Below are 72,089 nucleotides of genomic sequence, written 5' to 3'. Positions count from 1 at the left end.
TTTTGTTTAAACAAATTCCTTTAGTAATTCATTGTGAGCAGGTATTATGGCAATAAATTCTCTTACTGTCTTTTATCTGAGTGTGTCTTAATTTCAGCTAGAGAGTGATTTTACTGAATATGGAATTTTGAGTTGAGAGTTCTTTTCTTTTTTAATTTTTCTCTCCCTTTTTTTTTCTTCCTGAGACAGGGTCTTGCTCTGTCACCCAGGCTGGACTCACTGTCATCTCGAACTCCCAGGCTCAAGCTATCCTCCCACCTCAGCCTCCTGAGTAGCTGGGACTATAGGCATGTACTACCACACCCATCTATCTTTCTAAAAAAATTTTTCTGTAGAGATAGGGTTTCACTATGTCACCCAGACTGGTCTTAAACTCCTGGGCTCAAGTGATCTACCTGCCTTGGCCTTCTGAAGTGCTGGGATTAGAGGTGTGAGTCACCACACCCGGCTAAAACTTTTTTTCTTGCAGTTTGTTCTGTTTTCTTCTGGCTTCTGTGAGCTTTTCTTGGATCTTCAAATGCTGAGTAATTGTGGATTGCATTCTGGATATATTGCATATGATGTGAGACTGTGCATCTTGTTTGAATTATATAGAGAATGTTGATAATTTTTGTATTGGCAAGCTATTTGAATTTGTCAGTTTACCAGTTCTGACACACTTTCTGTAGGCTGTGATTCCTTTGTCAATTCAGTTTCAAAGTCTTTCCAGTATCATTCCAATATTGACTGTGAGATTAAATACGAACAGTAATATCCCATTTTGACATTTCCTTTTGTGTGCACTGCCCCAGTGGCCAGTCTGGAATCTGGGCAGTGGTCTATCTGTTAGCTTAATTCTCAAGGTTTTTGGTGTGCTTAAGCTTAGATCCATTCATGCACAGGTGGAGAGTGAGCCCAGGCGTTCACAAGCAACTTTATGGTTATTTTCCTAAATTTTCCCTCTCTGTGATTTCCATACTGTGATCTCTGTGATCCAGTGCCTTCTGGGTAAAATCCACTGCCAGTTTGATATTTCAAATTCTGGTCACCTTTCTCATCTGTCTTATATTATTTACTTTTCAGAGTTCTCAACTTCACATATTCTGTCCAAGTTTCATAGCTGTATTCAGTAGAAGAGAGGAGGTAGACTGTACTTACTCCACTTACCAGGTAGTTATTGTTTTGTTTATTACATGTACATCTTCGATTCACCATTAATTGGTATATGTAAAAATCAATTGTATATCTCTTTTATTTTATTTTTTTTTTTTTTTTGAGACGGAGTCTTGCTCCTCGCCCAGGCTGGAGTGCAGTGGCGCAATCTCCGCCCACTGCAAGCCCTGCCTTCCAGGTTCATGCCATTCTCCTGCCTCAGTCTCCTGAGTAGCTGGGACTACGGGCGCCTGCCACCACGGCCAGCTAATTTTTTGTATTTTTAGTAGAGATGGGGTTTCACTGTGTTAGCCAGGATGGTCTCGATCTCCTGACCTCGTGATCCACCTGCCTCGGCCTCCCAAAGTGCTGGGATTATAGGCATGAGCCACCACGCCCGGCCAATTGTATATCTCAATAAACAATAAGAAAATAAAACAAGAACATATCATATATAGTAGCATGTTGGCTCACAGGGTATTCGTTGATTAATTTGTTTGTTTACTTATTTATTGTCTCTTCCTCCATTAATTTTAGGCACCATGAAGGCTATGCCTATGCCTGTTTTTCTCATTCATCCTCATAGACCCAGTACTTAACCCAGTGCCTGATAAATGGGAAGAGTTCAGTAAATGTTAGTTCAATTTGTGTCTGTGAATGAAAATGTGTTTTATCATAAGAAAATACATACTGAATGTTGCTATTAAATAATATTAAAAAATGCTACCATTTGATTAAAAGTAAAAGCATAATGAACAAAAAAGATACTGGAAGGATAGACACTAAAATATAAAGAATGCTTGCCTTTGGTGGAGAAGTTGATTGCATACATATATTCTTATTTATTTGAGCTTTCTTTGTCTTCCCACTTATCTGCATTGTGTCAGTCTTTAAATTTAAAAATTGAATAAAAGAATTTGGCAGTAATCAATGATTGGCATAAACAGGATAGAATTGTAAATTAGAAGTTACTTCTCCTAGGTTCAAATTATGAATCTACCTAGTAGAATTTTTGAATATTTTAAAAACAAATGTATAATGAGAAGCATTTAAAGAATGCTAAAGATCTTAGATCATAAGTGAGTGAAATAAAAATTCTAGCAAAAGGAGTATTGTGTCAAAATAAGAAACATGATTCTAATAAATAAATGATTTCTAAGTTACATGTTAGCATAAAAAGTTGGTTGTATGAGGTCTAGTCATAGCCATGTGTAAAAAGTCACCTGAAAATATAGAATCATTTTCGTGAGGGTTCTAGTCTGCTGCTACCTTGTCCATGATCTCTTTGACCCTCATTCTTGGATAAGTTTTCACGTTTCTTTTTGCTCGATTCTTGTTTTCTACAAGTTCCCTGTTGGTGGTCCACCTTGGCTACATAGCACAATCCTTTCAAATTAAATGTGAACACTAACGCCCCATTTCTGATGTCCCCTTCTGTGAACATGTTAATACAATGCTAATTATCTCTTCTATACCCCCGTCCTCCTAGAAACTGAGGCAGCAAAGCTATGTGTTTTTTTTTTCTATTCTTCATAGGACCTACCTGATCAGAGGAAGTATTTATTTTTGTTAGTTTCTTCATTATGATAAATTTATAGCATCAAGTCACTACAAGCAAAGTCAAGCACAGCCTGTGATTTGGAAATAATTTTGGCTTTAGAATTAGGAAATCCTTAATTGTCTCAAACTTAATCTGTGTGTTCTAACCTAAGCTTTTATTAGGATTAAAAGCAATACATTGATTGTATCTGCTTCACAATTTTTCCTTTTTTTCCCGCTGGTTCAAAGTTCGAAAAGAGAAAATTAGGCCCTTTCGACCTTTAACAGTATCATAGCCTGGATGTTCTTCACTGACCCTAAACGTTATATCTCTACCCTCTTCCTTCACACACATCATTTCGCCCTATCCAACTCTATACTCTTTCTATTTTTTAAATTACACTTCAAGTTCTAGGGTACATGTGGACAACATGCAGGTTTGTTACATATGTATACATGTGCCATGTTGGTGTGCTGCACCCATTAGCTTGTCATTTACATTAGGTATATCTCCTAATGCTATCCCTCCCCCCTCCCCCACCCCACCACAAGCCCCGGTGTATGATGTTCCCCTTCCTGTGTCCAAGTGTTCTCATGGTTCAATTCCCACCTATCAGTGAGAACATGCAGTGTTTGGTTTTTTGTCCTTGTGATAGTTTGCTGAGAATGACGGTTTCCAGCTTCATCTATGCCCCTACAAAGTACATGAACTCATCCTTTTTTATGTCTGCATAGTATTCCATGGTGTATATTTGCCACATTTTCTTAATCCAGTCTATCATTGATGGACATTTGGGTTGGTTCCAAGTCTTTGCTATTGTGAATAGTGCTGCAATAAACATACATGTGTATGTGTCTTTATAGCAGCATGATTTATAATCCTTTGGGTATATACCCAGTTATGGGATGGCTGGGTCAAATGGTATTTCTAGTTCTAGATCCTTGAGGAATCGCCACACTGTCTTCCACCATGGTTGAACTAGTTTACAATCCCACCAACAGTGTAGAAGTGTTCCTATTTCTCCACATCCTCGCCAGCACCTGCTGTTTCTGACTTTTTAATGATCGCCATTCTAACTGGTGTGAGATGGTATCTCATCGTGGTTTTGATTTGCTTTTATCTGATGGCCAGTGATGATGAGCACTTTTTCATGTGTCTGTCGGCTGCATAAATGTCTTCTTTTGAGAAGCGTCTGTTCATATCCTTCGCCCACTTTTTCATGGGGTTGTTTATTTTTTTCTTGTAAATTTGTTTGAGTATTTTGCAGACTCTGGATATTAGCCCTTTGTCAAATAAGTAGATTGCAAAAATTTTCTCCCATTCTGTAGGTTGCCTGTTCACTCTGATGGTAGTTTATTTTGCTGTGCAGACGTTCTTTACTTTAATTAGATCCCATTTGTCAATTTTGGCTTTTGTTGCCATTGCTTTTGTTGTTTCAGACATGAAGTCCTTGCCCATGCCTATGTCCTAAATGGTATTGCCTAGGTTTTCTTCTAGGGTTTTTATGGTTTTAGGTCTAACATTTAAGTATTTAATCCATCTTGAATTAATTTTTGTGTAAGGTGTAAGGAAGAGGTCCAGCTTCAGCTTTCTACATATGGCTAGCCAGTTTTCCCAGCACCATTTATTGAATAGGAAATCCTTTCCCCATTTCTTGTTTTTCTCAGGTTTGTCAAAGATAAGATGGTTGTAGATGTGTGGTATTATTTCTGAGGGCTCTGTTCTGTTCCATTGGTCTACATCCCTGATTTGGTACCAGTACCATGCTGTTTTGGTTACTGTAGCCTTGTAGTACAGTGTGAAGTCAGGAAGCGTGATGCCTCCAGCTTTGTTCTTTTGGCTTAGGATTGTCTTGGCAATGTGGGCTCTTTTTTGGTTCCATATGAACTTTAAAGTCATTTTTTCCAATTCTGGGAAGAAAGTTATTGGTAGTTTGATGGGGATGGCATTGAATCTATAAATTAACTTGGGCAGTATGGCCATTTTCATGATATTGATTCTTCCTATCCATGAGCATGGAATGTTCTTCCATTTGTTTGTGTCCTCTTTTATTTCGTTGAGCAGCGGTTTGTAGTTCTCCTTGAAGAGGTCCTTTACATCCCTTGAGAGTTGGATTCCTAGGTATTTTATTCTCTTTGAAGCAATTGTGAATGGGAGTTCACTCATGATTTGGCTCTCTGTGTGTTATTGGTATATAAGAATGCTTGTAATTTTTGCACATTGGTTTTGTATCCCGAGAATTTGCTGAAGTTGCTTGTCAGCTTAAGGAGATTTTGGGCTGAGACTATGGGGTTTTCTAAATATATAATCATGTCATCTGCAAACAGGGACAATTTGACTTCTTCTTTTCCTAATTGAATACCCTTTATTTCTTTTTCCTGCCTGATTGCCCTGGCCAGAACTTCCAACACTATGTTGAATAGGAGTGGTTAGAGAGGGCATCCCTGGCTTGTGCCAGTTTTCAAAGGGAATGCTTCCAGTTTTTGCCCATTCAGTATGATATTGACTGTGGATTTGTTGTAAATAGTTCTTATTATTTTGAGATATGTACCATCAATATCTAATTTATTGAGAATTTTTAGCATGAAGTGCTGTTGAATTTTGTCAAAGACCTTTTCTGCATCTATTGAGATAATCATGTGGTTTTTGTCTTTGGTTCTGTTTATATTCTGGATTATATTTATTGATTTGTGTATGTTGAACCAGCCTTACATCCCAGGGATGAGGCACACTTGGTCATGGTGGATAAACTTTTTCATGTGCTGCTGGATTCAGTGTGCCAGTATATTATTGAGGATTTTTCATCGATGTTCTTCAGGGATATTGGTCTAAAATTCTCTTTTTTTTGTTGTGTCTCTGCCTGGCTTTGATATCAGGATGATGTTGGCCTCATAAAATGAGTTAGGGAGGATTCTCTCTTTTTCTATTGATTAGAATAGTTTCAGAAGGAATGATACCAGCTCCTCCTTGTACCTCTGGTAGAATTCAGCTGTGAATCCCTCAAGGTCCTGGACTTTTTTTGGTTGGTAGGCTATTAATTACTGCCTCAATTTCAGACCCTGTTGTTGGTCTATTCCGGGATTCAACTTCTTCCTGGTTTACTCTGGGAGACTGTATGTGTCCAGGAATTTTTCCATTTCTTCTAGATTTTCTAGTTTATTTGTGTGGAGGTGTTTATAGTATTCTCTGGTGGTAGTTTGTATTTCTGTGAGATCAGTGGTGATATCCCCTTTATCATTTTTTATTGTGTCTATTTGATTCTTCTCTCTTTTCTTCTTTATTAGTCTTGCTAGCCGTCTATCAATTTTGTTGATCTTTTCAAAAAACCGGCTCCTAGATTCATTAATTTTTTGAAGGGATTTTGTGTCTCCATCTCCTTCAGTTCTGCTCTGATCTTAGTTATTTCTTGCGTTCTGCTAACTTTTAAATGTGTTTGCTCTTGCTTCTCTAGTTCTTTTAATTGTGATGTTAGGGTGTCAATTTTAGATCTTTCCTGATTTCTCTTGTGAGCATTTAGTGCTATAAATTTCCCTGTACACACTGCTTTAAATGTGTCCCAGAGATTCTGGTACATTATGTCTTTGTTCTCATTGGTTTCAAAGAACATCTTTATTTCTGCCTTCATTTCGTTATGTACGCGGTAGTCATTCAGGAGTAGGTTGTTCAGTTTCCATGTAGTTGAACGGTTTTGATTGAGTTTCTGAATCCTGACTTCTAGTTTGATTGCACCGTGGTCTGAGAGACAGTCTGTTAGAATTTCTGTTCTTTTACATTTGCTGTGGAGTGCTTTACTTCCAACTATGTGGTCAATTTTGGAATAAGTGTGATGTGCTGCTGAGAAGAATGTATATTCTGTTGAATTGGGGTGGAGAGTTCTGTAGATGTCTATTAGGTCCACTTGGTGCAGAGCTGAGTTCAATTCCTGGATATCCTTGTTAACTTTCTGTCTCATTGATCTGTCTAATGTTGACAGTGGGGTGTTAAAGTCTCCCATTATTATTGTGTGGGAGTCTAAGTCTCTTTGTAGGTCTCTAAAGATTTGCTTTATGAATCTGTATGCTCCTGTATTGGGTGCATATGTATTTAGGATAGTTAGCTCTTCTTGTTGAATTGATCCCTTTACCATTATGTAATGGCCTTCTTTGCCTCTTTTGCTCTTTGTTGGTTTAAAGTCTGTTTTATCAGAGACTAGGATTGCAACCCCTGCCTTTTTTTTGTTTTCCATTTGCTTGGTAGATACTCCTCCATCCCTTTATTTTGAGCCTATGTATGTCTCTGCATGTGAGATGGGTCTCCTGAATACAGCAGACTGATGGGTCTTGACTCTTTATCCACTTTGCCAGTCTCTGTCTTTTACTTGGAGCATTTAGTCCATTTACATTTAATGTTAATATTGTTTTGTGTGAATTTGATCCTGTCATTATGATGTTAGCTGGTTATTTTGCTTGTTAGTTGATGCAGTTTCTTCCTAGCATTGATCTTTACAATTTGACATGTTTTTACAGTGGCTGATACTGGTTGTTCCTTTCCATATTTAGTGCTTCCTTCAGGAGCTCTTGTAGGGCAAGCCCAGTGGTGACAAAATCTTTCAGCATTTTCTTGTCTGTAAAGGATTTTATTTCTCTTTCACTTATGAAGCTTACTTTGGCTGGATATGAAATTCTAGGTTGAAAATGCTTTTCTTTAAGAATGTTGAATATTAGCCCCCACTCTCTTCTGGCTTGTAGAGTTTCTGCCGAGAGATCTGCTGTTAGTCTGATGGGCATCCCTTTGTGGGTAATCCGACCTTTCTCTCTGGCTGCCCTTAACATTTTTTCCATCATTTCAACTTTGGTGAATCTGACAATTTCATGTCTTGGAGTTGCTCTTCTCAAGGAGTATGTTTGTGGTGTTCTTAGTATTTCCTGAATTTGAATGTTGGCCTGCATTGCTAGGTTGGGGAAGTTCTCCTGGATAATATTCTGCAGAGTATTTTCAACTTGGTTCTATTCTCCCATCACTTTCAGGTACACCAGACATAGATTTGGTCTTTTCACATAGTGCCATATTTCTTGGAGGTTTTATTCAGTTCTTTTTACTCTTTTTTCTCTAAACTTCTCTTCTAGCTTCATTTCATCCATTTGATCTTCAATCACTGATACCCTTTCTTCCAGGTGATCGAATCAGCTACTGAAGCTTGTGCATTTGTCACATAGTTCTTGTGCCATGGTTTTCATCTCCATCAGGTCATTTAAGGACTTCTCTACACTGGTTTTTCTAGTTAGCTATTCATCTAATCTTTTTTCAAGGTTTTCAGCTTCTTTGCAATGGGCTCGAATTTCCTCCTTTGACTCGGAGAAGTTTGATCATCTGAAGCCTTCTTCTGTCAACCCATCAAAGTCATTTTCCGTCCTGCTTTGTAAGGTGCTCTGATTTTTAGAATTTTCAGCTTTTCTGCTGTGTTTTTTCCCAGCTTTGTGGTTTTATCTACCTTTGGTCTTTGATGATGGTGATGTACAGATGGGGTTTTGGTGTGGATGTCCTTTCTGTTTGTTAGTTTTCTTCCTAACAGTCAAGACCCTCAGCTGCAAGTCTGTTGGAGTTTGCTGGAGGTCCACTTCAGACCCTGTTTGCCTGGGTATCAGCAGTGAAGGCTGCAGAACAACGAAGGTTGTTGCCTGATCGTTCCTCTAGAAGCTTCATCTCAGAGGAGTACCCAGCCTTGTGAGGTGTCAGTCTGCCCCTACGAGGGGTTGCCTCCCAGTTAGGCTACTCAGGGGTCAGGGACCCACTTGAGGAGGCAGTCTGTCCATTCTCAGATCTCAGACTCCATGCTGGGAGAACCACTGCTCTCTTCAAAGCTGTCAGACAGGGCCATTAAGTCTGCAGAGGTTTCTGCTGCATTTTTTTCAGCTATGCCCTGCCCCCAGAGGTGGAGTCTATGGAGGCAGGCAGGCCTCCTTGAGCTGCAGTGGGCTCCACTCAGTTGGAGCTTCTGGGGCCACTTTGTTTACCTACTCAAGCCTCAGGAATGATGGGCGCCCCTCCCCCAGCCTCACTACCACCTTGCAGTTCGATCTCAGACAGCTGTGCTAGCAATGAGCGAGGCTCCGCAGGCGTGGGACCCTTTGAGCCTGGCACAGAATATAATCTCCTGGTGTGCCATTTGCTAAGACCATTGGAAAACCACAGTATTAGGATGGGAGTGACCCGATTTTCCAGGTGCTGTCTGTCACAGCTTCCCTTGGTTAGAAAAGGGAATTCCCCAACCCCTTGTGCTTGCTGGTTGAGGCGATGCCTCCCCCTGCTTCGACTCACACTTGGTGGGCTGCACCCACTGTCCCGCACCCACTGTATGACAAGCCCCTGTGAGATGAACCTGGTACCTCAGTTGGAAATGCAGAAATCACCTGTCTTCTGCATGGCTCGCGCTGGAAGCTGTAGACTGGAGCTGTTCCTATTTGGCCATCTTGGAACCACGGGAACTCCATACTCTTAAATGAACATATAACCTTCATTCTGATGAAATACTCCATAATTTATTTTTCTGGCCTATTAAAAGCAGCATCAAGTTGCTATTCAAGAATGTAATAAAGAATGTACCTCAGATAAACAAAAGCCTCTGCAGGTTGAATAACTCGTGTGCAAACTGAGAGAAAGGGCTTTATTAAGTGAATGTAGGCTTTTATATCAATGAGTTTAAATGCTGAGTCACTTGACACAATTACATAGTCATTCTGGAAATGGATAATTAAGCCATGCATATTTGGGTGTGTTTTTATTAAAACAGATTCTTCTTTATGAACAATAAGTTGATGTTTGTGCATTTTTCATACCTTCTTAAGTTATTAATAATTGCAGCATTAAGTAGTATAACAGAAATGATTGTCCTTGATCGCAGCTCTTTGTCGAAGATATAGACATGAAATTAAGAATCTGATATGTACTATACTTTTTCTCAAAGAGGAAAATAAAAAATATGTTTATTTGACATTATATCAATAGTGTATTATGAAGTATTCAAATATTAAAAACATTATTTCCTGAAGCAGTTTATAAGAAATCTTGACACCATCCCAATTGCAGACAATTTAGCAGGATTTGAATGTGATCTTTAAATGCATTACTTTCAGTTTCCTAAGTTGAAATATACAGCAGTAGCAGTATGTTTTGTATAAATTAGTAAGCCTATGTGATTGCTGGGACTCAAAATGTTTAGACAGTTACAGGTACACGGTAGTCTAGAGAGGTTTCCTGGAATCAGTGAGATCCTAGCATTTACATGTGAAACCCTAAGACTTTATGAAATCCATACCATTCTATGAAATTATAAGCAAAAAATCAAGTGAGTGTGTCTTCATGTGTATTAGTCTGCAGAAAGAATATACAGTTTTCATCAGATTTTTCAAAGATACTTATAATGTGAAATTTGGCACTTTGGGGCTCAAGTAAGTTGTATTTAATTGCCAGAAATAATCTGGCATTTCATTCATTAATTCATTCAGAAATAATTATTGAGTGGATACTATGTATCAGACACTGTTTCAGATACTGGAGAACTAGCAGTAGACAAAACAGTACCCGTCTTCATGAAGTTTACAGGCAAGTAGGGTGAGATAAATACGAAAGAAGTTAGTAAATGTATTACATATCTGAATATGTCAGATAGTTTTAAATGCCACAAACTGATTAATAATTTAAAAAACTCTATAATCTTCTGCCTACAAGAGACACACATAAGGACACCTAAGACCCAAAAGAAAGAGGTGGAAAAAGATCTGTGAAGCAAATGGAAAACCAGTGAGCAGGGGTAGATACTCTTATAGAAGACAAAACAAAATTTAAGCCAACAACAGTATAAAGAAAAAAGAGAAGAGCATTGTATGTTGATAAAGTGTTCAATACAATAAGAAGATTTAGCTCTCTTAAATATATACACACCCAACACTTAACACTTAATGTTTTAAGCATCCAGATTCATAAAACAAATACTATTAGGCCTAAGAAAATAAACTGACAGCAATACAATAATAGTTAAGGACTTCAATACCCTTCTGACAACACTAGATAGGTCAGAGTGTCAACAAAAAAAACTCTGGATATAAACTGGACTCAATGTCAAATCGAACTAATAGAGATTTAGTGAACATTCTATGCAAGAACAACAGAATATACATGTTTTTCATCTGCATGTGGAACATTCTCCAAAACTGACCATCTGCTTAGCCATAAAGTAAATTTCAATAAGTTCAGAAAAATGAAAATCATGTCAAATATCTTCTTAGAACGCAGTGGAATAAAATTAGATATTAATGCTAAGGGGAAATCTTATTTACACAAGTATATGAAAACTAAACAACTTTCTCTTGAATGACTTTTGGGTAAACAATGACATCAAGGCAGAAATAAAAAAAATTTCCAAAATGAGTGAAAATAGAGACACAACATAGCAAAATCTCTGGGATATAGCAAAAAGAGTCCTAAAAAAAATTATAGCATTAAATGCCTACATCAAAAAGAAAGACCTCGATTAACAACCTAATGTCACAACTGAAAGAAAAACAAGAACAAATCAAACTGAAAGCTAGCAGGAGAAAAGAAATAACAAAGATCAGACTAGAACCAAATGAGACTGAGACTGACAAAATGATAAAGAGGATGAACAAAACAAAAAGCTGTTTCTTTAAAAGGATAAACAAAATTGATAGAACACTAGCTCGTTTAACCATGAGGAAAAGAGAAGATTCAAGTAAGTACAATCAGGAATGATAAAGGCAACATTAAAATAGATACCACAGAAATACAAAAGATTATCATAGATTACTAGGACCATCTCTATACATACAAACTAGAAAACCCAGAGGAAGTGGATAGATTCCTGCAACCATGCAACCTCCCAAGATTGAACCAGGAAGAAAAAGAAATCCTTAACAGACCAATAATGTGTAATGAAAGTAATTCAGTAATAAAAAAATCTTCCAACAGGTAAAATCCCAGGATCAGCTGGGTTCACAGGCAAATTTTACCAGACATACAAAGAAAGGCTGATACTAATCTTATTGAAACTATTCCAAAAAATAAAGTAGGAGGTATTCCTCTCTAACTCATTTCATGAAACTACTATTACCCTGATAACAAAATCAGACAAGAACATAACAGAAAAAGAAAAAGAAAATTCCTGATGAGCACAAATGCAAAAGTCCTCAACAGAATAATAGCAAACTGAATCCAACAGTACATTAAATAGATAATTCATCATAATCAAGTGGGTTTTCTTCCAGGAATGCAAAGGTGGTTCAACATTCACAAATCAATAAATGTGATTCACCACATATACAGAATTAAAAACAAAAACCATAGATCATCTCAACTGATACAGAAAAAAAGCATTCATCTGAATCCAACATACCATCATGATAAAACCCTCCACAAACTAGGCATTGAAGGAATGTGCCTCAATGTAATAAGAGACATATATGACAAACCCAAGCCGACATCATACTGAACCAGGAAAAGCTGAAAGCATTCCCCCTAAGAAGTGGAGCAAGATAGGACTATCCTGTTTAACCATTTCTATTCAACATAGAACTGGAAGTCCTAGCCAAAACAATTAGGTAAAGGAAAGAAATAAAAGTCATTGTATTTGGAAAAGAGGAAGTCATATTATTTCTGTTAATTGATAGCATAATCTTATTATACCTTGAAAATCCAAAAGACTCTTCTAAGACTTGTAGACTTGATAAACAACTTCAGTAAAGTTTCACAATACAAAAATCAATGTACAAAAATTAGTTACAATTTTATGCACTAGTAACATTCAAGCTGAGAACTGAATCAAGAAGTCAGTTCCTACAATAGATACAAAAATAAGTAAATAAAATACATACATATATGTTTAACTGAGGAGGTGAAAGATCTCTATAAGAGGAGCTATAAAACACTCATGAAAGAAATAATAGATGATACAAATGAATGTAAAAACATCCCAAGTTCATGGATTTAAAAAATTAATATAGTTGAAATGATCATACTGCCCAAAGCAGTCTACAGTTTTGATGCAATTTCTATTAATTGCATTCTGGCTATTATTAAATATCATGAAGCAACAGATACTGTTGTGGATGCAGAAAAAGGGTTTGCTTATACACTTTTGGTGGGAATATAAGTTAGTAAAACATTTGTGCAACACGGTGTGGAGATTTCTCAAAAAACTAAAAATAGAACTACCCTTCAACCCAGCAATCCCACTACTGGGTATATACCCAAAGGAAAAGAAATCGGTGTGTAAAAAAAAACCTGTATTTGTATGTTTATCATAGCACTAATAGCAATAGCAAAATTATAGAATCAACCTAAGTGTACATCAGTGGTTGAATGAATAAAGAAAATGTTGTATATATACACCATGGAATAATATGCAGCTATGAAAAAGAATGAAATCATGTCCTTTGCAGCAACATGGATGGAGCTGGAGGCCATTATCCTACGTGAACTAACTCTAAAACAGAAAATCAAATATTGCTCATTCTAACTCCTAAGTGGGAGCTAAACCCTAGGTGCACATGAACATAATGATGGAAACAATAGATGCTGGGGACTCCAAAAGCAGACAGGGTGGGAGAGACATGAGAGTTGAAAAATTGCCTGTTGGGTACAATGGTCACTATTTGGGTGATAAGTAGAATAGAACTCCAAACCCCCATTATGCAAAACATCCATGTGACAAATCTGCATGTATACTCCCTAAATCTAAAATAAAATAAAAATTTATACAATATAAAAAATGAACTAACTAACTAAATAAATGCCACAGTTTAAAGGGTGATAAGATGGACAGGTGTGCATGTGTAGAGGAAAATTGTGAGGGAGACTGCTACTTTATAAAGGGAGATCAAAAAAACTCCCTAGTCATGTGACCTTTGAGCAAAGACCTGTAAGAAGTGAATTTTGTGGATAGATATGTGATTGATTGTATATTGACCAAGATGGCCTTGACTTCCCTTCATCTTGACTTAAATTTAGACGGGTTTTTTTCTGAGTATAGACTCTTGGCCTCCCTTTTCTTTGAGCATTTCCTTTAGAAATTTTGCAATTTTAAATACTTTCTCTATTTCTCTGAAATGTAAATTTTCTGCAACTCAGGTATGTCTCTCCAAAAGAACTGTACACCTTTTCTTTTAAATGTAATAAGCTAGAAACCCAGGGCCCTTATCTCCCAGTCTCTGTGAAAGGGAAGAGGAGCAATAAATGACAATTAGCAAACACAGATGGTCTACTGGCATTGACCAACCTCCTGGCTAACTTTCTCCAGTACTTTTGGACTATCTCACCCCTGAGCTTAATATCTCTCCTACTTTTTGTTTCAGTCTATCTCTCCTTTTGCAATGGACTTGATCCTCATTGTAGTAGTGTTGAGTAAAGTTTTTCTTTTTTTTCTTTTTTTCTTTTTTCTTTTTTGGAGATGGGGCCTGGTTCTGCACCCAGGCTGGAAGGCAGTGGCATGAACATGACTACTATCACCTCAACCTCCTTCCAATCACAGCCTCCCAAGTAGCTGGGGCCACAGGTGAATGCCACCATGCCTAGCTAGTTTTTTTTTTTCCTCTTTCTGAAGGGACAAGGTCTCTCACTCTGTTGCCCAGGCTGCTCTTGAGCTCCTGGGCTCAAGTGATCCTCCCACCTCAGCCTCCCAAAATTCTGGGATTACAGGTGGGAGACATTGCACTGAGCTGAATAGTTTTCCTTGCCTGATGAATCACTCCAGAACATATTTTTCCTTTACAGTTTAGAGTATGAGAGAAAGAGAAAAGCGAAAATGGTCCCAAGAAATTTGACCTGAGCAATTTAAAAGAAACAGTTGTCACTGATTCAGAAAAGTAAAATAGTTTTGGAAGGAAGAAGAAAATAAATGAAGTCACCTTTGCAGCTGTTACATTTGAGTTATATATTAGATATCTAAGAGGAGAGGTAAAGTGACTAGTTGAAAATAAGAATGTGGAGTTCAAGATAGGGTACTTAACGGAAATACGAATTTTTGCAAGTGTCAGTGTAGGCATAGTATTTACATCTGTAGGGTGAAATGAAAGTCAGTAGGTTTTGCCAAATAGAGGAAAGAGGTCTGATGATTAAGCCCTGGAAAAGTTCATTATTATAAGATGATAGGAGACCAGAAAAGTAAAATAACCAGGTACAGTAAATAAGGTGAAAGGAGAAGAGTGTCCTGGAAGCCAAATGAACAGGGTACTAGAAGAAGAACTGATCAACTGTGTGGAAGGCACAGATAGGTTGAATTAGGATAAAAATTATGAATATAGGACTGGATTTATCAAAATGGACATTGCAGGGACTTTGACCAGAGCTTTTTGTCGGAATGGCGAGAACAAAAGCCTAATCTTTGTGGGTTCCAGAGTGAAAAAAGGAAAGGAAATGGAGATAATGAGTACACACAACTATTTTGAAGCTTTTCCATAAATAGAAGCAGAGATACGGTATAGTGGTTGAAGAGGAATATGAAATTGAAAAGTATTTCCCTCTCTCCCTTCCTCACTCTCTCTCTCCCTCCCTCCCTCCCTCTCCTCCCTCCCTTCTTCGTTCTTTCTTTCTTTCCTTCCTTCCATCCTTCTTTCCTCTCTTTCTTTCACTTTCTCTGTTTCTTTTCTTTCTTTCTCTTGATATGAAATATTATAGTATGCTTGTGTGCTGATGGGGGGTTTAGTAAAATGAGGGATTTAATGTGATTAGAGAATAATTTATGTCTACTAAAGGAGGAGTTCATCCTAAAGAAAGTCATGGGCTGTACGTGGTGTCTCACGCCTGTAATCCCTGCACTTTGGGAGGCTGAGGCAGGTGGATCACCTAAGGTCAGCAGTTTGAGGCCAGCCTGGCCAACATGATGAAACTTCACTCTACTGGGTGTGGTGGCACGTACCTGTAATCCCACTTACTAGGGAAGCTGAGGCAGAAGAATCACTTGAACCTGGGAAGCGGAGGTTGCAGCGAGCCAGGATCATGCCACTGAACTCCAACCAGAACAACAAGAGCAAAACTTTATCTCAAAAAAATAAATAGGTAAATAAATAAACAAACAAATAAACAAATAAATAAATAAAAGTCATGGACAGTTTATTCTTGCTGAGAAGCAACACGGCAGAGTATATTAGCTGTATTTGGGTTGGTTGGTAAATGTAATGCTGGAAATATGCAGAAATTAAGTTTCTCAGAAATGTAAGACACATAATCCTCAATTGAGTTTGAGGGAGTCAGAGGAACTATTAAAGGTTTGAGAAGATTGAAGTATGCATGAGGTAATTATCACATTTAGCTGTTGAGATGCAAGATTGACTAGATTAATCAAGATTGGGATTCTGCCAAGTGGGCACAATAAAGCGAGTAGGCAGGGCAGTTGAGGGTTAATATTATATACAATAAAGTGATTTTAGTAGTGGGCCATTAATACCAACTAATTAAGGAAGGAAGTAAAAACAAAAGGAGTGATGAGAAATAATTAACTAACAATTAAATAACCCTAGATCCAGTGGGAATGAAGGACTGTATGAGCTAGAATGCACAAAGGTAAGGGTTGGAATGATAGGGGTGGTGATCAGAGAGTGGCATGCTTGGAACTGAGAGAACGGAAGGGTACATTTCTTGGTATTGAGAAGATGTAAGTTGTGTCTATGGGGACATATTGCTTAGGTACGGTAGGCAACAGACTGTCAGAGGAGAGAAGGTCAAGGAACTAAAAAGCCTTTGTATTTTGAATTCCTTCATATCCTTATTCAGAAGTCATCTTCTTAGTGATATTCTTTCTGACCACTCTTAAAATTTCAAAGCCCCATCACCCCACCCCCAAACATATACATTACATAGCTATGTTTCTTGGTTTATCTTTTTCTTCTTCTCAGCCCTTATCATTATCTGAAATACTATATTTTTTTACTTTTTGATTTTATTTATTTTCTGTCTCCTCCACTTGAATACCATTTCCTTAAAAGCAGTGATTTTGTTTTTTGCTTTACTTCTCTATTTCCCACCTTGAGATTAGGGCCTGACAAATTTGAGGCCCTAATCATTTATTTGACTTATAAATGAGTGGACAAGTTATTGAAAATATTGTTTTTACGAATCTTAAAATAATCATTGTAAAGCTGCAGTATGTAAGAGAAATGACAGTGAATAGGGGACTAAAATTTTTTAAAGAACAAAAGCAAGTGGACCAAGGTGATGCAAATCTATTAGGAAGGATAAGAGTGATATATTCTGATGGTATAAGCTTAAAATCCAGGGATTTCAGGGAGTAGGAGAAGACAGCAATCTGAAAGTAGCTATAAGAAGCAAGGAAGACCTCTGCCATACCTCCATGGTCATGGTGACAAAAAAGCGAAGGAGACAATGCTATGATGAAAAGAATGTCTTAGGGAAAGAGGCAAGTTTCAGATAGAGTTAGAAGGAAAAAGGAACAATAAAAGAAAAAATACACAAGCAAATACAATCATCCCTCAGTATCTATTTTGTGAGAGTATTACTATTTTTCCTTCATAGAGCAATTTAGAAAGCAGAAAATGATTTGACTTTTGCAAAAAATGTAGAAGAGAAAAACAGGACTCAATGAGGTTTAATTAATTGCCCAACATTCCCTGACTAGAAAATGGTAGCCTCAAGACTTGACGCTCTTTTCATTACATCTAAACCAGGAAGCAGATACAGTAGGTGCTGTGCTAATTTAGGTATAAATATAGTTTATTGGAAGCCTTGGATTAGGAAGTAGTAAAATTAAATAAAGCATGGTATGACGGTTAATATTGAGTGTCAACTTGATTTAATTGAAGGATGCAAAGTAGTGTTCCTGGGTGTGTCTGTGAGGGTGTTGCCAAAGGAGATAAACATCTGAGTCAGTGAGCTGGGAGAGGCAGACCCGCCCTCAGTGTGGTTGGTCACCATGTAATCAGTTGCCAGTGTGGCTAGAAAAAAGTAGGTAGAAAAAGGTAGAAGGAGCTGGCTTGCTGAGTCTTCTGGTCTTCATCTTTCACCCACGCTGGAAGCTTCCCGCCCTTGAACATCAGACTCCAAGTTCTTCAGCTTTTGGACACTTGGACTTACACTAGTGGCTTGCCAGGGGCCCTCGGGCCTTTGGTCATAGACTGAAGGCTGCACAGTTGGCGTCCCTGTTCTTGAGGTCTGGGACTCGGACTGGCTTCCTTGCTCCTCAGTTTGTAGACGGCCTATCGTGGGACTTCACCTTGTGATTGTGTGAGTCAATTCTTAATAAACTCCCCTTCATATATACATATATCCTATTAGTTCTGTCCCTTTAGAGAACCCTGACTAGTACATATGGGGTTGCATAGTTGGCTAATATTAAGATGAGTCAAAGGGGAAGATGTTTTTTCAGGGATAAAATTGTTCTGTGTTTGAAAGTAAAAATTCCAAGTTTTAGACTTCATTTTTTGGAATGGATTGATAACTGTCTGGTGTCCCCATAACACATGGCTAAAGGTAGAGGAGAGTAGGTGCAGCTGAGCCTCCTATTTATGTTTCATCTCTCCTTTCCTAGGGCAGAGGAAAGGGATAGTAATATCACATCTTCACCCCTTACGTTCTTCCTTAGAATTTGGACATTTCCCTCTTGCCTAGAAATGCCAAGGATTTACACTCATAGTCCCTTAAAATTAAGATTTTTACCTTTGCCTATTTATTTACAACATGCTTAGACATTTGCTATAGCATCTCATTAACTAATATATGAGAGGGATATATGTAGAATAGTTAAATTTTTTTATTTTGAGTTTCCAATTTTGTAAAAGGGAATAGTTATACTTATTCTAAATATGTATATAAATGTTATATATAATTTTATAGATAATAGGCTTAATTAAACAAGGTTATTTATGCTTTAATGCTAGAGTTTTTTTCTTTTCTGCCCTGCATTGGCTTGCAAAATTATGCAATGTTACCTTCCATGCTTTAAATTTTGCAAACACTGTTCATCTCACAGAATTAGTTAAAGTCTTTCCAGATGTGGATTTGATTAATAGAAGCTTACTAACTGTGGCTAATTACTGATAATGATAGTATCACAAGGCAACTTCCTCTCCAAAGTCACCTTGGTCTTTCCTGGTTGCTAGAATAGAAAGAAACCCGACAGCCATCCCTCCCCCAATCAAAATGGAAACAGAATAATATTTAAACTTTAATTTGGTTGGCAATTAATACAGCTGATATAACACTAGGCTTTTAGAATAAAACAAATGATCGTTTATAGATATGTGAGAACTTCAGCCCTCCAGACTGGTTTCAGTGTAGATAGATAAATCACGCTGAACTAATGTCTGGATGTTCAGAGTGATGGGCAGTGACCTAATCTTCTTTATCTCCTTTGAACTAGATTTCCATTTTAGTTGTTTCTATCGCCTAGAAACAGAGGAACAGAACCAGTGTGGTAATGATCTAACCTGAAATGAATGTATCTTTCCCTGTCCTACTCATTTTCTAAAGAGGTACAGTCCTCTAGTATTGTTGACTGTTCCTCCTGCCTTTGCTCTTCCAAAGCCATATACCGCTTCTCAGTAAAATGCCATTAAAAGTGAATTTCTCTAAAGATATGAAAATAGATAGTAATTAATCAGACAACAACTTGGAGATGCCTTATTTATCTTCTATTAGAATAGATAACAAAACAATATAGACAAAGACAATATGCTTTCTCTTACGTCCACTTGGTCAGAATACAATTTGACCAATGGACTCTTACACATATGCACGAATTTCTGCTATATTAAAGAATCAGTCTGTTGTTCAAAAAATCTGTACAAGAAGTTGAGTTAATGTCCCACACTGCCTCTTTAATAGCAGAAATTAATGCTTATGTGTAAGAGTCCATTGGTCAAACTGTATTCTGACCAAGTGGACGTATGAGAAAGCATTAAAAATTATGGTCATCCAATTCTTATGTGTTTGAGTCATTTAAATCAGTCTAAGAAATGTTTTGTATTATGAAAATGTAAGAAATAGGGTTCAAGCTTCTTTTGATACACTGGAATGGAAAAGAGAATGACTATCTGCAGAAGAGCTAGAGAAACGAGGCAGTGGAAGATCTTGGAAGAGTGAGTGCTTTGCAATAGACAGAGCTGATCTTTAAAAACAAAATATAAATCCTGTATTTGTGCCCATTTTGTGATGATTTCTTTTGCAAGGATATTATGATTATTAAGAAGCAAAATGATGATGCCAACATCTCAAAATAAATCATTTATTTTGGACAGATTCTATATTATGTCTTGCTATTCATATAGCTTATAACATTCATTCAGTTTATTTTAGTAAAGTGATCTTGTATTGTAGATTTGCATATGGGGTGCTATACAGGGGGTTCTGGAAGGGCAGGGAGCAGAAGGAATATTTTGGGCTTATCAGAGTGCTAAGCTGTAAGAATAGCACCAATTAATTGAACAAAAAGAAAATGTGGGTGACAAGCCACGTATTTTATACTTTGTTCTTGTAAAATTGACCACAGTAATACTGATATTAGTAAATGTCAACATTAGTTTGCAGGTGTATAAAATTGTTAATTGAGTTTCACAAAATTCAAAGCATTATATTATGAAATATTTATGTTGTAAAGTGTAACATATATATTATAAGCCTCATGATCCTAAAAATATAATACAAGAGGCAATTTTTAAAATATATGTGATAATGACATTACTCCCCTTTAGGCTTTATTGCCAGAAATTGGATTGCCAACATATGTCCAGTTATTTGGGGGTTAGGGAGAACTCCCAGTGTGCTTATTCATGGAAACTCTTTATATTGGGTTCTCTTGCCTTTTATTGCTGTGTTTTGCTGCTGCCTTTGCTATCACCAACTATTAATAGATTTCTATTGCTGGGTACAACAGTTCTTCACTGATAGCTATTGCTGGAATTTCCAATATGGTCTTAGGGAAAGGGCACAGCTCTTTCACTAGCTATTCTTTCTAAAACATGGTATAGGTGTTTTTAAACTTTCCATAGCACAAAAGAGATCATGCTGTAACTGTAAACAAGACTCAGGGATGATGGATATGAAGTGTGATGTAGAGAAACTTTCATCACCTATTAAAAGTGGCCATACTTGAAGCAAATATTTTCCGTAGGGGAAACACCCACACAGACTTTGATGTCCCTAGAAGAACTATCACTGGAGTCTTGAAATACACTTTTTGAAGTGTGGATTATTTATTTTTAACTAATTACCTTGGGTAACACATCACCCATCCATTCCAGATTGCACTGTGTTTATCCTTGACTGGTTTCTTTCCAGACAGAGTCTACATGACCCTTCTGTAGTCTTTTCCAACTAAGCATTGCAACTAGAAAAGACCTGCGTCTCAGAACACATTCTACCGTGCAAAGACATCCAATTATGTATGAGTCAGAACAGTCTAAATTCAGATTTCAAAGAGAGACATTTCTCTATAACAAAGGGTATACACTGTTAGTTCGTGAGCCATACCCACTCAGCAGACATATTCTATTTAACTCACATAGGTTTAAAATTATGAATTACTTGCCAACATTTAAATGATGGGATATTTTGTGTAAATATCTAGAACATTAGCTTCTTTTGAAAAACTAAAATATATGGCAATCTTAAAGTCAGATTTCTGCATGATCATAATCTGTTGAGATGGAGTAAATGTTATCCCTTCAACATAGCATAAAATCTTGGGTTACCTCAAGCCCCACCTGGCTTACTTCACTCATTTACTTTATCAGTCTTCTCTCTGAAGACATTTGAGATTCAATCCCTGCTCCCAAATCTGCAAGGGTGTAAGTAGACTAAGATATAGTTAATTTAGATTACTAAATAAAAAATACACTTCTTGATCTGGAATGGTGCTTTTTTGTTACTTTTAAGACATACATATAGGTAGGTAGGTATTTTCCAAAAATTATGGGCAAGCATTTGACTTAAATTCACATCTAACAATTTGCATTAATCTTCTCCAAAAGTACAATTTACTTTAAAATTAAATTTCAGTCTTCATCCTTGAAGTTCATAGAGCTTTGTAAACTTTAAATGGCATTTTTGCCACTGTCAACAAATCTCAGTCACCATTCTTCATTCAGGTAATGCATTAGGAGATTAAAGGTCTATCTTCTTACAATGAGACTGGAAAGACCAAGCCAGTGTGTGCCCCGTCATCATAGCACAGGACTAGTGGAAATTGCAGCAAACCATAGAACAACCTGCCATGTGGTACAAATGGGCTGACTTTTTAAACAAAGAAAACTTTGAAGAAATAATGCAAAAAACATCAATTACTTCAGTTTCAGCTTACATAAGATGTTTATGTGTACTGAAATGATGGACCTGCATCAGATTTCTAGACACACATGTCTGTATCTCCTGTCTCTTCTGGCTCTTCTAGGACAGTAAGAATTTATTGAAATAAATATATAAGAACATTCAAAATATTCGTTCTCAGTGAGCTTTCATCATTTAAAACACATTCATTCATTCACTCAGTTTTTCATTCATTCAGACATTCAATGGATATCTATTAAGCCCATAGTCAGAGCTGGTTGTTAAGTCTATAAAGGTAATTTGTCTGCAGGACTCAATAGTCCATTTGGAGGATCTCTCACGTACAAACCTTAATCATTCAATGTAATAAATATTAAAAGCTATTCAAAGACAGAAAGAGAGTGATACAGTAGGGGAGAACCTAAACCTGAAAGATTGATTACTTAGGAAATAGCATTTAAAGTGACATTTAAAGGATGAGTATGGGTTTTCCAGTCAGAAAACAGGTATGGGGTTTGAGGGTGGTGGGGAGGGGATTCCTAATCAGAAAACAAAAAGTAAAAGAAAGCATGGCGACCTAAAAGAGTACGGCTTCTTCCAAGAATTAGACTCAGTTTTGCAGTATAATGTACCAGGAAAGTATGTTAAATGAGCTTAACTAATTAGACAAGAGTTGCTAAAATGTTCAATCAAACTTCACAAAATCAGGCCAACTGGGGGATGGCTGTGTAAATATTTTTTAATCTCGTATAGTTTTCTTTCTTTCACTAATTTGAATTGCCTGCAAATAAAAAGTTTTCAAATAAAGGTCCTGTTAGGCCTATTTTAATTTCCAGATAGCATTCAATACTTTATGAAAAATTAATTTGCTAACAAGTTAAAAGGGTAGGTTTTTCCAACTCTGCCCTCTTACTTAGATAACTCCTTTTCATATGTAGGGCAAGGGTTGCAGGGCAAAATCATGAGTCCAACCCAGGTCAAATGATTACACATCTCGAATTAATTGCAGCTGAGCTAATGAGGCTGTATTGGCTTTGTAGTGGACTAGACAGGGATTGAAAAGAAAGTTGACAATAGAGAAAAATTGGAGTCCATGTAGAAAATTCTTAAGCGAACTTAGATCAGTGCCTCTTAAACTTTACTGCATATATGAATCACCTGGGAATTTGTTAATAATATATATTCTGTGTTCTCAGTATGCCTGGGTTTAATTTTATTATTATGAACTGTTCGTAAACTCCTAGGTGAGGCTGATGCTTTTGGTCCATGGACCACACTGCCAGTAGGAAAAGTAGAATATTTCCTGATCCTTAAAATTAAGAGAAATAAGAAATCTTAGAAAAATCCCAATATGTCAATGACATATGTCTTTATAGGAATCAGTCTTTATCTACTTAAAATGAGAGAGAAGCAAATTTAAGTCTTCAAGAGTAAATCACAACATTAAAAAAAAATCTGCTTCTGGATACTTATGTTTACCAATAAGCCAAGTAATTTGCTCATATAGGATGACCAACCACCTCAGTTTCCCAGGAGGATTGTCTTCATATTAACACGGAAAGTCTCATGACCCAGAAATCCCTCGGTCCTAGACAAATGGAGTAGTTGGCCACCCTTTATAAGGCACGTGTTGCATGAAGAGAGTTTTCATGGTCTGTTCAAACTGTCATCTTAATATCTATGAAAACATTATTTTAAAAAATTAAAGTGCTTTATTTGGAATCAATTTGTTTTGTAATTTGGAAGAAGAAAGAAGGGATATTCATCTCTTTTATGACAGTGTGACCTAAAACTTACTTGCTGAGACAAGCAATTAACCATGTGACTTTTCTTGCTCTTCCAGTTCTTAAAAACTTGAACTAAAGAGAACATATTGATTTAACATAGAAAGTGAACTTTATTTTTGACTTTATGTCTATTTGTCTTTGTTTTACCTTGTCTACCTCTCAATTTTTCTACATTGTTTTCTGATATATTATTTTAATTATTCAAAATATTAATGGAACAGAATATCTTCTTTTAAGTTATGAATGCAATCAATTTTGAGTCTTTAATTGTAATTTTTTTTCCATAAAATCTTTTAATTTAGCCTAATATAATGGCACATCAACCAGTAATAGGTACATTAAATTGAATCATGATGCTCATATACACATTTTATGACACAATCAAATATCTTAATGCATTAATTCATATCAATCAGTTAATAAAATCAAATAGGAAGCATTTCTCTATTGCCACTAACTGAACTTATCCCATTTACTGGATGAGAAGTCTAAAAAAATCTCAACAACTTGATTCTCAGGACTTTTTTCCTTAGATGTCTGGGACTTAGCTATTACTCTAGGTTTTACTAAGTTTATTGGTTGGTGGATAAACTAAGAAGCTGCCCCAAATTCTACTTTATGCTTCAGGTTTTCATGAAGTCAAACCATTCTTGTCAAATTAGTAACACATGGAATCATGCAAATGTTGTGCCAAATCTGATGGAAAAAGTGGTAATGGTTCCCCAGAGATACCTTAGATCTTGTCTATCAGTGGCACACCATTAGGAAGTTATTACTTCTGGTGCATCAAATAGTAACCCAGAGTCTTAGAAAAGTTAAAAAGTGAATGGACAAAAGCAAATTATTAGATCAATTAATTAGATTTTTTTTTTCTTTTTTCTTTCTTTTTTTTTTTTACTATTTTTAGCCTGGAACTGTAGTGGATATTATTTGAATTTGAGATAACTTAATATACAACATATAGTATCTTATTTTAAAGAGTCAAATACTATTTAGTAAAGCATGATTCATATACCTGAAACAATTAAAAACTCATCTACAAAGAACTATCTATAAACTTAACAGGATTTTATGTTCAATATGTTGCTCTTTTTTCTATTTTTCTTCTTCATCTTCTTTTCTTTTCTTTAGACCTAGTATGTGTTTCATGCTACGCAGAGCATATTGCATTCTGCTTTACTCAGAGAACTGGTTCAAAGTAGCTTAAGCAGAGAACGTGATTCATTGAAAGGACACTGGAGTGTATAACAATACTGAAAGAAGAGTTGACTAAATAAACTGCAGGCAGAGTAAGGGTTCCACTGGGCCTCAAGAATTAGACGATAAAGCGGACAGGCCATGTCTGTAATCCCAGCATTTTGGGAGGCCAAGGTGGGAAGATTGCTTGAGGTCAGAAGTTCTAGAAGAGCTTGGGCAACATAGCAAGACCTCCATCTCTACAAAAACAAAAAAATAGCTGGGCATAGTAGTGTGCACCTGTAGTCCCACCTACTCAGGAAGCTGAGGTGGGAGGATTGCTTGAGTCCAGGAGCTCGGGGTTACAGTGAGCTATAATCATGCTATGCACTCTAGCCTGGATGACAGAATGAGACCCTGTCCCTAAAAGAATAAAAATAAAATGAAAGGGACATGAATTTCATCAGGACTTTCTCTCTTCTTCTCTCCATGCCAGCTCTCTTCTGTCCTACTGCAGACCATAATCCTCCATATGATAGGGAACATCGCTGCTGACAGCTCTTCATTTTACATTTCATGAGTACCACACCAGATACTACTTTCTTTCCCTATTTGAATGCAAAACATTGCAAAAAAGAATTCAAAGTAGCCTAACAGGGCAGGTAGCTTCCATACCCACATTGATAATATAGGATCAAGTTGCCTGAGTAATAATAAATATAACAATACCCAGCAAAAATTATGGTGTGGAAGGAGGATGGTTCTCATAGAAAGGGAATACTATTCCTGGAAAAACGAAAAGGAGCTGAGCAATTGGATCATAGAATTCACCATGTACACAATTCTCATGTAATCCTTTCAAACCTTTAAAAGCAAGTATTTGTATTTTATTAAAGATTATTATTTTCATTTTTTCTTTTTTCTTTTTTGAGACTTAGTTTCACTCTTGTTACCCAGAATGGAGTGCAATGGCGTGCACTCTGGGTTCGTGCACTCTGCCTTCTGGGTTCAAGTGATTCTCCTGCCTCAGCCTCCCATGTAGCTGGAATTACAGGCATGCATCACTATGCCTGGCTAATTTTGTATTTTTAGCAGAGACGAGGTTTCCCCATGCTGGTCAGGCTGGTCTCGAACTCCCGACCTCAAGTGATCCACCTGCCTCGGCCTCCCAAAGTGCTGGGATTCCAGGCGTGAGCCGTCGCACCTGGCTATTTTCTTTATATATTTGAAAATTTCTTTCTTTCCCACATTATACTCTGCCAATTTTCTGTATGTAAGGTACCATATGACTGGTAATTTCACCAGTTTAGCTTTATCTTTGACTCTGTTAGAGCTATGAATCCTTCCACAAATGGCTAAATACTGAGGACATCTTGAATAGCGTTTGTACACCCCTACCTCACTTGAACTCCAAAACCTGCCTGTGTCTTTCATTTGGTCCTCCTACTTTGAAATTTGACCTTGACCTCTGCCCCAAATCATTGTCTCAGTTTGGGTCCCTCACATGTAGATATGCAGGCTGTCAACTGTCCAACTGGTAGAATGCCATTTTCCAAATGAATGGAGGCCCCTGGGGTTATAAAATGTGGAGGATCCTTCTCAGACTTGTGCATCATTCTAACCATTTCTGCTTCACTAGGCCTTTCCAGCCTATTCCATTTTTCCATCTCCTCTCTTCCATTGTCCAGACTAACTACTTCCGAAGGTGAGATACTTTTCTTTTCTTGTCCTCCTCAGAAAAATGGGTATTTTATACAATAAGATGAATTAATTGGATATGAAGACCTACAGGATTTCTTGCCTAATATGCAATGAACTCTGAAAGCCAAGTTGGTATCCTCTAATATCAACTTCCCAATTATTTAACTGCACCATCTAATTGTGGCCACCTGGTTAACCTGACATCTTTTTCTTGCCTTTGCACAACCATGGCTCAGCTGTGTAGACCATGTGTTTGTTATCACTCAGGGCTTGCCATAAATTCTATCCTCAAGCTCTAGCTAAGGAACTGGTGAATTATCATGTATGTGGAAGGGACTAGCACATATGCATTAATGATGACAATGACATTTAGAAATGGGTCATTTCCCCTTTCTCAATAAAGATAGTCTTTGCGGATTTAAATCATTAATTCTGGTTTTTTCCCCTCAGCATTATGTTACCATAAAAATATTGAAGTGTAACAAATGATTTGCTTATCTATTACTACTAATGAAATGGTTGGAAACAGCTTAGAAACTGTTTTCTGCTTTTATTTAGCTGGAAAAAAAAAAAACCAGTTTCTATAGCTTCTTCTTTATGTAAATGAAGATGCCTACTCTTTTTGCAGACGTTATTATGGAAGGATATCATTGATCATGTCCTCAGGGTAATAAATAATTACTCTACTAACGTATTGCTCTGAAAGAAACTGACATGAAGTAGTTTCAAATTAACCACTGATAATTGCATGCATTGTTTCATACTTATTACTGCAATCTGATTAACATGCTACTGAATAGAACTGGCAGGAAAGGTTCTTTCTGCTCTATTTTAACTTGTTTTAGTTAAAAACTTGGCTAAATGTGAAATTTACAGAGTTAGAAAGTTAAATCCAGTGCTGAGGAAAACAGGATCACTGTGGTATAATGAGTTTGACCACTGCCAGAATTTTTATTTTATGAATTTATGTTTGATACATTGACATATTTTTAGAATTCCAATAGGAAAAAATGTCCTTTATTATATGCACAATCTATTATAGATTAAAATGCTATAAATCTCTGATATGAAGTTTTTCAGTAAACTCTTCAACATAAGAAAAACAGTGCAACTTTTCAATGTAAAATGAAATTTGTAAGAATAAAAACATCTCAATTTTGGCCTTGTTACTAAGTTTGCCATAAAAAATCTGAATTACTATAAAATGGAACTTTAAAAATGGTGTGTATTTGCTATTATAATTGTTATTCCTACTTATCTTCCCAAGATAAATGTGATGATATAGAAGGACAAGTGAAATTGTTATGCTTATAAAAGTAGAGTTAATCAGTTACACTAGTGAGCATTTTTATCATAGCTATCCTGTGCCTCTGTCCTAAGTTCAAGGGTGAATTATATACTGAAAATGGTATTTTGATAAAAGTTGCAAATCTACATTTTATGTACCTTAATTATGCAATTATGCATCAGTCTCCATGCAGCAAATGCATATGTTGTTCTATGCAGTTTACAGTTACTAACTCATTTAATTTTAAATGACACGATGGTACTATTAATATTCCTATTTTAATAGATGAGAAAACTGAGGCACAGAGAGGGTAAGTATTTTTCTCAAAGTTTCAGAGCTAATATTTGATACATGGCAGAGCTAGAATTCAAGCCCATGGTGTCTGACTGTAAAAACCATACACTTAGAACTGGGCGCGGTGGCTCATGCCTGTAATCCCAGCACTTTGGGAGGCTGAGGCAGGTGGATCACCTGAGGTTTGGAGTTTGAGACCCGCCTGATCAACATGGAGAAACCCTGTCTCTACTAAAAATACAAAGTTAGCTGGGCGTGTTGGCGCATGCCTGTAATCCCAGCTACTCCAGAGGCTGAGGCAGGAGAATCGCTTGAACTTGGGAGGCGGAGGTTGCGGTGAGCCAAGATGACTCCATTGCACTCCAGCCCGGGCAACAAGAGCGAAACTTCCTCTCAAAAAACAAAAACAAAAAACAAACAACAACAACAAAAACTGCTCGTTACTGATATACTATGCTGTCTCAGCATATGGCCCTGGAAGATGCATTGTATCAGCAGATAAGGTAAAATGTATGCTTTTGGAGGGTGGCTTTGAAACTGATTCTTATGTTGTTATAACTTTGAAATGTTGTCCTGAGCTTTGATTTATAACTGATACTGTTCCCCAGCTGCACACAGCTGATCTGTCTATGGTCTTCTGGTCCTTCCTTGGATCCCTATGTCTATCCTCCTTTCTATGACCCAGGGTTTACTCAGCACCCTGAACCCTAGAAGTTCACTTATAATCACTGGTTGGCTGTAGCCTCCTCACACTGGCCTGGGCTGTACACTCGTCTTTCCAGCTCTGAGTTTAATGACCCCATATTGATGACTTGGAATCAGCCAGGGCAAAAGTCTTTACAGCATGGAAACCAGCAAATGCCTTCTCCCCCATCCCTTGCCCCATCACTATGGCAATCTGGTTACTCACACAACACTGCCTATGATCTACTACCATTCATATCCCAGGATGGACATACCCTGAATATGGAGGTTTTCATATATTTTTACTGTATGCTCCCATATGGCATTACAATATTAACATTTATGGGTCTAAGCCCTTCCTGGACACCAAAGAAGAAGAACAACAACAACAACAAAAATGGCAGGATCTCAGCAATACTGCAGCAGTGGCAAAATATGACATGTGCTTTCCCTTACAATTCTGCATTTATTGCAAACATTACTAATCACTCATGACATGACAGAGCCTGGCCCCAGACCCAGAATCCTCATCAACATAGCACTCTAAAGTCTCAGCAGCCACTGCCAACCACTCAGATTTTGTTCATGAGATGAAATTATTTACTGTCCCTCTTAGAACCAGAAATTCTCATTTCTCCCTAGGATATTCCCACCCTGTATTATTTATAACACTTCCATAAGTTATAGAAAGATTTCTAAAAATGATGACCATGAAAGAAAACTTGTTAAGTTGCCCCCAAAATTTAAATATTTAGAGCATAAGACCTATCCGCTATTCTGGCTGGTAAAATCAATTATGCAATACTTTACAAAGTACTTCGCATTTGTAATTTTCCTAAGGACTCCATGCTCATGTGTTGATATTCATCCGTAATAAAATATATATGTTTGATATCAATATTCCCTTGTTAGTCAATGGAAATATATGAGTTCATTGTTCATTGAAACCAGCTCAATGGTAATATTCTTTGACTGGTGATTAAAAGGAAGGAACTTTGTCTTGCTACAGATGTCAAAATTGTACCATTAAAACATTTTCTGAATATAGAACAGAGTAAGAAAAAGTTTAAAATGTTACTTATTATTTTTCATCCTCCTCTTTTCTACCTCAAGCTCAAATTTTTAGAAACAATTCCCTTAATTTGTTCTAGTTTCAAAAAGAGAATTGCAGGGATATATGGAGATACATTTATAGAGTTTGAGTAGCTTAGAGGTATGTATAAAGGGGAGCATTAATCTATCAATACAGTGAAAAGCATCTATAAGTGGTGAGATTGTATGGCCTATATCTGATATAAATAAGCTCACTTAACACCTACATATATAGCAAAGACTACTCATAATCTCAAGAGATTACTATCCAGACATGTGAAAATGGTATATTCACTTGTAAAATTCCCAAATAACATGAAGAATGCATAAATGCAAATTGAGAAGTTTACAACAATAGCTGTCAGAGGAAAACCTGAGCTAACTAGTGAAAGTTGTTAGAGGCAAGGTTCTGAAGCATGAATGAGAATTGGATGAATGAGAAATGAGAAGAGAGGGAATGTGAGAAGGCCTGCATGAGCAAAGACTCCAAAGAAGGATGGTGCAAATCTTATTTAATGGAAAAGCACATCAGAATAGGGGCATTTGTAGCGAGGGTAGTGGTCATAAAGAGGAGGTGACTTTGAATGTCAAAACAAAATAATTGGGTTTTATCTAGAATTGTGTATCCTCTCAGTCTATGAGGCCATTATATTTTTATCTCATGTTTTATAGGCAGAAGTATACTAATCTTTATATGAACCCTTGCAGAGCAAGGGTAAGCTTCTTATCTAATGTTACAGGAGCTGTGAAACAAGCATAGGATTAAGACTTAGAAAGCATGAATTTGAATTCTGGGACTGCCGCTTACTAATGGATGATTTTTGCATGTTGCTTAACCTCTCTGAATCTTAGTTTCTTCATGAAGATCATAATACATAGCTGTTGAGATTGGAGAGTGGAGATAGGATTAATCATACTTCTTTCTTCCACTCCAGTTCTGAAACCAATTGAGAGATCAACACAAGCTTTGGAGAGGAGATCAAAATATCTGCTTCACTGGCAGGAGTTTTGGATTGCTGGACAAGGTTCAGATCTGTAACATAATCAGGCTTCGTCATCCTGAACCAAAGTGGTTGTTGTATCTGGTAGTTGTCACCTGAGAGCTGACTGACCTGTTTCAAGCATATGTGAGAGGCCTTCTGGAAATGCCCGGAAACATTTAGGTAATGGGATGAGGTATTTCAAAGTTGAACTTCAGCAAGAGCAAGTGGGATAAAGGGCAAAAAGCAGCACACTCCTTTCAAAATGGCCCCATTTTAAACTGCAGGTTAGAGTAGACAATGGAAATATGTGACACATAAAGAAACTGGTGAGATTATTAAGCAGAGAGCCCTGTGGGGAGAATTAAAAAATGGGCAAGAAAAATTTCTCAGACATGGTGATTCTAGAATTGAAAAATCATAGACTCTTTATCTTGTCTCTCCTTTACAAGCTTCCAGATGAATTATTGGATGTGGCTACTGAGCAAATATATGAATAATAAGCGAGGATCAGCTGGGTAGAAGAGGTTTCCACCAGAGGTCCATGAAAACCAGTGTTTTTAAGCATCTATTGGGCAACTACCATAAACAATCAGCAAGATGTTTAAACAGTTGATTCTGCTGGCGGCCCAGCCAGTTTTTAACTGTATCATGAAAACTGGCCTGGGGGTACAGTCTGAGATTATTCCAGCCCTGCTTTTACACTGCCAGAAATTCCCTTTCTGTTACAAATTTCTACCCCAGTGAGGTTTGCATATTTTTTGGCATTTTCACTGCGCATCAGTGAATCAGCTAGCCTACAGGCCAAGGAGAGAGGAAAAATAATCCCAAATAAAAGTCAACCCACTTAGGATGTCTTCATCTATTTTTCAGTGGGGAAAAATACAGCTGGACTGAGTGACTTCAATCAAAAGCAAACATTACTAGTTGCTTCATTTTTCTAATTTTTGTTTTTGACTCTCAAGTTTTGGAGGGTGTAATAAAGACACAGCCTCAGCAATGTCACTTAGAAGATTGAGTTCGTTATTTTGCAAAGCTTGGGTAGTGACACTTCTGCAAAATGCACAAGCACATGAGCAAACAGAGAGATGTGTGAATTCAGGAAAGCAGCCAAATGCACATCAGAGCTGAGGAATGTCACAGTGAAATGAAGCAAACTTGTAAACACCTATCAGTATTTTTAGGTAGAGAATTTCTAACATATTGCCAATGGGTGCTGCCTGTGTGTTGCTTCCACTAAGCTTTAAACTCAACTGATATTAAAGGTGATTTGAAAACAATGAAAAATGACAGCTTTATTAATCTAGATGGTGTGTGTCAGAGAGAGAGTGTATGTGTGTGTGTGCACATGCACGCAATGTGTGACTCCTGCATATACAGACTGTGCATTTTTACTCTGGGCCTTGCACAGACGAGGGAGCCCTCTACTGATTGGAAATTGTACTAGATGTAAACTATAGAGGGATGCTTTCAGTGCATTGCTCATGTATCCTCCAAAATCCAGATATTATGCTTATTTATTTTTCAAATTATGACAGCACATGCTTTATTTTTGAAAAGGAACTAGAGATGTCAGTCATCATAAGCATACAAGTATATGTAATTCCTTGTATTTAAGGTAAAATTCTTTGATTAAAAATATCTACACCCAGTCTTCAACCTTTTAATATAAAGATGATTTTGCTGTAACACAATTAAACCACAAATGTCTACATGACTATGATGACAATGAGTGACAGATGATAGCCGCATTTATCTACTATCATGGTTTATCACACATTATTTTCCCTTATGCGTGTATTTTTTATTTTATATTTTTTTTCTCAGAGCATAAAGACAGTTTTAAGGGTGACAATTTGAACTAATTCATGTGGACAGGTTTGTATGTGCTATACTTTCATATGCATATTTAAATCATATTATTAAGTCCTGTGTACAGGCAAGATTAATATTTAGTTGCTTTTATGTGTAGATACCTGATTTTTAACCTCATGTCTTTATAAAATCATTATAATTCAACTTTTCAATAATTTAAATCAATGATAAAAGTAAAATATGGCTGGGTGCATTGGCTCACACATATAATGCTAGCACTTTGGGAGGCTGAGGCAGGAAGATCTCTTGAGTCCAGGAGTCCAAGACCAGCCTGGGCAACATGACAAAACCCCAGCTCTACAAAAAATACATGCCGGTATGGTGGTGCATGCCCATAGTCTCAGCTACTTGGGGGGTTGAGGAGGGAGGATGGCTTTAGTCCAGGAGGTGGAGATTGCAGTTCACCGAGATCACACCATTGTACTGCATCCTGGGCGGCAGAGTGAGACTCTGTCTCAATCAATCAATCAATCAATAAATAAATATAAATATTGTTTAGTTATTTTCAACATCACTGGCCTAATCCTATTATGGGATAGTATTTCTTACGCCAAACATGTTTTTTAATAGATTGTTTATTATTAGAGTGCCAATCATTCTGATTTTTAACAAAGAATTAACATTTTTCTTGGAAGTTAGCTTAAATGTTTATTAGTTTTATATATGAATTTTACAAGGGAGACTTTATTAAATCAATTCTTTTAGAACTAAACTCAGTTTGAGTCTCATTCTCTACATAACCTTAACCCTAACCCTAGTTGAAGGCACTGTGCGTTGTTGAACAGCTACACCTGGAATTAACATGGCAGCATAGCTGACTGGGACATGAGAGTGACGCAGCTTTAACATCTGCCATCTTTTGACCACCAGCATTAATTTTGTTTCTACATCCAATGTCCTCATCCCTCACCAATCTGTCACTCTTTCTGTGGTTCCCACATTACAAATAAAAGCCATTGCTTTTATTTCATTGAGGATAAAACACAAAATGTCAACCTAGGATGATCGATTTACTCTGCCATTTACAGCCACCACTTATGAAATGCCTACTGTGTGCCAATCCCTTTTCAAAACAATGACCCAAACCTTAGAAATCTGCATGGGAAATGTCACTATTTCCAGTTTGTTGGTTGGGATTCTTTTTGTTTGCAAATGACAAATCCTATTCAAACAAAGTTCAGCAGAAGAAGGGGACTTTATTACAAAGACACTGGAGTATCTCATATAATCCCAAAGGTCAGGTATTGCTTTCTCAAATGACATGTCCTAATGGCTTCGCCAAAGTTTCATTTATTTCTTACTATGGTTCACTGAACGTTAGGCATGTTTAAAAACATCAGTCATTATTTCTGGGTATTAAACTACAATGATTTTTGGATATGGCTAATTTCTAATATCCCTAATTTTAATTTTGTTTAAGAGAGAACATCATTTTTTTGCTGATTTTTCTCTAATGTTGTTCACACATAGCTGAGTAAAAATAAATACCAAATCAGTTTATATACCAGTCAAAGCATTTCATAAACTTGCTACATACCTTGTAATGCTTGCAAACTGAAGGAGTAGGCAATAATCAACTATAATAAGTGCTATAGAGTTTCACATTTAGTTTTTATTTCTGTCACTTGTCTATGATTCCACAACAAAGCTCTGGCAACGGTCTGTGGTATCCCTTCCCCTTGTGGCTGAATGGCTGGTCAGTGCAGTGACTGGGGAAGTGACCACAGAAGGAGGGCTGGCAGGATTGCCGCTGCGGCGGCTACTGTGCCTGTCCTCATAGTTTAAGCATGTCTCTACGTTGCTGATGGAACAAGTGGTGACTCTCTGAATGTAAATGCTCCCAATCTAGTTTAATTTGCCACCATCACTGGAATCTCCCTTTCATTCTAGCTTGTCTACTGAACTCTGTTTTGAGATTCTGCTCTGGTCTGCAGCTCTGCATAAGAATGCCCTGTATATTAAACCTGAATAACAATAAATCAGTGTATTGATGGACAACTTACATTATTAGCATGCAGCACTGGGATTAGAATATTAGGTGGTGAGATCAGGGATAAGGTGAGATAAGATCATTTAGGATATCTGGTTTCTCGACATTACTGAGGTCATTAGGGACAGGGATGGGAAAGGTTGAGTTGGATATGCATTTCACTTACAGTAAAGACCTGCTTTAGTTAGACTGTTCTCCTATCACTAGATAAAAATGAGATCCTAACGTTCAATTTGTTGGGGAGTATGTGCCATTCACATAGCCTATGTATATAGCATTCCTTAGAACATAACCCCAAATACAGTGCAATGCCCTAGAACTGCCGTTACTTGAATTTGCCTAATAATAGAGATGGATCATGCAGGGTCTGTGCTCTGTTCAATGATCAGAAATGGATACATAAAATTTGGGCACAGATATAAAATTTGTACAGGCAGAGGAAATTTAATCAAGCCTGAAAAAGAAATGATTGCATGTTACTTTTTGGAAGGAATCATTTAGTATGCTACATTTCCAATGAGTTAATTTAACTGTCTGGGGAAAAAAATTCCATGAAATATTATGCCCACGTACACTCACCAAAGGAACAGTATTATTTTAATTTGGAAGCTGTTACTCCTCTTCATATATAATCGCTAGGTGGGCAAACTGATTTTTTCATATCATACAGTTGGCAACCGAATAAAAACAGCAGTTACCCTGTATGTATATTTTCAGCACATTTTGTCTTGTGATAGGATTGAGTTCTAATGCTTTCTCTTTGTTATTCATAATGGTGTAATTTTTGCAATATACTTCAAAGTGAGGGGCTTTCCAAACCTTGTAGCTGAAGGCCTTGAAAGCACACTGTCGCAGGAGGTCATTGGACTGAAAACATGGTTCTGGTTAGCGAGCACAGCCAGCACAGGGGTGCAATGCATTCTGCCCAGAGAAGGCCTGGACTGAGCCATTCGGTTGAACATGTCTCAGCTCTAGTCACCTTCCCAGTCTAGGAATGACAAGAATACTTTTTAATCATACAGCTGATTTGGTCTCACTAAAATCTGCTGTAAACTCCACTGTAAACTCCATATATTGCTTCTGGAAATCTCTTAGACATTCTATTAACTCTTGAAGCCTGATTTCATCTCCTGGACATTGGTTCCCTTCAAAACCTGATGTCTCTTGAAATTTAAATATATAAAGAATAAACTTACAACATGACAAATATATAAAAAAATAAACTTACAGTGGAGATGCTTTTAAGAATAAAGTAGGTAATGTTGATAAATCATTACCTTCAGTGCCTGGGACATAAAAAGTACTCCTAAGACATCATTATTGCCATGACTCTTCACTTTAGTATTCAAGTGAAATTTTGTCAACTGTCCTTAAATCCCAAATAGAATACACATCAGTGCTAAATAAATTTAACTACTCTAGGTGTCAGCATAGATAATCATATAATGATATGAAAATTTAAAATTCAAAGTTGGCAATTACTTTTCCATCTGATTGAAGGAGTTAATGGATGATTGTGAACTTGGTCACCTGTTTTACTCAAGTGTTTCAGTAGGTAGGGTACCCTACAGAGATTAAGACTTGGGGTCCCATTATTTGGAGTCAGAAACCTGAATTCAATTCCAGTTCTTCCATTCAGTAGCCCTGTGTTTCAAAGTGATTCACAATTGCTACAACATCCATATTCTCTAACTCTTCCTAAATACTCTTCTTTGACAAGAACTCTGCAAAGCCATTTCATACACAGAAAGAAGAACAAAAGTTAAGAACACAGAATTTAGCATCGGACAGAACTGGTTGGGTCCCATTTTTAACATTCACTAGCTATGTGACCTTGGACAAGTTTCCAAACCTCTAAAACTTAGTTTCTTCCTCTGGATACTAAAATTAAAAATAGCATTAATCTTACAGTTGGCTGTAAAGATAAGATCAATTATAGAAGAATGCTCATAGCACAGTGCTTGCAACATGCGACATTGTGAAAAATTACTAATTTATTTTATTATTTTCTCATCACTAAAATTGAAATAATTTTATCTTCTTTGTCTATGCTATAGGTTGTTTTGAGTATCAAATGAGGCAATGTGGTATATAAAACTATACATATAAAAAGGAAATTTATAAATGATTTTCTTGAATTTTCTTGGGCAGAAACATACTTGGAAAACAGTGCCAAATGCTAAGGCTTAGAAAATGTTTTGCCAGAAGATATGTTAATCTTAAGGTTCTCTTCTGTCTACTACTTTAACAGTAAGAAAGTAAAACTGGGACAGTAGTTACTCTTACAAAGCTATCACTCTCTGTCAATGACAAAGCTACATTGTCCTAAGTCAGTAAAGTAAAACTTCTTGATGTCATATATACAAAATCACCATCTCAATTAATTTTTTTCTTTTCAATTAATAAATGAGACACTGTATTTTGTTGTTGTTCTTATTATTCTCCAAATAGGAAGCATTTAGTTTCTGAATATTTTATCTCCCTTAAGATTCCCTGAAAATTAAAAAAAAGAAAAGAAAAAGACTATTAACCCAACGGTAGATATTCACTAAAACATATATACTTAGAAATGGGATTTTTTTCATAGACAGGTTTTATGTTTTTTGTATTCTCCTAGGCAGCTTTCCAGATTTTCATTCTTGAATTGATAATCTAAGATCTGGTCACTGTAAAGAATTGTGTTAACAGTGTATTAGAGTCTTAAAATATTTTGGAGAAATTTGAAATATATATTTATATAAAGTTACTATGCAGATACTGCTTCTATCTTTTCTTCCACAAGTCTCAAAATTATTGATGCAAATAAAAAAGTGCAGAATATTTTAATACATGTTTATATTGATTTTATGAGACTACTCTGAAAATATTTACTACATTTATTGATATGGAATTTAAATTCAGGCTTTTTTTCCATTATACTGGCCAATTGGATGGAATTTTATCCAGATTGAAATATTCAAACAAATAATAAATGCACCCAAAAAGACGTAAGTAAAGTAGATATAATGATAGAATTAAAATTAACATCCTCTAATTCCTGGATTGACCGTTAAATAGGAACATTTTCTAAAGATCTATCATTAATTCTCTTTTCTTTTCAGTAATGCATTCCATGAGGGAGATTGCGTCCAATCTTTTTACTTTAAATTTTACTCTTACTCCAAGTGATTTTCCATTTTCTACCTTTCTTTTGAGGTTCATATTTATATTTTCCAGTACCCACCAGAAAATTGTACCTGTGTGTTCTGGATAACCATAATTGAACTATCTTCTTTACTCTTTGTCATATGCCTGTTTCCTTTATATTTCCTGTACTGTTGAATGCCCCGTTATCTGCCTAACCCTCCGAAGTAGAAATCTAAGATAATTTATCAGCTTTTATCCCCACCAACTTCTACATCTAAACATTTCACAGCACCGTCCACTTTATCACTGAAATAGCTGTTTTAGTCCAGTTTCTAAGCTCTATCTCCTTCTTTGGTGTGATAAGGAGGAAGATGGTCCCAGGCTTTGATGGACCAAAATCTATTGCCTCAAGGACAGGGCAGTAGTAAATTTTTTGAGGAGATTTGTAGGGGGTCAGCTTCTTTTCTGAGAGGCCAGCTTGCTGGGGACCAGTCTTGGACAAGTGACCTTTTATTATTCAAATATTATTGGATATTGTTCTAGTCACAGTTATTGAATACAAAAAGTGACTCTTTTACTGCCCTGCTATCTCTGTCTTTGTTTCAAACCTCATTCCCCTCCAATACAGCTACCTTTGTCGAAGTTATATTCCTAAAGTACATAAATACTCATATTACATACTTAAAACCCCTCCATAAGACCCCATTGTTCATTGAAATCCAAATCCTTATGTGACCAACACAATGACCAGGCCTCACTCCACAGACTTAGGCTCACAATTATTCCCATGACAATTTTTATATCCTATGCAATGCATTTCATTTGGTATTTTCTTCTTACACTCAGTTTTAGGTTTACAAATTCTCACTGATTCTCTAAGAGTTTGCCTAAATATTTCTGTGAACCTCTCCTTGACAGTCTTTTTCTACATTTCCCTCCGGAGTTGTACAATGACACAGCCCTGTCTGTGTGTGTCTATCATACGTATATTTGTAATTGTTCCCTTATAGATTTGCATTTGCTACTAAGTTGGCTATAAGCTCTTTCAGGAATTTTGCCATTTAAATCCCTGTACTTAGCCAGTCACACAGTAATCAGTCAATATCTGTTTTAAATGAAAGAATGTGTGAGTGAACAGGAAATGAAGTAGGCTAGGCACTTGAACTAGAAAATGAACACTCTTCTGTGGTTCACTAATGTCTGCACTGTGTGTGAAAACTTTTTGAGTATAAAACTAAATCACACATTTTTCTCAAAAAGAAGTAGTTCTCACAGACATAAAGATGGGAGCAACAGACACTGGAGACTTCCGAAGGGAAGAGGGGTGAGGGCAGAAGGACTGCTTATTGGATGCTGTGCTCACTGCCTGGATGATGGGATCTTCTCTACCCCAAAATTCAGCATCATAGATGGTTCCCATGTGACAGACCTGCATATGCACCTCCTGAATCTAAAATAAAAGTTGAAAATATTTTTTAAATAGTGTTTCTCCATCAATTACTTGTCCATGTAGTTATTGATTGTATTAAACACACTAGACAAATGAGTTTTGATTTGTACACTCTTCTAAGGTAGTCAGACTCATTGTTTTTGTAGTTGGTAAGAATAAACTTTAAATTTCCTCCTTATAATAGCATTTTACATCCAGAAATTATAATTTATCTGGGAATACATTTCTTACATTATTCAGGGTTGATTCTCCCCCTTATAAATGTTGGCTGAATTTTGTTTTCAGCAACAGGATTCATAAAGAATTGTTCAAAGCTAGAGAGAACACTAGGTTCAAGCTATAAAATAAATGAAAGATTATAGAGGGATGAAGTGTGTATATGTATATGAAGTGTGTGTGTATGTGTATATATATGTGTGTGCTGTATGTATAGTGTATATTCTGATGGTTTACTTTGGAACACAAAAACATCTTGTAAAGCATCTTTTGTGGACTAAACAGAATTTCATCACCTCTGCTGGAAAACTAGAAAATTACATCTTTTGCATATTAATTTACGCTGTGATAAATTAGTTTGGGTTATTGTTACTTCATTATTTTTCATAATTCTCCTACCCTCAATGTATTCAATTCAATCTCAGAGTTATAGCTTCTGGTACTTGACTATAAAGTTGTATATATGTCGCAGAGGCAAAGAGATATTACCCACAAGGGCTTACAAAATAGATCCTGAACTTTAACATTTGTCAGAAGTATTAGCACTTATCAAATTGTGCATTGTTGTTTAAATAAAGCACTTGTGACTGTGTCCCTGTAATATGAATGTTACTTGACCCAGAAAACTATTCTTCCTGGAAAACATGTGCAATATCTGCCAAAAAGGCACTTGGATACTTTGTTGTGACAAGACTTATTTCCTCTCTTGGGCAAGATTTGAAACCAGAGCCAGGAGAATTTGTACTGGTCAATAATTCCCAGACAAATTTTTGGATAAGACATGAAGAATTAGCCTCAGCCTCAGCCCATTTCCATTTGGCTAATTTTTTTGCACCTGTTAAAATTGTTCTGCATGCTGAGTGGCCTTTATGCTCTCCAGATAGTTTGTCTCAGGCCACAGAATCCTGAGTCTATGCATGATTAAAACATTGATATGTCCTGCCAGAGTGCTTTATTTTTCAGTACACTTGGTGCAGAAACCGTAAACTGGGCTGAATGCTTACAGGTAAAAGGTATGAATCTTTTGTTATAGGTGGGTGTTGCTCTAACAAAATAAAATGCTGAGTCTCTGGTATAACTCTACTTTATTCTTCTAATGGCTGCTGTAACAGGAATGAGTTACAAATGATGACAAATAATAGAAAGTTTGACCAAGAGTAGTATGAAAAGAGAAGGGTTTATTTTTCTTGCATGACCAGATATTGAGGGGTAGGCAGTCCAGGCTGACACAACAGACTCTGAAAAATCTCTTTCACTGTGTAATCCTAACATCTTGTCTTTCATCCTCATGCTTTTCAGATCATGGTCACCAGATGGCTGTTGCCCTTCCAGGCTTCCAGCTCCTATGTTCCAAACTGAAGAAGAGGTTGAGAAAAAGGGTCAGACATCTTTCTCCTAGTGCAGCTTCGTTTGATTAGGAAGAAACAATTCTCCCCCTGAGATTTCTGCCTACATCTCATTGGCCTGAATTGTGACACCTAGTTATTTCTGTTTCACTCTCTAACAAACGTAGAATGTGTCAGTAAGGAAGACTGGAGTAGCATACTTAGAAATGGCAACAAGCAATGCCTCCCACAGCTGCACAATATCCCAGTTTGTCAGAATCTTCCATGTGCTCCTTCAGATCTACTCTCTACCCTTCTCACTCTGCTGTGTACTCTGGAGGCTGATCTCCAGGGCTACATTTCACAGGCCACCGTTGTTTCCCAGGCCAAGTTCTTTAGAAATAGATCCTGAGGTGGGGATTTGAGTACACATGACATATTGAGAGAGTGCTCCCAGGAGCAACCCTCATGGGAGTGAGGGAGGCAGACAAGGAATGAAAAGGAGCTATGGAAGAATGTGGTTTCAGGTGAAATCTAGCTTTGGCATGATCCCATGGAAAGCTCTGGAGTGTAAATTCTGATGCAGAGTCTTTTCCAACTTGGGACAAGGAAACAGGGACTTTGCAGAGCCTCTTCAGTCAGTCCTGGGCCATGGCCCCTAGGTGGGGAAAGAATGTATAATTCCCAGGCATCTCCAGGTAAGGTGACCTCAAACACCTAATGGTAAGCCTTCTGAGAAAGGTGTAGGTGTAAGTCTATAGCAGAAGCACCTGCATCTACTGAGGAATGAGCACACCAACCAAATCATTGAGGGGGATCTCAGGGCTCTGGGCTGCATAGCAACAGCTTCTATCTGTGCTTTCTGGCTTCCACTAACTTTGGCCAATGGAGAGCTAGAACAGGTGATGAAGATATTTCCCTTGGCTCATTCTCTGCTGGGTTTCTTCCCAAGGATTCTTGGACGAGTGAGGAAATGTCATTTCGTGAATGTTAAACTAATTTGACTTAATTTATAAAAGATATGAGGCATATCAGAATACTTGAGCTAAACAGCAAAAGATCATCAAGTAAAGAGTAAATAATGGTCTTTCGTGGAAAAGAAAATTTATTTAGATTTTTTTCTATTCACAGTTATTGAATAAAAATAACTCCAAGCAGATATAAGTTTGAGTATTTCACTTTTTAAAGATTGTTTTTTAATAAAATCTAGAAAATAGAGGTTTTCCTAAATCATAAGAAATTTCAAACTATATAACAAACACGACGTTATCTTCAAATATGTAGAAGTAAGAAGAACATGGAAACGTTTATATAACCGTGAAGAGAGGAATCACATACAAATTATCCCCCAAACAATTTCTCTACAGACTGTTTTCTTATCATTGTGTATCAAGTGTAGTCTTGAATTAAAGAGAAATTTGAAAAAGAAATAGCAGTATACTACATTTTATAATTTTCTTTATAATATTCCAGTGTTTAAAAATTTTTAAGTCAAACTTAAATACTCTGTGAACCTAGCTATTGCTTTAAGAGGAGGTGAAATTGCTGCATAGGGGATAGTGACTTATATGATACATTTAAAATGTTTTGCAATAAATTCTATGATAATCATGCATCCAATTCTACCCTATTGCAATAATTAAACATAATTTGTAAAATTCATGATTAATTTCTGAATATAAGGAATACTTTTAAAATGTCATTAAAAAATCCCAAGTACTACTTTGTCAACAAAATGAAGTTTCTCTAAATTGAAACTTACTAAAACAAACCATCAAAGAGCTACAATGTTCCAAGAAAGAATGGCTAATCTGTAATTGCTACAAAATATTGCCAAATTATGTGAAAATAGTGATTACAACTACATAATTGGTGATTTCGCTGAAACGAAGGTAAACATAAATTTATTAAAATATGTATTTGTGAATTATGTATCTTCATTTTATTATTTGTTAGAGCACAGCAGGCCTAAAGAGAACATTCAGAAAAGCTAATAATTAAATTAAGCTCTCTTGATATTTTACTGGCTTGCAGTCATATAAAAATACATAGCTTTATGCGTACATATGCATTTGTATATACAGTGATCTTGTTACTATTAAGGTATATGATCAAGATAAGAGATAGGACATGTTTTATTTATGAGTTATTTGCCTTATTTACAACCTTTAAATATTAGATGTGTCTTATGTCATTTTCCATTTGTTGTTTTGCTCTAGTCCCACAAATGAGAGCACCTGCCTCTTTACATATTCAAGAAAAATTGTAAATACTTATCCCTTGAGGACATTTTGTGTGGTTTTAGCCATTTCAGAAAATCTTATGTTCAGGTCACAGTGATTTAAAGATTTTTGGTTTAGGACTTAAAGTTGTTATGTTTCCTCTCTTGGAAAAATATAAATCATGGAAGTAATACTATATAGGTTCAGAGCAAAGACTTTAAAAACAAATCTCAGTTTAAAACTTGATCTCATCAATATTATCTAAGAAGATGTGGGCAAGTTAATTTTTTTTACTTTAATTTCAGTTCTAAATTCAAGACAATTTAATTACTTCACTGGGTTTTTGCAAAGACTCTTAGTCTTCAGCTCAGTAAATAGTCGTATAGTGACTGTTATTAATGTCATGTCAACAAGGCATGTGGCTGGATAGCACACACACCAGACTTGCCAGAGCAGCATTCTAATATGGGAGTCTGGTTGTCTATGCATTCTCAGGCAGACACAGAGGACTAGTCGAGCCAGACTTCCAACCCTGGAAGAAAGACTATTCCCTCTGTTGGGGGAAGTTCTTAAGCAGGAAAATTACAGACCCCTCCATCAATTCCCTGGCTTGAGCAGGGGCTAGGATGTAAGAGCAGTATGATTGTGGAGGAATCTTGTCTCCAGCCTCATCTTTCTAGCAAGTGAGTGCACATGTTTGGAGGATGGAGCACCAGCCTCCTCAACACTATACAATCAGGGGGCTGCAGTCCCAGGCACACAGTGGAGCTGAAGGACAAGGGAAGCTTGCTGCAGGGTTTACCACTTCCACATTTATGTTGCAGGAAGCTCTGTCTCCTCCTCTGGTGTGATGAGGAGGATGATGGTCCCAGGCTTTGCTGGACCAAGATCTGTTTCCTCAAGGACAAGGCAGTAGTAAATGTTTTAGATTTGTAGGGGACCAGCTTCTTTTCTGAGAGGCCAGCTTGCTGGAGAACAGTCTTGGACAAGTGACCTTTTATTATTCAAATATTATTGGATATATACTCAAAGGAAAATAAATCGTTCTACCAAAAAGACTTATGCACCCATATGTTCATCACTGCACTATTCATAAAAGCAAAGACATGGAAACATAGGTGACCGTCAATGGTGAATTGGAAAAAGAATATGTGGTACATATACAACATGAAACACCATGCAGCTCATATAGAAGACTGAAATCATATCCTTTGCAGCAACATGGATGCAGCTGGAGGTCATTATCCTAAGTGAACTAATACAGAAACAAAAAAACAAATACTGCATGTTCTCACTTATAAGTGGGAGCTAAACATTGAGTACACATGGACTTAAAGATAAACACTGTGACCTACAAGACGGGGAAGGGTGGGAAAAGAGAAAGCTTTGAAAAACTACCTATTGGGTATTATGCTTGATACCTGGGTGACAGGTTCAATAGTAACCCAAGCCTCAGCATCAGGCAATATACCTTTGAAACGAACCTACACATGTACCACCAAATCTAAAATGAAAGTTGGAAAAAATATTTAGTATGTGTATATAATTTATATGTGTATATATAATATGTGTATTTAATATGTGTATATAATTTATATGTGTATATTTAATATGTGTATATAATTTTAATTATGATAAAATGAGCTTATATTTTCATTGACTACCACTTACATTTTGGACTATCTAAGCTTGAATAGTCATTCACTTATAATCTTCTATACTTATAATCATGTAAGTGACTTAAGTCATTCACTTATAATCTCCTTCCTGTATGTGGAAGGAGCTTGTTTAATACAGAGCTACATTTTATTCTAATCTATAAGAGATCTTTAAAAGGAAAGTGCAGTTTGTAAGTGCATGTATTTTTAATGACAAGGGAAAAGAGGTCACAAATAATTACAATTAAAAATGTCAATATAAAGAAAGGAAGGTGGTAAAATGTTTTGGTATAAGAATTTATGACTGAATAAAAAATTATCCTAAAAAGCTGTATTTTGAGATAGGTAGATGATTTGATCATGGCTTTCACTTTATTATTCTCTCTTTATGTGAGAACTCTGTACAACAAATTCATCATGCAGACAAATGTAAAAAAAAATTTAAGTAGCTGATCTTTCATGTGCCAAAATTCCACCCCAAATTGCAGATATAAACCCTTGCCAACAAGAGTTTATTTTTAAGACTCGGACAGTCTGTTCACTGTGGCAATTCTAGCAGGCGCCATCAAACCACTAATGACATAGAAGAGAAATGAGAAAGAATTGACTTGGAGTAACTTAGTGATACTACATTGTAAACCAATGCCAAGCATGCACTGTTCCCTTAGAGATATTAATAAAGTTGGTTGAAGAATATATGTGCTTTAGTTCTATGAGACTCCAAAAGAGATGCCTATTGCTCATTTTTTTCCTTAAGCATGTGAAATTGTTAGTCAGTGTGCTCTTGCAAGGACAAGTTAGATTTTTGTTGTAGGATACTCAGTTTTCTTCCTCCCCCCAAAATGTTAATTTTAGTGCTTCAAGAAATAAAGAATTAAGATTGGTAATTTGCTTCTTTATAAGGCTTGGGTACACGGTCTCACAGCCTATCATAGATCAGGGGAATAGATCAGGGGAATTCTCTTATTCCTTCCACAACTGAATATTATTCCTGGAACAATACAGTCTCCCCTTGGGCAAGGCAGAAGTGATTTGAGAGTATCTTGGAATAATTGATTTTATATATACAAGCATAATGTTTGCTCCCTTCGTCTGTTTTAGTCTACTGCAAAAGTCTGGGGGATTCTGACAGTCTTGGATAGGTGAATACAAGCAGGTTGACCAGGGGCTAGAACTTAACACTATTCTTAATAATTCGTCATGACCCACATCTTTCCCTCCCACCTTTTGTGTACTATCTCCTCACTGGCTCAAGCTTGCTTTATTCTATACAAGCTAAGGAATGTTGACATTTTGTCCTGCTTTCTCCATTTAGAGTATCTGATCCTGACCACTGCTGATCTTCCCTACACCTCATAAGCCAAGTTCTTCCCTTTAAACTCTGGCCCTGATTTTGACCCCACTACTTCAGTCTTGTCACTGCTTGTTTGTAATGACTGTTCCCTGTTGAGCCACACAGACCGAACACCTCCATTGTGGGCTCTTATTATTTATAATATTTGAGTTTCTCATTCAAATAAGTTTTATTAAGTTATAAAATGCTTAGAAGAGTTAGGTAAATATATAAGTAGGGAAGAAATGAGGCCCAGGAATTTTCTTCGTTTTCCCCCATGACCCTTCTTACGCTATCAGAAGTGGAGTAGGTTTAAGACCCAGAAAACAATCCTACCTGGTCTCTAAACAAATAATGTCTGGCAGCAAATACATGCTAGAAATTTTTATTTCAATAATTATTGTTAAGAGTAAAGTATACTTGTTTTAAACCATAGGCAGGTATAACAGTTACTTTTCCTTCTTTATAATTAACTATTACATTCAAGTATATTCTACACTGAACAAGAAGTCATTTCAAACAGTGGTGCATGAGAGAGAAGAGACAAGTTAAAATAAGATAGGGAACAGTTACTTTCTAGTGTTATTTGTAGGTTAGCATGGAGCCAAGGGCCCAAAGAGAGGCTTCTGAAAAAAAAAATGTACTGCAAACACTTAAAGGAAATTTGTATTATTCTGACAGAAGGCACCCATATTGATTTCCTAAAGAAATTTCAAACATGGTACTACAAAAAAGAAAAAAGAAACAAGAAAACAGACTTTTCCACTTGAAATAGTAAGTGATAAAGAAAAAAAAGGATGAAAGCCATACAAGGGGCTTAGGATTGTATAACGGAAACAGACTAATTCTCTGGAGAATGGACAAGTTCCTATTAAAGATTGGTTTAAAGAATAATTCTGGGTGCATTACTATCTCCACTATGCCTTATATCAACACATAATATGGTGGCTAGTACATTAAAGTTTATTATGTGTTTTCACTTTTAACTTCTCAATTAATGTTAATAGTGACTATGTGAACTTTACAATTCTGCCCACCATTTTATTTTTTAGTTGAATAAAGTGAGACCCAGAGAGCTATCAATAAGGTAACCATCAAACAGGCTTGTATTAAAAGCCCAAACTTGATCTCTTGACTATTGACTCTAAAACTTATGACTCATTTCTTTACCCTTTTTACTCCATCACAGCTACTTTATACAATGTTGTCATGAACCATGAAAATTAGAAAAGACCTTACAGATCTAAGTTGTCCAAACTTTCTTCCAAAGCAGGGTAACTCTGTAACTCTGCCAGTGGTCCTGTCTCAGGATTAGAATTATTTTCATCCCATTGTTGAAGTTCTCTAAATCATTACAAGATTCTTTCATATAAGAAAGCAAAATTTTACGTAGAGTGTATCCTGGTCAACCAAGTAATAGCTAATGTAGTTTAAACGCAATGCCTTTAGGTTTGAATTTTTAAAATAATCTTAAGACTAACCTTAAGAATAATTCTACTCTAGAACAAATAGAGTTACAGCAAAATTTCTTATCTGTGGTGAAATTGGATGAAAGACAGAATGTGCTCTTTAGCCACATCAAGACCCAGATTCAAATCTTAGCTTCACCCTATGTTAGTTCTTACTCAATTTTTTTAAATCTAAAATGAGTATGATAATACCTTTCCCAGGGTTATTGTTAACATTGATTAGCATATGTGCAAAGAGGACACTTTAGTAAACAACTATTCTTAGTCATGGCTAATGACTTTTACTCACAATAACCTTATACAATAGAATATGAATTTTCTAGTTGGGAAGTATTGTTTCTGTAACCAATCTTTTGATGAACTACCTTACAGTTTATTAGAATTCCAACAATTTATTTTCATATCTTGAGAAACTCAGAAAATACTTAAGAACAAAGTTGATGAAAGAATAAATAAATGGATTAGTGGAAACCTACATATTTACTTGCATAGGAGAAGGTTTTCACTCGATATATGCATGAAATAAGTTTTCCCATCCCAAACATTTTCATATTGGCGTTCAGGAAGGGGAACATTTGAGGTATGGTAGGGTGGCCTATTGCTGCAGGCTTATCGTCTCTTTATTGTTGTTTCCCCTTTTCCACTCTAAGGTCTTCATACACCCCTCTAAACTAGCGAAATTGCCTGCAAGTTAGTAAATGTGTGTGTTCTTGAATGATTCTAAATTGAGAATCTTGGCAATTAGGGTTTGGGCATAGGAAGACATTTAAGCATCACAATCATTCCATAATACAACGATTTCAGTTTATTTTGCTCCCTTAGGTCTTATTTTTTCCTAAAGTAATAGGTCTGGTTGACTGTATTTATGATATCTAATTATAATTCTATGTAGGCAAGGCAAGCCTCTGATGAGCTCACAATAAAAAAGTGTTCATTTTAAGCAAAGAAATGAACTCTAATTGCTGCAACGTGTCCCTGATTTAGGGGTGTCATTGACAACAGGATAGACCAAAATTATGCAATTTATATATTTGTGTGCCCTCATTAAAATCATGAGAAACATTAATGTGTATAAATGGTAGAGATTTCCAAATCTAAAATTATGCTAAATATCCAGTGTGGTCTAAATTGTGCAGATTGGAATTATGACATATACTTTTATGACTCTGGAGGTCTAATTTATGAACATTGTTACAAGGTTGTTAATGGAGTGAAAATGAAGTCAAATTAAATTTCTTCCTGGTGGCATTAAAGCTCCAATCACAACACATAGACTAATAAATGTTACTTTTTAGATAGTGACTGTCCCATCAAAGCCTCTTTAATTTGAGTGAAATTGTAATAGGGAATGTTTTGGACACTAAAGAAAATCATAGTATGCCAGCTCTATATAGAACGCACATTTTGTTCAACATTCAAATTTTGAGCTTCTAGTTTATGCAAGGCACTGTATTCATTGCTGGGTAATATATACAATGTAATGAGGCAAAGTTTGAAACTTAAGGGATTCACAAACTACTAAGGTGCTATCAGTTGTGAGAGGCACCCTTATTTCACATAACACAGAGTAGAAGAAAACAAAACAAAACTCTGCCAAGTAATTATAAGATATCACTGCATTCACTGAAAGATGCATGCCAATTCCAAATATGTTTCAGCGTGAAAATCTATCCTAGAATTCATAAAATATGGTGGCTGAGAACTTGCATATAAGCTATGCTTTATCAAGAGCTATAACAAAGATGTAACATGTCCTGAAAACACAGGAGGTAATACTGATTTTGACCAGAAGATCAAAGAAAAAACAAGTATGTGAATCTTTGAAAGAAGACTAGAGTTTAGCCTTATGCATAAAGGGTGGATAAAAGAACAGCACTCTCATAAGAGAGAACGGATGCTTAAAAGTTTGGAGAACCACCAGAATCATGTAAAAGTGAACAATAAGCCACATGAGAATACTAAGAAACAAGTGAAACAAGACAAATTGGAAGTTTTGTCTGAGGCATTCATATACAATAGAATGCTGAACCGTATGAAACATTTCCAAGGATTTGGCTGAAAACCAATTATGTGACTCTTTTGAACTTCTCAGCATATCAAATTGCAAAAACACTGAAAAATAAAAGTGGGAAAATTAGACAGAAGGATTTCTAGAGAGAAACCTGCACTGGTGGATCTCTAACTCTTCCATTATTACTTCTTCTCATAATTTAGTGAGAATTTCAATGGGGGGGTCACCAGAGGCTTTAATGTGTGTGTCCTGTCATCAGGGATATGTCAAACTGCAACCAAACTCTGGCCCCATGGTCTTTGCAGCAAAACAGGAGTTACAGCTTCACTTATAGCTAGTCAGATATATGAAATTTGAAGGACGGGCCATGGAAACTAAAGTGGGTTAGTCGCTTTGAAAAGGATTGTATCCAAGATGGTAGTCTTACATACTGAGTGAACCTCCAGCTGTGAGAGGTTATGTGGGACTACTAGGAGCTGAAATAAATTTGGGGGATGCAGCTGAGGGAGAGGCCTTGCTCCCATGGTTAAATGCATTCAGAGAGGCTTAATATGAGGAAGAAATAGTAAACATTGACCAGGACCAGAAAGCCTAAAGCCGTCTTATTTTAGCATTGGTCAGTGAGACTTCCCTTACCCTCTCTCTCTCCTTCCTACTACAGGTTCCACCTTGGCATGGTCAGAAGCAGCAGTTGACTAGTGAAGGAGGAAATGAATGAACAAAAAGGAAAATCTCTCTTTTCTATAGTAGTTTCTCACAGGATCCAGCATAGGCAAAGAAAAGAGATTTGACTTCACATTAACTTTTGAGCTTTGATTCATCTGTTTAACTGGAAAATTAAGTCACAGAATTTAGGTTATGCATATAATTTAAAAGGAGTAAAAGAAAGACAAAATCTAACAGGAAGAAAAAGGTTGTGAAGTTGTCTAAGTTTGCAACTAGGAGCAGGGGAAGGAGTACGCATACCGAACAGGTTTAACGGGATGGTGAAAGATTAAAAAGCAAATTACTTTTATAATAGTATTTCATTAATTCTTTTCAATATATAGGTTATTCAAGACAAAAAGAGGAGTTTGGATAAAATGGCATAAAAATTCTGACTTCTGGACTAAGAATTCTGGATTTTATTCTGCAAGCTGCTGGAGAGACATCAAAGGGTTTTGAACAGGAGACTGACAGGTTTACAACTCTGTGTTACAGACTTTAGTTCTTTGCATAAAAGTATATCCTCCCTTATATTATACACTTACAGAGGGCCGGCTTTGTTTAACTTGTCCTACATAACTTTCAGTACTGAAAGTGAGCATTATACCATTGATGAGGTTGCTATTAAACCTCTGTAAAACATCTGTGCTATCAATAATTTTTGGTATTATTATAAAAATCAGATGAAAGAACTGGATATCATAGGAAAATTTATAACAACTAAACATATAGAAGAGATTTTTTTAAAGGCCTAAAGAAAGGATGTTGTAATGGTTAACTAGGAGCACAATAACGTTGCATAATGAAACGAACAAATTCTCAGAGTCTTATAATCATAAGGTTGTATTTAGTTAATGTGGCTATGAGTTAGCTGGAATTGGCTGATTTGGACTGGGTTCAATTGGGGCAACTCAGTTCTGCTTCATGAGTCACTCATTTTTCCCTTGGGACCAGCAGGCTGTCCCAGACACGTTATCTCACAGTGATAGCAGAGATGCAAGAGGACAGGTAGAAACACGAAAGTGCTTTTAAAGCCTTAGGTCATGACATGCCAGCTAACATTCAATGACTAAAACAAGTCACATAGCCAAATCTAAGTTAAAGGGTGAAAAAACAGTTTATATTTTTTGTGGAAGTAACTGCAAATTCACATGGCTAGTTAATTTTACATGTCAACTTGACTGGGCCATGTGGTACTCAGACATTTGGTAAACCATTATTCTTGGTGTATCTGTGAGAGTATTTGTAGATGAGATTAATATTTCAATCAAAGCCTGAATAATACACATGGCAAAGGGCTTTCATACAGGGAATGGTGAAGACTCAGGGTCACTAATATAACCTACCTGTATACTTACCTAAATCAGTGACATTTAATAAAAAAGAGATAAAATATGTTCAAAATACAGACCCCCCACCACACAGAATCAAATACCATGCAACAAATGCCACAGTTATTATCAGTAATACCAACAATAGTATTGCTAAGTTTGATGTCTGTGAGATAGGGTAGGTGGCCTTAAACCTTCTTACTGAAAATCTAAGAGAATATCGAGAAGGAAACTATATGTTATTCAATAGTAGTGGAATTAAGGCAAGTTCTAGCCAGATGGAGGTGAGGGCAATGGACATTTCTGCTCGATTGTTTGGTTTTTATCAGTGTTTGCTTTACTACTGGATACTAGGGGCCCCACAGGAGCAGGGTGCTGATTAGATCTCCTTCAAAACCTTGGGTATAAAGACATGTCTGAATTAGGCAGGGGTGCTAGATTCTAGTGCTTTTGCCTGAGACTTTCTACTTAGGCAATCCCTCCAAGAGCGTCATGCCTCAAGGCCTAAAGCACCAGGTTTAGGTGCTTTTTGTGGAAAAAGGAGGAAGTACAGAATACCTTATTTCTCTGCAACTGTGCTCACCCATGCATCTCATGCTGCTTGTATTAAGCTTTACATTTATTTTGCATAACAATTCTTTTGCCTTTATGCCATCTATATTATTTATCTTGTTTGTTTTTATTTTTTCTTTATTTAATTTTTACAATTTTATCCTTCTACTATTTTCTTTGAGCAAATTATAACTGTGTACTTTCTTGTATTTTAAGTTTATTTTTTTAAATTTACTTTTAAAAACAGCAGCCCGAAAGCTAACATCCCCTAAGGGTAATAGTTAGGCGGATGGTTAGTGCCCTAGCCCTTCGCTCCACTAACAGTTCGTGGTACCTCACTGCAGCCTTTCTTTAAGAGACACATCTTGGTGTGAAACACACACACGTACACACACACACATACGCACACACACACTGCAGCTACAACTGAGCTGCAAAGCAGGTTAGAGTGCAAGGGAGTTTTCTGCTTTATTCTGTAACCCGGCTTGACAAACCCAGCAGAAGATCTACAAGAGTTCTCTGTCTCCTTCTAAAGGAAGGTGGGAACAGCAGGTAGTGGAAATTGGGATGCATTGCCGGGGCGACAGGAGGACAGCTTGTACTTCTTTTCTGCCAGGGCTGTCTCTGTTCTCTGCCCAAGCAGACACAATCAGTTTCTAGTGTAGGCTGTCTGGCACCAACTGTATTTACCACGGTTTATTCTTGGGATTCCTCTAAAAGGGCATGTGACATTTTTTTTCCCCAAACCAAAGAGGGACCTGCTAAAATGTGGGGATTGATAACGGAACCTACTTGGGGCCCAATTCTGGGAGCTCATTTGAACCACAAGGGACTAGATGCAGGCCTTTTTACATCTGAGTCTTCCATAACATAAACTGTCAGTGTTATTCCAGTTAATTAAACATACAAAAGGGAAAAAGGCAATTAATATTGTAGTAGGTATGGTAAGAACAGACCAGCATTCCAAAAATAAATCCTAGCTCTATGCCTCTTAATAGCTAGAGTTTGTTAGGAAGAGTCACAGATTTCTATATGACTCAGTTTCCTTTTCTGCATATTGATGATAATAATATTATGTACTTCATCATGTTCTTGTGAGGAAAAAATAAGTTACTAGCGTATGCACTGCATAAACATTTGTTAAATAAGAATTTATTCAGACATATGTAAATATATCAGCTGCCTGACTATTGCTTCCTGGCCAATAATTACAAGAGAGGAGTGGGGCTTGCATTCATTTGGAAACTGAGAGAGCAGGCTCAGGGAGGAGGAGCCACCCATGCCTTTTCTTAGTGTAGATGCTGAGTTAGTCTTGCTTAGCGTATAAAGAATATAAACCTGAGCCTGATCAAAGGTGAGGTGAGTCTGGCTACCAGAGACTCAGTATCTGGATGAAGGGTGATCCCAGGGCACTGAATTCTTCCTATCATAGTGCACACTCCCATGTTGACCAGTGCCTATAACTGAGGATCTTCTGCTTTGGAGGCTGCTTGCTTTCTGAACCTGGAGTGCTGCCTGGCTCTCAGCACATGAATCTTGTTCACTACATCTGCAGATAGTAGTTTCCTGTTATGCAAAAATCAGTGACTCCTAAACATAGTTCCCAGACCCACCTGACTCTTGGTTTCACCTGCCACAAAAAAGGAGGATATTCCCCACTAAAAGTATTTTCCTCCATGGTTCCCTAAGTAAGTCACACTGCCATCTACCGAGGTAAGCAAGCCCCCAAACCAAAATCCATTCTCAACACCTCTGTCTGCTCATCCCAAAATATGTCACCAATCATAAAACAAGTCAATGGCCCCTCCTAAGCATCTAGAGTCCATCCACTCCTGTGCCGTGCACTGCCACCACAATTTTCACTCCCGAGTTTCTACACCAGCCTCTGAACTCACCTCCTGCATCGAGTCGTGGCTCCTTCCAACTCGTTCTCTAGACTGAAGCCAAGATTACAATTTTTTCATAGAAAATCTGTTTATATTACTCCCTTCATTTAAACCTTTCAGTGGGTTTATCCAATACTTTTTAGATAACAAGCAAAGCAATCAACATACCTGGGCTCCAAGGCAGCCTTCTGGTCCTGCTGCTTCACTCCAAGCTTCCACACAGATCGCTAGGTTGCTGCAACACCCCCAAGGCCTCTCACCTCAGGCACATGCTCTTCTCTTGGCAGGATATGCTCCTTCCCCACCTGCCTCCATGTGACAAGTGTATTCTTACTCGTCCATCAGAATGCCATCCATCTTAGACTGCCTGAGCCACCATAACAGAATACCACAGACTGAGCTGCTTAAATAACTTTTTTTTTTTTTTTCTCACAGTGCTGGATGCAGAAAGTCCAAGATCAAGATGCCAGTAGGATTGGTTTCTGGTGAGGCCTCTCTTTCTGGCTTGCAGAAGCTGCCTTCTCTCTGTTTCCTCACATGGTCTTTCCTGTATGCGCACACTCTCATGATGTTTCTTCCTCTTCTTATGAAGACACCAGTCCTATCAGACGAGGGTTCCAGTCTTGTGACCTAATTTAACCATAATTATCTCCTTAAAGACCCTATCTTCTGGTAGAATCACATTGGGGATTAGGGCTTCAATATATAAATTTGAAAGGGGAACCGTATTTGGTTCATAACACCACCTAAGCAGTAATTCCTCAAGGTTTCTCAAATACATACAGTTTAGTCAGAATTCCCTGTTATACAGTTCCCAAACTATAAATAATTTTTTTTAATTACTTGTTCAATGGCTGTCTCTCCTAGTAGTCTATAAGCTCCATGAACGTAGTTACTTTTCATACCTTGTTTTTCAGTGTATCTTCTGTATGTCTTCCAATATATCCTCCAATGCCTAGCATAGTGCCTTGTAAGTGGATTCAAACTAGGGTGCTTTTGTTAAAAAACAAAAAACACAACTTCTGAATGTTAACACCTCCCTATATTAGACCAGAGATCACCTCACCCCTTGGATAGTTTTTGGAACTAGCAAGGTGCTCTCAGACAGAATCGGTTCTATAATGATTTGGGTCCTTTGCTCTTATCTTAAATAGCTCCTGTTTTTTCTACTTCATCACAACATACAAGTGAAGAAATGGGAGAAAAACATGATTCTCAAGGAAATAAAGATCACACAGTTTTCTAAAGTTTGGATGTTTTTCCCCTACAAATCTCATGTTGAAATTTGATCTCTAATGGAGATGTGACCTAGTGGGAGGTGTTTGGTTTGTGGAGGGGAATCCCTGGTAAATCGATTAATGCCCTCTTGCAGTGAGGAGGTGGGGAGTGAATTCTCACCTTATTAGTTCCCACAAGACCTGGTTGTTTAAAAAAGCCTGGCATTTCCCCTGCCTCTCTTGCTTCCTCTCTCTCCATGTGATCTCTGCACATACTGGCTCTGCTTCATCTTACACCATGTGTGGAAACATCTTGAAGCCCTCACCAGAAGCAGATGCTGGCACCATGCTCTGTGCAGCCTTCAGAACTGTGAGCCAAATAAACCTCTTTTAAGTTACCCAGCCTCAGGTATTCCTTTATAGCAACACCAAATAAACTAAGACACCAGTTTTGCTTGATAACTGGTAAATTTTATACTGCCAGCTCTCCTCCAAGATCCTTCCCTCTCATTAACCCTTCATATCCAATTGATCTGCTATCTACTAATATCTCTTATAACCATGTAACCATCTTCTTTTATACTTTTCTGCTTTTCCTCATCACTTAGTCCCTACATTTCTATAATAATTCTAACTAGATGTATCTATTTCTCCCTAGAATGCCAACCTGTTCTTCCCATGCTATTTGGATAAAAACTAATGAATACTACAAGGCCTACAAATCTCTTAAATGGCTGGCCCCTGCCTATGGTGTTCTCCTTTGCTCTCAGGATCAAGTCCAACTCTTCATGACAGTTTTTTAAGTCATCTTAAAATCTGAACTTTGTTTTGTTGTCCAGCCTCATCTTTCACCCACCTGAACTACTTCCCTTACCTCAACCTCTCCTTGCTCTTTCTCATCTGTAGCCTTCATGACTCTGTTTTCTCTTTCTGGAGGCCATTCTGTTATTCTTCTGGCTAACTCCATCTCTCTACGCCCTGGGGTTGGTACTATCTCCAAGAAAATAAATACATTCCCCATATTTGAGTCTGAGGTCTTTTCTGTAGGTTTTCACCACACTCTGTTCTTTTCCATCTCAGATATCATAATTTTTCTGTTGATAAGGCTGCTGTTCTCTGCTCAATCTAAGTTGATTTTCTTAAATTGGAGGGAGTTGTTTCATTAAAATAATGTGTGCATATCTCCTAAAATCCATGGCAACAAAAGATAGCCAGACTTCAGAAGTGCCTGGAGCCAGGAGGTGGAAACCCATTGAAAATGAAGCCAACCAACTGTTAGATGCTATGCCTCCTCCCCTTCTTTTCCCTGTTCCTCTCTTCATTGGTTTATGATTCTTGTCTTCATGAAGATTAGCTTCTTTGACTTCATCACAAGGCAAAAAGTAACTACCTTGTAGCTTTTGATTTCAAGTAGGAATGGACCAGGAGAGTGATTCTGATTGGCCCAGTATGAGCAGGTGTCCTCCATTGAGCCATACAGCTCTAGCCAGGAAGGCAAAGTCATGCAGTATCAACTCCTTTGGGAGACTTCACATTTTGGGTTAAAAATCATATCTAAGAAAATGTCACCCTTATTGCTGGACTAAACAGTGCCTTGTGTAAACTCTAAAAAGTTGCTCATTTCTCAACAGAAGTTTACTGCTTAAGGCTAGAAATTTATTATAATAAATATATGTATATATCTATAATGACTACAAATGCACACATGTATCAAAAAGCCTTGGCTGAGATTCTTATGAACTGATTGGATAGGTACTTCAAATGACTTTCTTTAATAAACATTAAAAATGAAGTTTATTATTGTTGGCAATTGTCCTTCTATTTTGCAAATTGATGCAGTATAAGTATTGCAGAAAAGAATGCCAAGTTTATTGTATAAGATTATAGGGAAAAAATCTATATTCTCACTTATCCAAACATAAATTTTTTAGAAGGATCTCATAGTGGTTACTTATAAAAATGCCTATATTATACATAATTATCACATTTGAAGATAATTTTTGTTAATTTTCAGCTTAAATTGTCAATATCTGCAAGGCATGCTGATTGGAATTAGAAACGTATTACATCTGAATGCTGTGGGCTCAGAGCCTATCTCCAGATCACTTAGTGACTTAATGTCACATCCAACCTCTACCATATTGTCACCCTCTTCCAAGATCTCTAAATTATAAAGCTTCCTTTTAATAATCGCATTTGTTTGTGATCCCCACACTCCTAGTTATGGTTTAATCTGATGATAACTTGATCCTTTTTATTCATAGCAGATGAAGTGTAAATAAATAACAGAACATGTGTTGGTGTATACAAAGAATGATGGGGTTGAGAAGCCAAGGTATCTTATTGTTTGACAGAAAGGCAGAAAGCAGATTTAGAATATTTTGGAAAGAATATGGAATGATGGGTAAAGGGCCCATAGTATCTTCTGTAAACACAACTCATATGATTACATTTTTTTCAGACGAAACAGGAACTAGCAAAATGTCATAACAACACTCAGGTATGACACGGAGAGATCTTAACGCTGACGTGAAGGAGCAGTTAATGAAAACAAGGAAAGAGTAACTGATCAGCTGAACTTCAAGTTATAAATGCAAGTAACCAGAATGGGCTAGTTCAGGATCTAATAAATTAAAAAGGCCCCCATCTTCTCTGATTTGCTCATTTCCTGTACAGCAGCTATGTTACAGACCAAGTTGACGTTTCTGATATGCAGACATATTTAGCAGTCTTCATAACATTCTCCTTCAATAGACTTTACTGATAAAGCATTATAGATTGCCAAAAATTTCCCTCAAGCTGTTTGCTGGCTAGGCTTCCCACAATCTGAGAGTGAGAGGGTTAAGTGTTGTGATCATAAACCATACAGTAATTGCTCTCAGACCTATTAGCAAAATGTCTTGCATAGAGTGTCATCCTGCCATCCCCCATGGGTCCTGTTCACTAAACCCTTGCATTTTGACAGTTATTATCATCCAAGCACAAAACATCATTGCTGCAACATGGAGCTATCTGCATAGTAATGTATCAACATTACTTGGTCTCCAAGAATAACTATTAAAATACTGCTATTAATTGGAATCTGAAAAAGGAAAGGCAAGCTTTCGCATTTATTTTCAAAAGACACTAACAACAAAATTAGTTTAGGTTGAAATCACAAGAAATACAACTGCATACATCTCATTCTAAAGCAATGTTGCCCAATTTACAGAAATAAGAAGTCCTTGGTAGACTTTCTGCACACTCACTTTGAAAACATTGCATGAGAAGTTCTGGGAAAGCTGTTTTAGCAAAATAGAATGTTTTTCCTTCCTAACTCTTCCTTTCTCTGGGATGCTTGCATTATAAAATATGTTCCATTCCTCAGGATTGCCCATCTCTCCTTTATTGCTATATATTTCCTTATTTGTAGGCTTAGCTTAATTGGATTTTTTTCCACTCCTTAATCTTATTTCAGGGAGCAACTGTAATAAACAAAGAGCTTCCTGTGTAGCAATGTTGAATCCTCATTCCTTCATTCATTAAATAAATATTGTACTCAAATTTTAAAATAAGTGACTAGAATTAATTAATTTGTCTTTTTATTCATTCACTTATTGACTGAGTGCCTATGATATTGTGAATATACCGGAGACTCTCCTAGGTACTGGGTATACAAAAAAATACATTGATTGTGCTCTGGAAAAGCTCATTTTCTGGCAATGGATTGTAGCCTCTGGTTATGTAATGAGTCAGAGATGAGATACTATTATGGTGGTCTCATTCACATACATCTAACTTACCCTGAAACCTGACCATGGTTTCTTTACCCATCTTTAAATAAAACAATGCCTATGGAATACTAACTTTTGCAGAAAATGTATAAATAGTTAAGTTTTTAATTCAATAAGACACAACAATGCTACATTACACGTTATTCCAAACCTCAGTGGCTTAAAATAATAACCAGATTATTATTATTATTATTTATTCCTTTTTTTTTTGAGACAGAGTCTTGCTCTGCCACCCAGGCTGGAGTGCAATGGAGCAATCTCCGCTCACTACAACCTCCACCTTCCAGGCTCAAGCAATTCTCCTGCCTCAGCCTCCTGAGTAGCCGGGATTACAGGCAAGTGCCACCACGCCTGGCTAATTTTTGTATTTTTAGTAGAGACGGGGTTTTACCACGTTGCCCAGGTTGGTCTTGAACTTTTGACCTCAGGTGATCCACCTGCTTTGGCCTCCCAAAATGCTAGGATTACAGGTGTGAACCACCATGCCTGACCATCACAATAACCAGATTATTATTATTCACAAGGCTACAGGTCAGCAGGAAAGTTCCTGTAGTTTCAGCTATGCTCCGTATGTGGTGACCAATAGCTGAGTGTTGGGAAAGTCATTGTGTTCGTTTTGACTGAGCTCTCACGTACCTAGGGATCAGTGGCTGACGACTAGTCTAGAATAGCCTCAACTCTTCTTCACATGTGCTCATGAAGAGACAGGTATAAGAATGAGCAAGCTCAATTGTTAGGAGCACAAGTAGAAATACACATACATTTTTAAAGCCTCTGCTGTTGTTCCATTTGCTGACACCTTGCTGGCCAGTCCTTGTGCTCAAGTGGGATGAACTATTAAACCACAGGGTGTGCATTCAGGGTGGGCCTTAAGTAAAATTATGAATACTATTAATTTGCCACAATGTATAATATGCTCTGATGTAAAAAGCTCACAATCCAGTGAATATACACACTGAAGACAGATTGATAAATGAGGCATAGCTAGTGAACACTATTGAACAGCAAATATTGACCAGATATGGAATATCTTAGATCGGAAGTGTAAGATATAGAGATTATCTCATAAAAATAGGAGTCAGATTACGGATTGAAGATCAGCAGCTTAGAGGAGGAAGAGAGAGAACATAAAGAGAGAAAACAAGCAGGATAGTGGAATGGCTTACCTTCTTTTATTCAGAAGAATTAAGATAGCCAATAGTATCATAATTTTCCAGCTAGGTAGATTTAAATGCTTCCGTAAACAGAATTACTCCTAAGACTTCATTTGTCCTTGCTTAAAATTTCCCATTTTATGGTACTAGAATTTTATAAGAACAAATTGTATGCAATCGATGCTGTAAATTATGGTCAGCCTCAAGTGGCTAGCTCTGCTTTGGGCAAAATCTGTGGAAGATTTTGAGAAATTTATGCTACAGACAAAAATGAGTTCAGAGAGGGGTAAGAATGTAATTTGTATCAAAGGGGTCGACTTAAGCTTTCACATTGAAAAAGAGGACTATTCACTGTGTATTGATAACTCATTGCTCCTCCTAAGGACTCTGGTCAGGTATACTAAATACAAATCATGCAGGTATACATCTCAGTTTTCGTCCCATCTTCTCTAAAGTGCTACTTCAAAGGGCACCAAAAAGTCATGAGCCCAGGACAGGACAAAGGTGGAACTTATTCTCCAGGTGCTCTATTTTGGAGTCAAGGACGTCTTACCATCATCCTGGAGAGCTGGATCTTCCCAGAGTGAATGAGTTGATATGTACTCAACAGTCTTCTCAGTACTTAATCATTTCTCAGTCATTTTGCTTTTTATCTTACATAACAACTCCTTTTCATTTGGAGTCCTTGGTATCTTACTATGTAGTTCTTACATCTCCCTACTTCGGTCATCTACAATTCCCCCATACTAATCAAAGAATTTGACCCCAGCATTTGTACTTCTTTCTAACCTAATGACTTTAATTATAAGTGTTTTCTTGAATAATCCACAAACATATTGACTTTAGAAATTTTTTAAAAAATCTGTTTTACTCTGACAACCTTCGACTTTATCCACTGTAGCTATCTACCTTCACAGCCATACCTTCAATCTTGTCATTATTTGGAACAATTCTAACTAAAGAATATTTCATACCAATGTTCAACGACTTAACCATAAACTCCTGGGTTTCTAGGTTGCCTACATCTTTAATCCCATTATGATCTTGGCATGGTATTACAGCATTCAACAAACATTTATTTATGTATGTATTTATTTTCTCTTTCAACTTTTATTTTAGATTCAGGGGGTACATGTGCAGGTTTGTTACCTGAGTATATTGCATTATGCTGAGGTTTGGGGAACAAATGATCCCTTCACCCAGGTCCTGAGCATAGTACCCAACACTTAGTTTTTCAACACTTGTCCTCTTTCCTGCTCTCCGGTAGTCCCCAGTGCCTATTGTTGCCATTTTTATGTCCATGAGTACCCAATGTTTAGCTCCCACTTGTAAGTGAAAACATGCAGTTTTTTGTTTTCTGTTCCTGCATTAATTCACTTAGGATGATGTCCGCCAGCTGCATCTATGTTTCTGCAAAGAACAAAATTTTGTTCTTTTTCATAGCTGTATAGTATTCCATGGTGTATATCTGTTATATTTTCTTTATTTAATTCAACACTTATGGTCACCTAGGTTGAGTCCATGACTTGACTCTTGTGAGTAGTGCTGCAATGAACATGCAAGTGCATGTGTCTTTTTATTAGAGTGATTTGTTTTCTTTTAAATATATATGTAGTAATGGGATTGGGGGGTTGAATGTTAGTTCTGTTTCAAGTTTTTTGAGAAATCTCCAAACTTTTTTCCACAGTGGCTGAACTAATTTACATTCTCACTAACAGTTTATAAGTGTTCCCTTTTCTCTACAGCCTTGTCAGCATCTGTTATTTTTTTGTCTTTTTTATAATAGTCATTCTGACTGGTATGAGAGAGTATCTCATGGTGGTTTTGATTTGCATTTCTCTGATGATTAGTGATTTGGAGCATTTTTTTCAGATGTTTTTGGCCACTCGTGTGTCTTTTTTGAGAAGTATCTGTTCTTGTCCTCCTTTGCCCCCTTTTAAATGGAACTTTTTTTTTTCTTTTTGCTTCTGAGCTGTTTAAGTTCCTTAAGATCCTGGATATTAGACCTTTGCTGAATGCAGAGTTTTCAAATATTTACTCTTATTTTGCGGATAGTCTGTTTACATCTTTGATAGTTTATTTTCCTGGACGGAAACTGTTAGTTTAATTAGGTCTCACTTGTCAATGTTTGTTTTTGTCGCAATTGCTTTTGAGGACTTAGTCATAAATTCTTTCCTAAGGCCCATGTCCAGGATGGTGTTTTATAGCTTTCTTCTAGGATCCTTATAGTTTGAGGTCTTATATTTAAATCTTTAATGCATCTTGGTTAATTTTTGTATATACTAAAAGGTACAGTCAAGTTCCATTCTTCTGCATGTGGCTAATAAGCTATCACAGCACCATTTACTGAGTAGGAAGTCCTAACAACATTGCTTATTTTTGTTGACTTTGTCAAAGATTAGATGGCTGTCAGAGTGTGGCTTTATTTTTGTATTATCTTTTCTCTTCCACTGGCCTATGTGTCTCTTCTTACACTAGTACTGTGCTGTTTTGGTTACTGGAGTCTTATAATATATTTTTAAGTCAGATAATGAGAAGCCTCCATATTTGTTATTTTTGCTTAGGATTGGTTTGGCAATTCCAGCTCCTTTTTGGTTACATAAGAATTTTAGAATAGTTTTTTGCCAGTTATGTGAAAAATGATCTTGGCAGTTTGATAGAAATAGCATTGAGTCTATAGATTGCTTGGGCAGTATGGCCAATAGTAATTCATCTAATCCATGAGTTTTTCATGTTTTTCCATTTGTTTGTCTCATCTATGATTTATTTTAGCAGTGTTTAGTAGTTGTCCTTGTACAGGTCTTTCTTCCCCCTTCTAAGCTAGATGAGTTCCTAGATATTTTATTTTTTTCTGGCAATTTTAAATGGGATTACATTCTTAATTTGGCTCTCAGTCAGGAATATTATTGGTGTATAGAAATGTTACTAATTTTTGTACATTGATTTTTGTATTCTGAAATTTTACTTAGGTCATTTATCAGTTCCAGGGGCCCTTCGGTGAAGTCTGTAGGGTTTTCAAGATATAGAATCATATTGTGCACAAGGAGAGATAGTTTGACTTCTTCTTTTCCTATTTGGATGCCTTTTTTTTCCCCTCTTGCCTGGTTCCTCTAGCTAGCACTTCCAGTACTATGTTTCAACAGGAGTGGTAAGAGTGGGCATCCTCACCTTGTTCCAGTTCTCAAGGGTTGTGCTTCCAGTGTATGCCCCTTCAGTATGATGTTGTTTGTGAATTTGTCACAGATGACTCTTATTTTTTTAGGTATGTTCCATCAGTGCCTAGTTTGCTGAGGGTTTTTAATATAAAGAGATGTTGGATTTTCTCAAAAGCATTTTCTGTACTATTGAGGAGATCATATGGTTTTTGTTTTGAATTCTGTCCTTGTGCTGAATCACATTTAATTTGTGGGATATGTCAAAGAGGAAGTTGTCCTGTGGCTGTACAGATCATAAAAGAGCTTTTAGCTAGAAAATATATTCTAATACTCTTCTGCTCCACTCACCAGCAAAAGCCCAATCCTGCACTGGTCAGTAATTTACCAACTTTAAACATTCCTACAACAGTGGTGGTAAGTACTGCTGAGAAAAAATAATGCAAAACTATGTGACTCAATAACACTCAGTGTTGATTTATGTTCTAAGTCTTCAGTGCTTCCCCAATGCCACTTGACCAAGTCATTTGTTTTACTTGAGCAGCTCTTTCTCTCTTTCCTCTCATCAAGCAGTCTAAACCTTCCCCGCTACTGTCTACCAGCTGTCAAATGGCAGTCCTCCATTATTGGCAGATTACCTCTCTAATTTTAGACAAAAACCAAAAAGAACATTGGGAGCAGTGTGTCCTTTAACTTTATTATACTCCTCTCTCCTGCTAACTTATTTACAACTTAACTCTTTCCTCCAGTCTCAGAAAATTAAGTGTTATCCTGATAGCCTCTAGATAATAGTCAGTCTCATCTGCTCTCTATTCTCTCTTCCTCTGGGCTTCTTTTCTCCAGACTACAAACATGGACAAGTCTCAAGAGAGAATTTAAAAGTTTTTCCCTTAACATTGACTGTCCTTTTTATTTAATCCCTACATGATGCCAAATTCTGCACCTGTTTCATGAATTTCATCTGTTCTCCCTTTTCAGGAAACTCACACTATTGATTATACTGTCCTTTTCTTGTATATTCTACTTCTGTCACCTAACTTTGTTCTTCTTATCAGTTTTTAATTATGCTCAAGTTCCAAATCCCATTTCAGGTACTATTTTATCTACTTTTTCCCTTACTAACATCTATTATCATTAAACTCACACTATTGATTATCCTGTCCTTTTCTTGTATATTCTACTTCTGTCACCTAACTTTGTTCTTCTTATCAGTTTTTAATTATGCTCAAGTTCCAAATCCCATTTCAGGTACTATTTTATCTACTTTTTCCCCTTACTAACATCTATTATCATTATTTCCAGTGCTTCTTTCCTTCTCCAACAATATGGATATATTTTTGCTTTGTATTACTTCTTTATCTTTGTTTATGTTACATCTGTAATGCTTTTTCCCCTTCACCAGCCAAATTCCTAGTCTTTCAAGGCTCAGCTTGGGCACTAATTCCTCTGACCGTTTAGTCTAAGCTATCTGTCTCTAGTTCCATCATGATGCAGTCTATTGGTCATGCACATGAATGAACACTGAAGTCAAAAAATATGAGTCTAAGAGGAGACATTAATAGTTTATGCCAAGTGCAGAAGACTGTGATGAGAGTTAATTGAGTTAATACAACTCCTCTTAGCCTGTGTTTCCTGGAACATATAAGCGATGCCAACGTTTTTGTGTGAATTTATTATTGGAGGCAAAATCCTAGGGAGGCAAAATCCTAGTGAGGCAAGAGAGAAGTCAAATGAAGAAGAAAAGAGGAACAAGACAGGTAAAGAGAGAACATATTCTCAAGTCGGTGCATTAGGGAAGTAAACACAGCATTGCAATACAACAAAGCCAGTTGTTCAGTCATGTGAGGCAAAACTGATCTGTCCTAAATCACTGAGTCAGGAGAAGACAGGTGAGCAATGTTTCTGTGACTCCTTCTACACTCCTGTCTTCCATTGGTCAAGTCATTTACTCCCCCACATGTAAAGGTTAAGTTATTTTGTCTAGCAACTAATAGGGAAGCTGTAACCTCTGTGGGTTTAGTCTGACCACCACAAGTGTAGAATGCTCTCCTCTTGCCAGTTCGCATGACAAGTGAGGGCAGCAGGCAGGATTTTATGGCCATGGGAATGAAGCGAGATTTTGAGAGGTCCACTCTGACCGGGAAGCAATGGACATTACCGAGGTGGGCAACAGGTAGAGTGGTATGGATCTGGGGATGCACATAAACTGGGACCGATGTGCCAGGGAAGTTTAAAGCACAATACTTTACACATGAGAAGTACTCTGTCAGAACAGCAAACGTTACCCAATTAAAATTAAATTACAGTAGTCTATTTACTTTTATGCCTCTCTTTTATTCATCTGCAAACTTCTTGAATATGGTTTTTACTCATGTTTGTATCTCCAATTTCTAGCCTATAACATACAAGGCATTAGTACATGTTCATAATTTGATTCAAGTGCTATAATACAGTCAAAAACAAAACTGGAGAGGGAAAGATTACCTTTACTGAAAAACAATTACTCATCCAGTATTATTTTGGCGATCTAACAAGAACCACATACATTTTCAAGAGGCAAAAGTACCATATTAGTTGTCTTCCATCCAGATCGGCCATGTCATAGAGACATGATCATTGTTAATAGCTCTAAAAAGCTTAGAGTATCTTCTATCTGGAAAAAAAAAAATGAATCAGTAAAACTTCTACCCTTCTCACTCATTTCTCCTTCAAAAACTTTCTCTGTGCCTTCGTTCATGGCTGTGAATGTGAATTCCTGCTTCTCCTCTAAGCTTTTCTAAAAGGGTATTCTAAACTTCTTGAATTCTACTTCTCCTTTCCCTTTTCTTCTCTCCCCCTTTCCTTTTTTTCCGCTTCTCTTCCCTTCCTTTCACTCTCCTTCCTTACCCTACCTATTCTCTTTCCTTTCTATATTCTTTCCTTTCCCTCTCTGTAATGTTGGATTGGATATTGAAGTATTGATGAGATCTCATAGTTTTCAATGTATTTTGATACATATAGAAATCAATACAGATGAAAATATCCATATATATTATGAAAGGATCTGTAGACGAGATACCCCAATAGCAACTAGCACCCAAATATTGGTTTCTTAATTCCATTTGCTACTCAAAAGAAAAGTTGTTCTTGGAGAAATAGTTGATTCCTAGGACTGAGGCAAAGAAAGTAAAAGATGAGACTGGAGTATTTGTGGTTCTACTACAATTATGGACACATGCCAAAAAGACTAAGAAGCCTACTTGAAGGGGTTCCCACTGGCCAAATCAGGAAAATTTTACCATAAAAATAAGGAATAATCATATGGTTTACAAAAAATAAGATAAAATTGGAATCCACCAGCACATATGTATAAAAATAAGTAGCTGAATACATTAAAATTTCAATGAAGAACAATAAATGTATAAAATTTCAAAGTGCCACCCCAGAAAATATGTATTAATGAAAAAGAAAAAATAACTACATTTGCAATAAGGATACCTAGCAGACACATCATTAATCACTTGACTAAAAGGAACATTCTTAGTAATAGAACAAATTGACACTGTGCACCACCAGATAGGGTGCAATAAGAATGCAGAATCACTTCTGTGATGTTTTTGCCAAAGATGCATAACATGACTCTAGGCATAAGAAAATATCAAACAAACCCAAATTGAGGAACATTCAATAAAATAACTGGCCTGTTGTCTTCAAAAGATTCAAAGTCATAAAAGTCAAAGACTAAGAAATTGTTTTGATTGAAATACAATTAAAGAGACATGACTAGGCAGAGCAAGATGGCCGAATAGGAGCAGCTCCAGTCTCCAACTCCCAGCGCCAGTGACACAGAAGACCGGTGATTTCTGCATTTTCAACTGAGGTACTGGGGCCATCTCACTAGGGAGTGCTGGACAATCGGTGCTGGTCAGCTGCTGCAGCCCGACCAGCGAGAGCTGAAGCAGGGCGAGGCATCGCCTCACCTGGGAAGTGCAAGGGGGAGGGGAATCCCTTTTCCTAGCCAGGGGAACTGAGACACACAACACCTGGAAAATCGGGTGACTCCCACCCCAATACCGTGCTTTAAGCAAATGGGCACACAAGGAGAATATATCCCACATCTGGCCGGGAGGGTCCCACGCCCACGGAGCCTCCCTCATTGCTAACACAGCAGTCTGTGATCTAACCGCAGGGCAGCAGCAAGGCTGGGGGAGGGGCGCCCGCCATTGCTGAAGCTTAAGTAGGTAAACAAAGCCACTGGGAAGCTCGAACTGGGTGGAGCTCACAGCAGCTCAAGGAAACCTGCCTGTCTCTGTAGATGCCACCTCTGGGGACAGGGCACAGTTAACAACAACAACAACAAAAGCAGCAGGAACCCCTGCAGACGCAAATGACTCTGTCTGACAGCTCTGAAGAGAGCAGTGGATCTCCCAACATGGAGGTTGAGATCTGAGAAGGGACAGACTGCCTGCTCAAGTGGATCCCTGACCCCTGAGTACCCTAACTGGGAGACATCCCCCACTAGGGGCAGTCTGACACCCCACACCTCACAGGGTGGAGTACATCCCTGAGAGGAAGCTTCCAAAGTAAGAATCAGACAGGTACACTCGCTGTTCAGCAATGTTCTATCTTCTGCAACCTCTGCTGCTGATACCCAGGCAAACAGGGTCTGCAGTGGACCTCAAGCAATCTCCAACAGACCTACAGCTGAGGGTCCTGACTGTTAGAAGGAAAACTATCAAACAGGAAGGACACCTATACCAAAACCCCATCAGTATGTCACCATCATCAAAGACCAGAGGCAGATAAAACCACAAAGATGGGGAAAAAGCAGGGCAGAAAAGCTGGAAATTCAAAAAATAAGAGCACATCTCCCCCTGCAAAGGAGCGCAGCCCATCACCAGCAATGGATCAAAGCTGGTCAGAGAATGACTTTGACGAGATGAGAGAAGAAGGCTTCAGTCCATCAAACTTCTCAGAGCTAAAGGAGGAATTACATACCCAGCACAAAGAAACTAAAAATCTTGAAAAAAGAGTGGAAGAATTGACAGCTGGACTAATCAATGCAGAGAAGGTCATAAACAACATGACAGAGATGAAAACCATGACACGAGAAATACGTGACAAATGCACAAGCTTCAGTAACCGACTCGATCAACTGGAAGAAAGAGTATCAGCGATTGAGGATCAAATGAATGAAATGAAGCGAGAAGAGAAACCAAAAGAAAAAAGAAAAAGAAATGAACAAAGCCTGCAAGAAGTATGGGATTATGTAAAAAGACCAAATCTACTCTGATTGGGGTGCCTGAAAGTGAGGGGGTAAATGGAACCAAGTTGGAAAACACTCTTCAGGATATCATCCAGGAGAACTTTCTCAACCTAGTAGGGCAGGCCAACATTCAAATTCAGGAAATACAGAGAACGCCACAAAGATACTCCTCGAGAAGAGCAACTCCAAGACACATAATTGCCAGATTCACCAAAGTTGAAATGAAGGAAAGAATCTTAAGGGCAGCTAGAGAGAAAGGTCGGGTTACCCACAAAGGGAAGCCCATCAGACTAACAGCAGATCTCTTGGCAGAAACTCTACAAGCCAGAAGAGAGTGGGGGCCAATATTCAACATTCTTAAAGAAAAGAATTTTAAACCCAGAATTTCATATCCAGCCAAACTAAGTTTCATAAGTGAAGGAGAAATAAAATCCTTTACAGATAAGCAAATGCTTAGAGATTTTGTCACTACCAGGCCTGCCTTACAAGAGACCCTGAAGGAAGACCTAAACATGGAAAGGAAAAACCGGTACCAGCCATTGCAAAAACATGCCAAAATGGAAAGACCGTTGAGGCTAGGAAGAAACTGCATCAACTAACGAGCAAAATAACCAGTTAATATCATAATGGCAGGATCAAGTCCACACATAACAATATTAACCTTAAATGTCAATGGACTAAATGCTCCAATTAAAAGACACAGACTGGCAAACTGGATAAAGAGTCAAGACCCATCAGTCTGCTGTATTCAGGAGACCCATCTCACATGCAGTGACATACATAGGCTCAAAATAAAGGGATGGAGGAAGATCTACCAAACAAATGGAGAACAAAGAAAAGCAGGGGTTGCAGTCCTAGTCTCTGATAAAACAGACTTTAAACCATCAAAGATCAAAAGAGACAAGGAAGGCCATTACATAATGGTAAAGGGATCAATTCAATAGGAAGAGCTAACTATCCTAAATATATAGGCACCCAATACAGAAGCACCCAGATTCATAAAGCAAGTCCTTAGAGACTTAAAAAGAGACTTAGACTCCCATACAATAATAATGGGAGACTTCAACACTCCACTGTCAACATTAGACAGATCAACGAGACAGAAAGTTAACGAGGATATCCAGGAATTGAACTCATCTCTGCAGCAAGTGGACCTAATAGACATCTATAGAACTCTCCACCCCAAATCAACAGAATATACATTCTTCTCAGCACCACATCGCACTTATTCCAAAATTGACCATATAATTGGAAGTAAAGCACTCCTCAGCAAATGTACAAGAACAGCAATTATAACAAACTGTCTCTCAGACCACAGTGCAATCAAACTAGAACTCAGGACTAAGAAACTCAATCAAAACCGCTCAACTACGTGGAAACTAAATAACCTGCTCCTGAATGACTACTGGGTACATAACGAAATGAAGGCAGAAATAAAGATGTTCTTTGAAACCAATGAGAACAAAGATACAACATACCAGAATCTCTGGGACACATTTAAGCAGTGTGTAGAGGAAATTTATAGCACTAAATGCCCACAAGAGAAGCAGGAAAGATCTAAAATTGACACTCTAACATCACAATTAAAAGAACTAGAGAGGCAAGAGCAAAGACATTCAAAAGCTAGCAGAAGGCAAGAATAACTAAGATCAGAGCAGAACTGAAGAGATAGAGACACAAAAAACCCTCCAAAAAATCAATGAATCCAGGAGTTGGTTTTTTGAAAAGATCAACAAAATTGACAGACCGCTAGCAAGATTAATAAAGAAGAAAGAGAGAGGAATCAAATAGACGCAATAAAAAATGATAAAGGGGATATCACCACCGACCCCACAGAAATACAAACTACCATCAGAGAATACTATAAACACCTCTACACAAATCAACTAGAAAATCTAGAAGAAATGAATAATTTCCTCGACACTTACACTCTCCCAAGACTAAATCAGGAAGAAGTTGAATCCCTGAATAGACCAATAGCAGGCTCTGAAATTGAGGCAATAATTAATAGCCTACCAACCAAAAAAAGTCCAGGACCAGATGGATTCACAGCTGAATTCTACCAGAGGTACAAGGAGGAGCTGGTACCATTCCTTCTGAAACTATTCCAATCAATAGAAAAAGAGGGAATCCTCCCTAACTCATTTTATGAGGCCAACATCATCCTGATACCAAAGCCTGCAGAGACACCTCAAAAAAAGAGAATTTTAGACCAATATCCCTGATGAACATCGATGCAAAAATCCTCAATAAAATACTGGCAAATCAGATTCAGCAGCACATCAAAAAGCTTATCCACGATCAAGTGGGCTTCATCCCTGGGATGCAAGGCTGGTTCAACATTCGCAAATCAATAAACGTAATCCAGCATATAAACAGAACCAAAGACAAGAACCACATGATTATCTCAATAGATGCAGAAAAGGCTTTTGACAAAATTCAACAGCCCTTCATGCTAAAAATGCTCAATAATTCGGTATTGATGGAACGTACCTCAAAATAATAAGAGCTATTTATGACAAACCCACAGCCAATATCATACTGAATGGGCAAAAACTGGAAACATTCCTTTGAAAACTGGCACAAGACAGGGATGCCCTCTCTCACCACTCCTATTCAACATAGTGTTGGAAGTTCTGGCTAGGGCATCAGGCAAGAGAAAGAAATCAAGGGTATTCAGTTAGGAAAAGAAGAAGTCAAATTGTCCCTGTTTGCAGATGACATGATTGTATATTTAGAAAACCCCATTGTCTCAGCCCAAAATCTCCTTAAGCTGATAAGCAACTTCAGCAAAGTCTCAGGATACAAAATTAATGTGCAAAAATCACAAGCATTCTTATACACCAGTAACAGACAAACAGAGAGCCAAATCATGAATGAACTTCCATTCACAATTGCTTCAAAGAGAATAAAATACCTACGAATCCAACTTACAAGGGATGTAAAGGACCTCTTCAAGGAGAACTACAACCACTGCTCAGTGAAATCAAAGAGGACACTACAAATGGAAGAACATACCATACTCATGGATAGGAAGAATCAATATCGTGCAAATGGCCATACTGCCCAAGGTTATTTATAGATTCAATGCCATCCCCATCAAGCTACCAATGAGTTTCTTCACAGAATTGGAAAAAACTGCTTTAAAGTTCATATGGAACCAAAAAAGAGCCTGCATTGCCAAGACAATCCTAAGTCAAAAGGACAAAGCTGGAGACTTCACGCTACCTGACTTCAAACTATACTACAAGGCTACAGTAACCAAAACAGCATGGTACTGGTACCAAAACAGAGATATAGACCAATGGAACAGAACACCGTCCTCAAATAATACCACACATCTACAGCCATCTGATCTTTGACAAACCTGAGAGAAACAAGAAATGGGGAAAGGATTCCCTATTTAATAAATGGTGCTGGGAAAATTGGCTAGCCATAAGTAGAAAGCTGAAACTGGATC

This window comes from Trachypithecus francoisi, unplaced genomic scaffold (genome assembly GCF_009764315.1).
Source record: "Trachypithecus francoisi isolate TF-2019V2 unplaced genomic scaffold, Tfra_2.0 Lachesis_group1, whole genome shotgun sequence".
NCBI lineage: Eukaryota > Metazoa > Chordata > Mammalia > Primates > Cercopithecidae > Trachypithecus > Trachypithecus francoisi.
Note: the sequence above shows the minus strand (reverse complement) of the source record.